At 44.7% G+C, this 72,089-nt stretch overlaps 1 protein-coding gene and 1 pseudogene across 6 annotated transcripts; one reads left to right on the top strand and one right to left on the bottom strand.

The window, feature by feature from the left end:
• Positions 1-276: 276 nt before the first annotated feature.
• LOC139361103 (SH3 domain and tetratricopeptide repeat-containing protein 1-like) lies at positions 277-38,895 on the bottom strand. Of its 6 annotated transcripts, XR_011618653.1 has the most exons (6): positions 38,860-38,895; positions 38,445-38,559; positions 5,752-5,932; positions 4,421-4,570; positions 1,220-1,342; positions 277-513 (listed from the first exon to the last, which is right to left on the bottom strand). XR_011618653.1 is itself a non-coding variant. In XM_071089586.1 (5 exons), the coding sequence occupies exons 1-4, from the start codon at positions 7,431-7,433 to the stop codon at positions 1,327-1,329; spliced, it is 450 nt and encodes a 149-aa protein (XP_070945687.1). In that variant the 5' UTR covers positions 7,434-7,975; the 3' UTR covers positions 277-513; positions 1,220-1,326. The 6 variants fall into 6 exon arrangements, 5 of the variants coding, with proteins under 5 accessions (XP_070945687.1, XP_070945685.1, XP_070945690.1 ...); XM_071089586.1 differs by lacking the exons at positions 38,445-38,559; positions 38,860-38,895 and adding an exon at positions 7,322-7,975 and having other exon boundaries at positions 1,220-1,333; XM_071089584.1 differs by lacking the exons at positions 38,445-38,559; positions 38,860-38,895 and adding an exon at positions 7,322-7,975.
• Positions 38,896-66,178: 27,283 nt separating this feature from the next.
• On the top strand, positions 66,179-71,828 carry LOC139361102 (zinc finger protein 705A-like; annotated as a pseudogene).
• Positions 71,829-72,089: the final 261 nt, after the last annotated feature.

A 72,089-nucleotide genomic window follows, 5' to 3' on the forward strand; every position in this document is an offset into this window, starting at 1 on the left:
TGATGAGGTTGGGAAGGGCACAAGAGAAAGGGAATGTGCCACTCAGCCTGGCACATACAGGGACCAACGAGATGCCTGGCATGTCTGGAAGGCAGAGGGCACACTGGGCGGCCCTTGTGGTCAGCAGCGGGAACAGGCAGAGGAAACAGAGCTCAGTCAGGCAGGGAGCTCTACACTGCCTGAGAGACCTCAGGCCGTGCCCCACAGCCAGACAGGGAAGCCAGTTGGGCAGATCTGCCTGCCTGGACAGGAGACCAGGAAAATCCAGTCGCTGTTTCAGCTCCTGCCCTGCAGACCTGGAGGCTGGGCTCTGGCAAAGTGTGGGTCCTGGCAGGGTGGGGGCTCAGGGGACTTACCCAGAGTGATGCTGAGTGCTAGGGCCATGTAGGCAAACTCCAAGCCATCCTGGGGCTTCTCCAGTGTGGCCAGGAGTGCCACCAGCTTGTTGCACAGCTGTAGCTGCAGCTCCGCCTTGCAGTTGCCTGTAGTCACTGCCAGGGCCAGGACCCGGTCCTACCACACAGGGAGGTGGGGTCAGGTTTCCTGCAGCACCCACCTTGCCCAGCGCCCTCCTCAGAGCTCAAACATGTGCTTGGAGCTTCCCACGCCCCAGCTACCCCTGCACCTCCACACAGCTCTGTGCTCTGGGATAACACACAGTTCAGACACCCAAGTTGGGGGCTGAAGAGTCACCTGAGGCCCATCCAGCTACACCCAGCAGCCTCAGACCAGCCTTTCCCACCTGGGCACCAGGGGTCTGACTGGGGGGAGCCAGCACTCCTCTCTGCTCTAAAAACACCACATTTATCTGTGCCCAGTGCTGAGCCACACCGTGAGCTCAGAGGAAGGGAGAAGCCGTCCCACTTCGGGGTGCAAGCAGACCTGGGCCTCCCACTGACATGCTGTGTGTCCTTTGACATGTCCCTGTGCCTCTCTGAGCCTCAGTTTCCTCATCTGGAAGATGGGGACAGAACTTCCAGCTCATGGTTGCTTGAGATCATCAGGTACAAGGGTAGAGCCATTGTCACATCCAGGCCCCAAACGTTTGTCCCGGGCAGGGGCATGGTCAATATCATTCCCGGTGTGACCACTTGGAAACTAAGCATTTGCATGGGTGGCCCCGCCTCCAGGTGGGAGGCCTCTGCCCTGCCACACCTGTGCCTCAGCCCTCCAGGTGCTCCCCTGAGGCCCACCCACATCAGCCCACAGGCCAGCTCACCCGGTAGAAGGACACGGCTTTCTCCCGCTCCCAGGCCCCATTGAAGAAGATGTTTCCAGCTGCCTCAAACAGCTCCAGCCCCAGGTTGGGGTCGCCTGTGTACAGGATCACATTCTGTGCCACCTGAAAGGAGACAGAAGTTCCCTCAAGACCCAAATCTGGCGAGGTGGCCACGCCCACCTTTGCAAGCCTCCTTCCTCTCACACACTACAGGTACACCTGAGCATTTTCCAGACCCTGTGCATTAGGGCTGCCCCCACCACTGGCATGAGGACAATGAACTGATGCACCTGAGTGCCAGGAGGTGACTGAGCAGCTGCAGCCCAGGAGCCCGACACCTGTGAATCCTACCACCAGGGCTAGGCCTAGCCCACTTCCCCTGCACTCAAACCAGTCTCCGTGGCCCCCAGACTGCTGGGAGCCCATCCCTTGGCTCCTTTCTGGGTTGCCACATCCCTGCCACATCAACAGTGTTTGTGGGTGGGCCTGGTCCCCTCTTGGCCATGAGCTCTTGATCCCTCTCCTCAGCTCAAGGAGGTATATAGCAGGTGCTCAATCATGAAAGCTTCACCAGGCTTGTGGGCTTCACAATTTGTTCCAGATCACACTGTGTTTGGGAAAGCCTCTGAAAACAGCCACTATTATAGATTCATTTTGTCAGGAGATGTGCCACGTGTCGCTTGGAGCAAGTTCTTCTGTGTGTTAACTGAGTGGTCACATTATTTGAGCATGTGCTGTACACCAGCAGGTGCTGGGCACTGTGAGGGGCCGCGCCTCTGCCCTCAGGGAGAAGATGCTGGCCACTGGGGGAGGATGTGCAGGAACCAGTTGGAGGGAGGGAAAAGGCACACAACAGGTGCTCAGCAGTGGCTTAGGAATGAGTGGATGGATGGATGAATGGATGAGGAGATGTAGACACATGGATGGATGGATGGGTGTGTGGATAGATTAATTTTGGGATGGATGGATGGATGGATGGATGGATGGATGGATGGATGAATGGATGGATGGACGGATGGGTGGGTGGATGGATGGATGGATGCACGGATGGGTGGGTGGGTGGAATGATGTGTGTATGTCTGCATGTATGTATGGGTGGGTAGATAATGCATGGATGGGTGGAGGGTAGATGATGTATGTGCATATTGATGGCTAGATGGTGGATAGACGAATGTATGGATAAACCAATGGACAGATAGATGAATGGAGGGATGGATTAATAGGTAGATTAGTGGGTGGATGGATGAATGATGGATGGATGGATGGATGGATGGGTGGATGGATGATGCATGGATGGAAGGACGAACAGGTGGATGGATGGATGATGGATGATGGAAGCATGGATGGATAATGGAAGCATGGTTGGATGATGGATGGATGGATGAATGGATAAATGGATATGTGGATGGATGATGGATGGATGGAAGGATAAACAGGTGAATGGATGGATGAATGAAGGATGAATGGACGGATGGATGGATGAACAGGTGAATGGATGGATAGACGGGTGAATGGATGGATAAAAGGATGGAAGAATGATGGATGGATGAATGGACAGATGGATGGACACATGGATGAATGGACAGACAGATGATGGATGGATGGATGATGGATAGATGGATGGATGGATGATGGATGGATGGAAGGATGAACAGATGAATGGATGGATGATGGAAGGATGGATGGATGAATGGATAAATGGATAGATGGATGAATGATGGATGGATGAAAGGATGAACAGGAGGTGAGTGTGATGGATGGATGAATGACGGATGGATGAATGGTGGATGGATGGAAGGATGAACAGGTGGATGGATGGAAGGATGAACAGTTGGACGGATGGAAGGATGAACAGGTGGATGGATGAAAAGATGAACAGGTCGATGGATGGAAGGATGGAAGGATGAACAGGTGAATGGATGGTTGGTGGAAGGATGAATGGACGGATGGATGGATCAACAGGTGAATGGATGGATAGACGGGTGAATGGATGGATGATGAATGGATGGATGATAAAAGGATGGATGGATGAATGGACAGATGGATGGATGATGGCTGGATGGATGATGGATGGATGAATGGATAAATGGATGGATGGATGGATGATGGATGGATGGATGGAAGAATGAACAGATGAATGGATGGATGATGGAAGGATGGATGATGGAAAGATGGATGGATGATGGGAGGATGGATGGATGAATGAATGGATAAACGGATGGATGGAAGGATGAACAGGAGGTGAGTGTGATGGATGATAGAAGGATAGATGGATGATAGATGGATGGATGGATATATCAATGAATGGATAAATGGATGGAGGGATGAATGATGGATGATGGAAGGATGGATGGATGAATGGACGAACAGGTGGATGGATGGTGGCTGAATGAAGGGATGATAAAAAATGGATGAATGATGGATGGACGGATGGATGGATGGATGGATGGATGAATGGAAGGATGAACAGGTGAATGGAAGGATGAACAGGTGAATGGAAGGATGAACAGGTGAATGGATGGATGCTAAAGGAAGGATGGATGGCTGGATGGAAGGATGAGCAGGCGAGTGGATGAATGATGGAAGGATGGATGGATGATAGATGGATGGATGGATGATGGATGAATGGATGGATGGAAGAATGAACAGGTGAATGGATGATGGAAGGATGGAAGAATGGATGGAGGGATGGATGGATAGGTGAATGGACGGATCATGGATGGATGGAAGATGGTTGGATGGATAATGGAAAGATGGATGGAAGGATGGACGAACAGGTGAATGGATGGACGAAGAGGTGAACAGAAGAATGATGGATGGATGGATGGATAGAAGGATGAACAGTTGGATGGATGATGGAAAGATAGATGGAAGGATGGATGGATGGACAAACAGGTGAATAGATGGACGAATAGGTGAATGGGTGGATGGACAGGTGAATGGATGGATGATAAAAGGATGGATGGATGATAGATGGATGGATGGATGGAGGGATGGATGATGGATGGATAGATGGATGGATGCTTGGAAAGACGAACAGGTGAATGGATGGATGATGGAAGGATGGATGGATGGATGGATGGATGGATGATGGATGGATGGATGGAAGGATGAGCAGGTAAATAGATGATGGAAGGATGAATGGATGGGTGGATGGAGAGTGAACAGCACAGGGGTCCTCCTGCATCCCTTGCCACTCACCTGGATGTACAGGTCCACCAGCTCGCTCTGCCGCAGGATGTAATAGATCTTCCCTGCTTGCAGCCAGGCATGCGCCTCCTTCTCTTCCTTCTGAAGGTCAATGAAAATCCCCAGACTTCCTTGGTGTAGTCCAGAGCGGATCTGCAGGCCCTGGAATCAGACACAGGTGTCAGAACAAGGGCTCTCATCCTCCTGGAACCAGTCTGCCTCCTCCCGTGGGTCTGGTGACAGATGAATCTGGAATGTGCGGACTGGGAACGGCCCTCTTGTGTGTACAGTGTTCTGCTCTTCCCAGGCTGCTGGGAGGGCCAGGGTGAACACACATGGCATGGAAAAGATGAGGGACATCCTTCAGAGGGAATCGAGCATCATGCTGCCCTGTGGCAGGAGCAGTGTGCTAGTCCATCTCCCCTGCCTCCCAGACATGGCCTGTGTCTTCTCCAGATGCACCAGGAGCCGTTAGTGTCCAGGGGCTATCTGGGCCGATGGTTCTCAAGGTGTGCAGGCATCACAGTCACCCGGAGGCCAGTCCTTATAGCTTGCTGGCCCTGCCCCCAGAGCTTCCGGCTCCACAGGCCTGGGGCAGGCCCTAGAACTCCCACTTGCCACAAGCTCCTAGGTGACATGGATGCTGTTCTACGGGTCCAGGGACTACACTTTGAGAAGCATGGCTCTAGCACACTGGCCCATTTTCCTTCTGTGAACCTGAGACCAAGACTGGAGGCAATCTCCCGGGTCCCCATGGAATCTGGCTCCTTCCCTGCTCTCTCAGTAAGTCCGACACTCGAGGGGGTGTGACTGCAGCAATGTCACTGGGCCCTGTGGGTGGGGTGGCCAGGGCCATGGTTACCCCACCAGGTCAGGATGCTTGGGGGAAGCCGAGTACGACACATATGGGACGTGAGACCTTGAAACCCTGCCACAGGGAAGCAGGTGACACAACTGGCTCTGTCTTCTGTGGGAGAGAAGCCACAGGTGGCTGCTGTGGTCACATTTAAGGGGACAGATGAAGGCCAGGAGTGAAGATTCGGGGCAGGCAGAGGTCAGATGACAAAAGCCACCTGACCATAGTAGGAAGAACAGCCCAGAGTGCACGTACTGCCTCTGCTGGGGTTGAGATGACCTTTGACCCAACAAGGGAGGCTCAAGCTGGGACTCACGGGCCAGCAGCAGCCCTGGGACGACCCCAGGCCCACCAGCTCAAAACATCTGATGCCAAGGAACCAAATGATCAAAAGGAGAGGGGCTGCTGGGGTCCTGGGCCAGCTTCCCTGTGCCCCCCTCCCTGCCCTGCCCGCCCCCACCTCCACCACTGCAAAACCAGCCCTTACCGCTTGGTGCCCAGGGACAGGTAGAGTTGACTGATGGTCTCCAGGAGCTGCCCCTCCAGCACTTTGTCGGCCACCTTGCGGGCCAGGGAGAGCTGGAGCTCATGGTAGATGACACACTGGGCCTCACTGGGCATGACGGTGCTATAGAAGTAGCACAGCCGGTGAACGGCCCGCAACTGGCCTGGGCAGAAGACAAAATGGAAGACGTTAGTCTCCCAGCATCGAAGCGAGGCTGGCTCGGCTCTGAGGCCCCTGCGCCATGCTTGCCGCTTTCACACCTCTGTGAGCCTGGGCCCCATAGGCGGGGAGACTGAGCGCAGACAGGCCATGCACCCGTGCCAGGGCAGACGCCGAGCACACAGTCACATGGGCACACCTTGGTGCAGAGGCTCACGGTAGAGGCCGGCCTTCTTTACAACTCCCAGGGCCGAGGTCCTGGCCAGGCTCGGCCCCTGCACCAGGCCATCTATTTCTGCTTCACAAAGCCCCTCTGGCCAGGACCAGGGCCGCCTTCAGCCTAAGCTGATGAGGCCAGGGGCACAAGTAGACCCTGTCGCAGATGGAACCCTGAGAGAGCAAAGCCAAGCGTCATGTCTGCCACACACGGCATCATGTTGGGGGAATGGGGTTCAAAGCCGGGCCATGGCGTTCCCACACATGCTTCTCTCATGCAACCAGGCTCCCAAACCACACGCTCACTGGCCTCTCCCAAAGCCAGGGTGCTGGGAACGGTGGAAAGTTTCTGATTTTCTAGTGCCAGAAACATTCCGGAGATTAACACAGGAAACCAGGTACGCCAAATGGACATCTGTTACACATGCCACCCAACAACAGCTGAATACACAGTCCTCTCAAGCACCCACGGGTGCGGAGGTCACACAGCAGAAGAACAACAGAGGGAAGCATCATCAGGCTTTGAATATGTTTGAACCAGAGATGGCAAATAGGCTGCAGCCAACTGAAAACACCAGAGATTCATGGTGGCCACCTGAGGGGTTGTGCTCTTAAAAATCAAAAATTAAAATTAAAAATTAAAAAATTAAAAAAGGAAGGGGTCAAGAATCCATCAGGTCTGACTGAGATGTGTATCAGTGACTAACAACCCATATGGCAAAAGTACTCCGGTGCGCTTTGGGTACTCTCAGCTTCAGCAGTATTCAAAGGCGTGTGCTTCCCTAAGACTAAGCCACGGGAATACCCCCCTCCCCCACCAGCAACAATGCCAGGAGAAACGTCTCACATGGATTTGGCTAGAAATACAGTTGTCTTTAACAAATTAACACTGAATACATCCTGACTTATTAGAGCCTGCGAGAATGACATTCTCAATGATAACAGTTATCACTATAATCTCCAAACATCTGCAATCCTGCAAGGAGGAACTGTGACAGTGCAGGCCACATGTCCAGACTGCTTCCCAGACTGCCTGTTAGAGAATAAAAGAAATGAAACCCCCCTAAGAATGTCTTCACTCACATTTAGCCAGTTGTTCCTTTTTGTGCATCTCTGTGCTAAAATGCCCATTCTTCCCCACAGCCTGAAGTCATACGCTAAAATAAATGAGACTCACATGAAGCCAGAAACGTGCAGATGCCAAGGAAACCAACACAAACGAAATGGGCTGGAGAGTGTGGCCAGGAGGATGGTACTTCCCAGGAAGCAATTACTTCATCTCTGCCCATGAAGCAGGCAGCTGTCACTGTCCCCCAGGCCCACGCCAGCCACTCGAAGTAGGTTCTAACCAAACTACCTCCAACAATCAATGTAAATACACCACACAATTGGCTTCTGAAAGGACACCTTGTAACCAACAAGAAACTGTAAGCACAACTTTGAAAAACTGTGCAAATAAAATCCTTGGGAAGGGATCAACACTGACACATTTTGACTCAAATACTGTTTCGTGGTAGCACTGCAATAATTCACTGAAACAAAAGAATGAATGAGGAACATTATATAAATGAATATAAAAGAATGAATGAAGAATGAACATTATATAAATGAATGTTTATATAGGAATCAGAGGAAGCATGACTAATCATTTAAAGAAATAGGTCAAGAAACTGCTAGGTTCAGATGCTACCGTGAGACACTGTCAGGGCCTTAGGCAAATTCACTTCTCTTGGTCCTGTTTCTAGGTTCATCAAAAACCAGCTTTGGACTAGGGAATCTGTTGCTTTCCAATGCCTTCCTTCTGCGATTCCAGCCCAGATTTTAGGACTGCTCTCCCATTTGGTATATGAAAGCATTTTATGTGAAAGCATTTTCTATGTGTAATAGCAAGAGTACATTTCTGTGTTGAATGCGGTTTGGGACCTACTCTATGAGGCAGAATATCATCATGTAATGTTAAGCATGACGACAAGGCGCACTCTAGATAAGGATAACACATAAGACGTGGCCATACACCTGCGCGTGCCTGGCAGGGAGATGGGGAAGTCTCATTTAATGAAGCCGGGGTGCCTGTTGCACCTTAACATCCTCAGTCCACATCAAGTTCACAACGTCCTTCTGACATCCAACCACAGGTATCACATACTTTTCCACACTTTCCACCCAAGATTAAAATATGCAGAGCACTGTGATAAAGACGCCTCCATCCCCAGCATGTGGGCTCTCATTCTGTAGAATTACATACTTTCGGGGCAAAATGGTGACCAGGTTGTAGCGGCAAGCAAGACTGGGCTCCGTGGGGACAGCAGGCCCTGCAGCAGCCACCACTCCTGTCACCACAGTCTGATGCAGCTGCAGAGAAGCTGTGGCTGAGGCCATTCACTTTGTGAGAGAACCGCACAGGAGGGAAAAGCTAGGGAAGGTAGGGAAGAGGGCAATGTCAGGCTTCTGAGCCCAAGCCAAGCCATCGCATCCCCTGTGACTTGCACGTATATGCCCAGATGGCCTGAAGTAACTGAAGAATCACAAAAGAAGTGCAAATGCCCTGTCCCACCTTAACTGATGACATTCCACCACAAAAGAAGTGAAAATGGCCGGTTCTTGCCTGAAGTGATGATATTATCTTGTGAAATTCCTTTTCCTGGCTCATCCTGGCTCAAAAAGCTCCCACACTGAGCACCTTGTGACCCCTACTCCTGCCCACCAGAGAACAACCCCCCTTTGACTGTAATTTTCCTTTACCTACCCAAATCCTATAAAATGGCCCCACCCTTATCTCCCTTCACTGACTCTCTTTTAGGACTCAGCCCGCCTGCACCCAGGTGATTAAAATGCTTTATTATTCACACAAAGCCTGTTTGGTGGTCTCTTCACACGGATGCACATGACAGGCAGGTGCAGAGCCAGGGAAGGCTCTGTGATGAGAACAGAAAGGAATGCACCTCCCTGTACACACACTCGGATTTTATGACAATGTGGGTAGGGGGCTGGACTGGATGCCTGAGAACATTCCTCCAAGTTCCTTTGCTGATTTTCTAAATATTGGTGTAAAATCTGAACTCAGAAATTTTTTTTAAATCGCTTCAATCAACATCTTTGTCTGGTGCTCAGCATCATGTCTACATGATCATCTAGAAAACCAACTTCAGTTCTAAGGCTCACGTCCTCCTACAAAGTCCCAGGGATTTTACAAGGGAATGCACCTCTCATTCGCATCAAGAACACACATAACTACCATTAAAGAAATGCTTAATTTGCTTACACAATTTTTTAAACACCCAGATTTGAAATACAATAGAGAAGACAACTTTTTGATAGCTCTGCTTTGCAACAGGGAACTGCAGGTAGAGAAAATAACCTGCCCTGATTTCTAACCAGTCAACCACCTGTCTTCCCTGGCTACAGTAGGAGCAATCTTTCTGAGCTCAGGATGAAAAAGAACCCAGCTGGTTAAGGGACAGATAATCATCAGTTCTCAGCAGGCCTCCCGGGTCCCAAATCCCCATGTGATACGTGGAAGTAAAAAGCTATCAATGACCAAGCATCTGAACGCTTATCCCACCTCCCCATCTGCTTCTCCTGCCATGCAAATATAAAATTAATAAGCCTGCTATTAGAGAACAGAGTTGGTGCTGCATCTGTCTTCCTAAAATTACGGATAATTACCAGCCCACAATGGCTTCTAATCAGATTTGAGTGATCCCTTAGACAGGAAGCTAAAGTGCCTCAGCCCTAAACTGAGAAGAAAACTGAAACTGGAATGTTCTAGGTTTGATTTTTTCCCCCTTGTTCTAAAGTTGCTGTTCCCAAATCTCCTTCTACTGTCTTGTTTATAAAATGTATGAGAAACAAGGAAATTTAAAGACACTATAGAAATGGCCACTTTTTCTAGGTACAAGCTTTGTGAACATGATTTTCAGCTGCTGGGCTTTTTCTCCACAAACTGTGAGCCTGGAGTACATTTTCTCCCTCGTGGTTACACATTCAGAGCCAGGGAAAGTGGCTTTAGCAATAAAGAAGGGAGTGCAGTGAGAAGTGACCGGGCACTGAGAAGGGCAGACAGGGACTCCACCTCAGTGGCCTGCAGCATTCCTGGGCCTCGGCCTTTACTTTTCTATCTGTACAAGGGATCTAAAGGCCCGTGATTCTAGGCCACGACAGCTCTTCATACACACATACGCAAACATCACACGCCTATGTGAAAAGCTGTGACACTTGGCTGATTTCCTGAAGAAGTTATCTTGTATCATTTCTACTCAAGTACTCCACCTCCTTCCAGACAAGTATCTGAGGATGATGGCCTATCCCACAGCAATATGTGTAACCTCTCCTGCTTACGATCCCCATTCACATAGCATTTTCCAAAAGCATTTGGTGTGAAGTGACAGAAGAAAGAAGAAGAAGGTTCTTTCAGCCCATTCATTCATTCATTCATTCATTCAACAAATATTGACTGACTATCTACGTGTCAGGCACTGGTGATATACCAGGGAACATATAGTTTTGTAGGTAGAGACAGACAACCAAAAAGCATGTTCAAGAGTGATCAATGCAGTAGAGGAAATACACCAGAAAGTAGGAAAGAACAATACCCCTAGCCACCCTACACTGGGGTGATGCTAGCGTTACAAAATGGAAACAGCGGCCGGGCGCGGTGGCTCACACCTGTAATCTCAACACTTTGGGAGACTGAGGCAGGTGGATCACCTGAGTTCAGGAGTTCAAGATCAGCCTGACCAATACGGCAAAACTGTCTCTACTAAAAACATAAAAATTAGCTGGACGTGGTGGCACACACCTGTAATCAGAGTTACTCAGGAAGCTGAGGCACAAGAATCACTTGAATCTGGGAGGCAGAGGTTGGAGCGAGCCGAGGTCGCGCCACTGCACTCCAGCCTGGGTGACAGAGCAAGACTCTGTCTCAAAAAAAGTAAAAATAAAAATAAAATGTAAACAGAGAATAAGATACCAAAAGAAAGAACATGAACGATTAATTGTAACAAAAGCCTTTGTAAGCTGATACTTTCCTTCCTGGATCCTTGTACCTTACAAATGGAAAAAAACGGCGGGTAGGGGTAGCATCAAAATGATGGTGATGTTTTAAGATGGCTTTGGGTTTCAGATGTCTGACAGCCATACTCATGTACTTCAAGGAGAAAGCTCTAGCTCTATAAGCCATCTGGGCAATGGTTTAATGTCTTTTTTTTTTTTTTTTTTTTTCCAGAGGGTTTTTAAAATACAGGAAAACGTGTGTGTTTATTTGGCTGCTCTGTGCCCGCACACGTGCAAACTGTCCTAACAGGTTTTTCCGTGTTTTCCTGAATTTGCCAGCTTGCCATAAACAGGCTTCCATGTCTTAATTGTCTATAAGTAGCACAAACACCCAAAAATGCAAATCAAGACAAGCTGTCCCTTCAACTGCTGCTGCCATGATGACGGCGAGCGACAATTGGCCAAATCAATACGTGGAGACTGAAGCTGTCTGGCAGACAGCACAGGGTCCACTGCTTTTCCCATAGCATTTAAAGAAACAAGCGGAAACTGCTCTCCACACAGGACAGACACGTCCTTTGTCCTTTGAATAAATGCTGCCAATCCCCAAAATACTTTCTCCATCACACTATCTATATAGAATTCAAGTTCCTTCCAATACCATAAGTAACGCAAGTGATAGACTATGTTTAGCCATAATGACCCATTAGCATTCTTTTTCCTCTAAAATGTTGAAATAATAACATTGAGTGTGCACTCACGAGGTGCCAGGCTCTGAGTTTGATCTCGCTGAGTTCTCATTGAAATCCAGTAAGATCAGTACCATATTCTCTCATTTTTCATAGATGAGGAAACTGAGGCATAGAAAGGCTAAGTAAGTTGTCCATGGTCACAGGTTATTTAGGAACTTTTCTCCAAACTTTCAAAAGTTAACTACTGCCACTATTACAAATGAGTTTCTATTTGTTTGTTTGTTTTGGTTTCTTTTTTTTGAGACAGGGTCTTGCTCTGACCAGGCTGGAGGGCAGTGGCGTGATGATGTTTCACTGCAGCCTCGACTTCCCGGGCTCAAGTGATTCTCGCACCTCAGCCTCTCCACAGTAGCTGTGATTACAGGCATGAGCCACCACATCTGGCTAATTTTTTAATTTTTATTTTTTGTAGGGATGGGGTTTCACCATGTTGCCCAGACTGGTTCCGAACTCTGGGCTCAAGAGATCCTCCCAGGTCGGCCTCCCAAAGTGCTGGGATTACAGGTGTAAGCCACAGTGCACAGCCCTACAAATGTGACTTGTACAAAGTCAGAGCAGTGAGCAGGAAGAGAACAGAAACTTCAGTGAGTCTCCTGGCTGTTGCAACACCATATCCCTCCTCCATACCGTAATGTGTCTACACCCACCAAGCTCCTAGACGTTGAAGGCAGGCCAGCTCAGAGACGAAACAGCAGTCAAGAAAGAGAAGATGCAGACATGCGTCTTGATTTCAGCTCGAGCGTGCATCTCTCCCCTGCAGCTGCACAGGCAGAAACCAGGGGCTGTGAGTCTGAGGCAGTGTGTTTGGTTCCTGGCAGGTAATCTTTTGGGAGACCATCCCATACAATTAGTGTTACACTTCTCAAAAAGGAAGTGTGACTTTTAGAGAAAAATCTATTCCATTTGGGAGAAAGGTCTAATAAAACCCCAAAGGGTAATACAACAACAAATTAAATTCATCTGTCCAAACTGAAATTCCAAAGCCCTCTGGGCACACGGCTGCTTTTCTGAGCTAAAATTCAGCTCCAGCTGAGAAACAGGTCAACTTTCCTAAAAAGATTTCTTTTTCACATACCTTCAATAAAAATTCCTTTCCCTCACTTGTCATTTTCCAGATTTAATGGCTCTGTTGGCCTTCCTCTTATTTAGACCATGAGCACTGACTGCATGTCTGCTACGGCTGGGACTCCAAGGGAGGCACCCTAGGGAACACAGATGACCGCAGCACAGCGACACCCTCAAGGAGCACACATGGGGAAGGCAAGATGATACCATCACAGCCTTCACACACAAACGAACTTGGCATCCATACCCCGTCCCATTTCTAGAAAACAACGATGCTGAGTCAGTAACATTTACCGAACAGCCTGCAGTGTGGAGGCAGGCACGTGGGGGCTCCATGCGGGGAAGAGCACCTTCATAAGGGGGCATGCAAGCAACGTGGAGGCAGGAGACACCCCCACGCACAGGGCCAGCCCGGGGGCCTGCAGAAATGCCCATGCATCTGGGAGGACGGAGAGAGGACAAGATACTTAAATGCTCCAAAATGAATAGAAGCCTCCAAAGAAACTCCCCCAAAATGGGGCAGGAATTTACAAAAGACCAAACCGAGCAAGCGCAGTTACCTGAGCAGAGCGCCACCAGAGCGAGCCATCCAGGAAGAAACAGGGTCACTAGAAGCCTGAGCCTCTACTCCCAGCTCTGCGACTCATTCACCCTATGACCTTGGTGAAGGCTCTTAGCTTCTGTGAGCCACAAGAGAATCATGGGAAAACAGAAGATATGAAAACTGCTCTGCCTTTTTCACAGAACTGCTGAGGGAATAAAATCAGATAATGGATATTAAAATTCTCTGTGAATTACGAAGCGAAATACAAACGCATGACATCATTCTTACCATTAACAACAGCACTGTCAAATTAAGAGCAGAGTTAAGACCACAGCATTTTCCACCCCCCCGACTCCCGAGAGAAATAGTGAGTCCAGCCGATGTATTTGGGCAACCCCAGTATCTAGGCTTTGAGAGCCTCAAACAGCTCATGAACTCTGACAGTATCGCTCCAGCCCAGTGCTCACTAAGTTCTCCAAGACAGCCAACTGACAGAAAATACTACAGATTTTTCAGCTGGGCTTGAAGCCCTCCAAGCTCCCAGCACAGCTCAACAATGAAGAAGAGGTTTTCTGCCACTAGACTCAAAAGCTGGCTTTTGTAGATTCCCATAGAAAGAACATTCAAGGCCAGGCGTGGCGGCTTATGCCTGTAATTCCAGCAATTTGGGAAGCCGAGCCAGGAGGATCACCTGAGCTCAGAAGTTCAAGAACAGCCTGGCCAATATGGCGAAGCCCCATCTGTCCTAAAAATACAAAAATTAGCCGGGCATGCTGGCGGGCACCTGTAATCCCAGCTACTTGGGAGGCTGAGGCAGGAAAATAGCTTGAACTCAGGAGGCTGAGGTTGCAGTGAGCTGAGATCATGCCACTGCACTCCAGCCTGGGTGACAAGAGCAAAACTCCATCTCAAAGAAAAAAAAAAAAGAAAGAGCATTCTTTTTTGCTGATGTTAAATTTCCTGTGCTAAACACAGAGAAATCATGCAACACTGAAATCCTGAAAAACATATCATAAAAAGCATTTAGTGACTGAAAAGGTATTCAGTATAACCTGTAACAGTGAGTTCCCCTCCTCTCTCCAGCCAGATCCACTAACGCTGTGACCCTTAACAATGCTTTCACTACCAGAGAGGAAAATTAATAGGACCTCTTACCCCTCTCAGCTGACAGCTAAACCACTGCTTCTCCCTGGGCTCACTAAAGATGGCCTTTACCCAAAACCAGGCTGCAACGACCCTGTAGATGTTGACTAACAATTTCAAAATTCCCATATTCTTTGTCCACTCCTAAGGAAGATGAACTGAAGCCAGGTGTCTCCAAGTCAGAACTAACAGAGGCCTTAAACATCAGATGGCCCATCCCCTTCTTCGACAACCGGGGGATCTAAAGCTGAGCTTATGGAAGAAAACAGCCTGTTTAGTAACAAAGCGAAAACCAAAGCCTAGTCACTTAACCTCTGGTCCAGAAGTCCTGTGACAATCCAGCACCCATAAAGGATGAGTCTCCCTAACCAGAAACTCCGAAATCCACAACTTTTTCAGTGCCGACGTGACGCTCAACGAAATGTTCATTGGAGCAGCTCAGATTCTGGATCTTTGAATTCAGGATGCTCAACCAGCAAGTATAATACAAATATTCAAAAATCCAAAAATGTAAAAAAATCTGAGACACTTCTGGTTCCAAGCAGTTTGGATGAGGGATATTCAACCCGCATTTTTTTTTTTTTCCTCTAATGAAGGAAATTAAAAACGAGGCCCAAGCAAAGTCATTCAATCCATACTAAAGTCATTCAATAGTTTAATTAGTACCCATTTAAAGTTAAGTGCTACCCACAGATATTTAAAAGGATGAAAACATACATGCCTATAATCCCAGAACTTTGGAAGGCCGAGGCGGGAGGATCATCTGATGTCAGGAGTTCAAGACCAGCCCGGCCAGCATGGTGAAACTCCATCTCTACTAAAAATGCAAAAATTAGCCAGGCGTGGTGGCACACACCTGTTATCGCAGCTACTCGGAAGGCTGAGGCACGAGAATCACTTGAACCTGGGGGGAGCACGTTGCAGTGAGCTGAGGTCACACCACTGTACTCCAGCCTGGACCACAGAGCAAGACTCTGTCTCAAAAAAAAAAAAAAAAAAAAAAAGAAAATTAATTTAAATTGTGTTTTCACATGGAGCCCATGTTCCCAGAACACAAGCCCTGCTCTATGCTCCAAGGGCACACAGGGTGCCCCTTTATCTTAATACTCACCACATTCCATGGCAGGCATTGGCATGTGTCTGTCCATCGCACTAGACTTCCTGTGCATGAGGCAGGGATCATATATTATTACCTTTCTGTCCCCAATGTCTGGCCTAGAAGACACTCAGTAAATGATTACTGAACTAAGTCAGATACTAAGACATTTTAAACTTGTATTAACAAAATTGATTCAGTAAGTCTGCCAATGCAGCGTTCATACCACACAGCTTAAATCTCAACCTGCGGATTTATCTTGTGTTCTGCTAGATTATCACCTATTAACATTCAGGAGGCACCTAGTATGTGCTGGGCATTACTAATTGCTGGGGACCTAGCACTCACAAAACAACATTCCTTGTTCAAAGAGAAGTTATAGTATAAAGAGGAATAGGAGGAACAGGCTAGATTGATGAGAGAGCTAAGAAAAGGACAGGGTGCCGTGGGAAGCACCTGGTCTTGTCTGGATGGTACACAGTTAACGAAGTCTGAGTGCTTCATATAGCATAAGATCATCTCCTCCAAAGAAGCTAATGAAGCTTTGATTCCCCAGTACCAGAAGTCACCAGAAAGGTGCCCACAGCCACATGCTTAGTGTACGAAGTGTAACCAAACAAACAAACAAAGCTCCAACTTCCAGAGGCAACGGTCCAATTATGAAATCCTCTGGCTACGTTCAATTGAAATTCAAGGTATTCAAGAGGCCAATATTTAAGTGATAAATTAACCCAACCACTTAAAACTAAAGTAGTCTTTGGTTCAAGGGGTAAGGGTATACTACCTTTTACAAATTTATTAGCTCCTAATATTTACATTTAAATATGATGATGGTGTAATAATAACTTTACTGAGTAGTTACTATGTGTTAGGCACCAAACTAAGCACTTTACACACACATTTGCACGATCCTGTGAGATGATAATGACCCCTTGTCATCCCATTTCATAGATGAAAGTCAGGTTTATATAAGCTTAAAAACTTGCCCAAATGACACAGCTAGTTAGCAAAACCCAGGCAGCCTGACTCCATAGGCCTTGTTTAAAGAAGTAATATTTATAAACTGTCCAGCACAGCTGTGGTACAAACGAGAGTTCAATAAATGCCTAAAGGGTACTTCATACCCAAAATCGTTTCCCGCCAATCAAACTAGACTTACTCTGGTTCTGCACAACCAACTGTCAAATTATTGTTCCATGAAGAAAAAGTGGAATGGGTAGAGATCAGAATAGAGTGAATAACTGGTAAATATACTTGATGACAGGTAGTAACAGGATGTGGCATTTAGGCTATTTCCACATTTGTTTGCATAACACTTTTTCACAGTTCTAAAGCACAAGAACCATTCTAAGCTGGTGAAAGCATAAGGCATGTCTATGATCCAGGACTCCAATTCACTGTGGATCAGTGGATCTCAACCTTTACGGTATATCAGAACCACCTGGGGATTTTTAACAGCACTATAGCTGCGCAGGCTCCATTCCTGCAGATTCTATTTCAACTGGTCTGGAGTAAGCACGCATGTTTTTTTCACAGCCCCCCAGATGCAGCTAGGCTTGCAAACCACTGTCCAAGTTGCTCTCACACTTCTGCTCAGTTCAACACGCACTCACTGAGATTCTAAGCACGATGAATTGGGCTAAGTTAACAAGTCAGGCTCCACTCCCTAATAATATTGGCAAAGAAATCAATATCAAAGATTTATTCCAGTCCAAACCAAATAAGTTGCCGGGTGAAAAAAATGCCCTGGCATAGTTTGCCACACAAAACAACTTCCTGTATCTTCCCGGTCAGTAGCCTAGAGACTGACTCTGAGCCATGAGAATTCAGAATCAGGGGAAAATGCCAGTCTGAGGCATCTGCCACACTCCTAGCACACCCCCAAAAGCGCCCAGCTACATTTCACATCCACTGTCCTAACAGGGGTCGAAATAGGGAAGAGCAGTGCAATACAGAAAACAGAGCCTGCTGGGTGGCAAAAGGCTAGGAAATACCAGTCCTAGCCCTGCTACCAATCGCTCTGGTCACTTCTCTCTGGTCCTGGTGTGGCCAACAGTTACACAAGAGGGTGAGGCATAAAAACACAGATGTCAGGCAAGCTCCAGCATCCAAAATACATAGAAATTAAAAAGCATTAAGGTGATATCAAGGAATGTATGCCATCAACCAGAAAAGTAACTGAAATATTCCTCTTCCCTTTCTTAAGAAATCAAAAGTGGAAGCAGAAAATTGAGCAATCAGCCTACCAAGTTGACTGGGGCAACAGAATACACTCACGGATTCTGTTCACAACAGCGGGGGTGACAGACCAAAAGGAGAACGGCAGAGCGTCCCTCTCTCCTCTATACACCCATGCCACCAGCACGTGAGTGCGTCCACATGCAGCGCCCAGTCTCCTGTTCCACTGACGCCAGCGTCCACTCACCGCAAGCATAATAAGTGCCACATGTGCTATGATGCTCCCTCATCTCATCACCATAGACATCCCTGCTGGAGGTGAGTATGTGACAGATGAAAATCACGGAGGCCTAGGGAGGTTGAGACCCGCATTCCCACTGCGGTGAGGGCGTGCTTGAGAGGGACCCCACGGCTGGCCTCTCCATGCCGCTCTCCTCAGTAATCACTCCCAGACCAGAGCAGCGAGGGAGAATTTTCTTCCTCTCACTATTTTCAGCCCCTTGGCTGACACAGCATTCCCCAGAAATCTATTGAGTTCTGGCAGCTCTGAGGCCACAAAGCCATAAACGCAGGGGACACACAGCCCATCTGTCTCGAACGGGTCTTTTACTTGTCATGCTGGTCATTTCTAAGAGCAGATGGGTTAAGAAAGACTTGGCAAGTTACCACGAAATGAACCCTCCACTCCTCCCTGGGGGAAGGCTGACTAGCGAGCAGTCAGGCCGGCTTTCTTCCCCCACTCCCTGCATTCCTGTCCCTAAGGAGCCACAGACAATCCCACCAAATACAGGCAGGAGACAGCCGCCTCCTTCCTACAGCTGGAGGGGGGAAGGGTCCTCTCGGGCCTTTCTAACTGCATGAAAACCAAACTGGGAGTTGTACTGACTCGGACCTCACCCATGTTGCAGGCATGTACAACACAGGTGCCCAGTGGTATCATCAGGCAGAACTACGAATGTGCTTTCCATCGTTTTCATACAATGATTCCAGAACCGCTATCCACACAGCTCCACGTCTCACATATACGACGTGCTTCACGGATTACACAGCATGTTCTCCAAGCCCCTCATCCACTCCTCCCAGCAGCCTTATGTGATCCCTTCAGTATGCTTCCTCATCTCCATTTCTTAAGAAATGGAGTTTCTGAGGTTATGAAACCAAAACTTTCCCAAGAACATCCAGCTAGTGTTAGAACCAGGATATGAGGGCTTCTGATTCTACAACCAGTATTTGTGCCACTGTTCCACATGGGCCCCTCCAGGGATTTCTGCCTGATCTTAAAATGCAGACAGCAAATCTGTCTCTCTACAGTCCTGGGGTTCCCTATAGACAAGAAGTCAAACTTCTAACAGAAAGCTTATACTTATTTGGAAGGCTACCTGGGATATTTCTTTTAAGTTAGTTTGTTCATGTTTTGGAAAGATTGTTCCAATGGCAATGCGGGGCATGAAATGTGGAAAGGATTCCATGATGAGGCAGAGAAACAATTCGGTGGCTCTTACAACAGTTCAAATGAGGCATGAGGTGCAACTAGAAAGGACAGAGGGAAAATGCATTGGAAAGAAATGCAAAATGAAATCCACTCAGACCCAGGATGGAAAAAAGGGGATTAAGCATGATGGTGGTTTCTAGTTTGAAAGACTGATGAACACGGATGTCATTAACTACTGCAGAGTAGTATCTGGGGCCTGGGTGCACCAGTTTGTTTAACCATTCACCTGCTGAGCAGTCTCCGGGCTGTTTCCAGTTTCTAGCCTCCATAAACAATGCGGCTATGAACAGATACATAAAGGCTTTTGTGTGAACATAAGTCTTCATTTCTCTGGGATAACTGCCCATGAATGTGAGTGCTGCATCCTATGTCAATTGCACATTTAATTTTTTAAGAAACTGTCAAGCTGTTTTCCACAATGGCTGTGCCATCTTCCATTCCCACCAGCCAAGTGTGAGTGATCCCGTTTCCCCGCATCCTCACCAGCACTGGCCTTGTTACTACTTTTTATTTTAGGCTTTCTGATAGGTGTATAGTGACGTGGCTTTAGTGTGCCATTTTCTGATGGCTCGTGATGTTGAACAAATTTTCATGTGCTTATATGTTATCTGAAATGTCTCTTCAGGTCTTTTATTCATTTTCCAAGTAGATGATTTGGTTTCACTGTTGAATTTTGATAGTTTTTTATATATTATAGATATGAGTCCTTTATCAGACATCTGGTTTGCAAATAGTTTCTCCCAGTCTCTAGCTCTCCTTTTCATCATTATTTTGCATTTTACATTTTAGTCCATAATCCATTGTGAGTTAATTTTTGTGCGAGGTATGAGGTTTAGATCAGAGTTCAGGTTTTTTTCCTATGAATAATCAGGTAGCCAGTAACTTTTTTAAGAGACAAGGTCTCACTCTGTCACCCAGGCTGGAATGCAATGACAAGATCAGAGCTCACTGCAGCTTTGACTCCTGGGCTCAAGTTATTCTCCTGCCTCAGCCTCCTGGAGTAGCTGGGACCACAGGCAGGTGCCACCGTGACCAGTTAATTTTTTTAGTTTTTGTAGAGACGGGGTCTTGAGCCATTTTACCCAGGCTGGTGTGGAACTCCTAGGCTAAAGTCAACATCCCACTTATATGGGGCCAGGCAGTGGCACATGACTGTAATCACAACACGTTGGGAGGATGAAGCAGGAGAATCACTTGAACCCAGGAATTCCAGACCAGCCTAAGCAACAGAGGGAGGCCCTGTCTCTGCAAAAAATTTTAAACATTAGCTGGTCATGGTATTGTACACCTGCAGTCCCAGCTACTTGGGAGGCTGAGGTGGGAGGATCTCTCCAGCCTATGAGGCTGAGGCTGCAGTGAGCCATGATCGCATCACTACACTCCAGCCTGGGAGAAAGTGAGATGCTGTCTCCAAAAAAAAAAAAAAAAAAAAAAAAAAAAAAAAAAAAAAAAAGCTAGAGCATCACCCATATTAAAGACAGGTTTGTTTTTTTGAAAATTTAATTACAGTTATATAATGGACATGTAAAATGTCCAGTTTGAAAGCTTGAAAAATATATAACTAAGTATTCTTACCTTAAAATTCTGATTCCTACCTAAGATATCGCATACTGTTTACATAGGTATCACAATGCCTGGACAACAACTAAAAATGTGTATGAGTGAGAAAAATGAGCATGTATGCCTATTAATTGAGGTATATTTCCCCCTTATTACATAAACAAGTCATCACAGCAAACCCCTGTGACGGTATCTAAAGCAAGCCTGCAGTTTTACTTCTCTGTATTATAAAATGCAAGGCTAAAATTCAAATACTAAACATTTTCTGAAGCCAAGGGTAGTTTACTTAAAATAAATGCCTAGGGTCTATATCAAAAATATGAAAAAGCTAGCTACTTCATAGCCATTCCAATCTAAGTTCAGCTTTTTCTTTTTTAATTGACACATAATTGTGTGCTGTACATACGTATAGAGTACACATAGTGATGTCATAATACATGTAATATATGTGATCAGTGTAATTAGCATATTCACCATCTCAAACATTTATCATTTCTTTGTGTTGGTAACGTTCAATACCCTTCCTCCAATTATCTGGAACTATATATATATATCTATATATATAGATATATATATTTTTTTCTTTTGAGACAAAGTCTTGCTCTGTTGCCCAGGCTGGAGTGCAGTGGTGTGATCTCAGCTCACTGCAACATCTGCTTCGTAGGTTCAAGCTATTCTCCTGCCTCGGCCTCCTGAGCTGGGGTTACAGGCACCCACCACTATGCCCGGCTAATTTTTGTACTTTTAGTAGACATGGGGTTTTACCACGTTGGCCAGGCTGGTCTTAAACTCCTGACCTCAGGTGATCCACTCACCTCAGCCTCCCAAAGTGCTAGGATTACAGGCATGAGCCCCTGCACCCAGCCTGAAACTATATATTCTTGTTAACTATAGTCATCCTATGTTATAGAACACTAGAACTTATTCCTATCCAGCTATAATGTACAGTGGTGCAATCTTGGCTTGCTTACTGTAGCATCTGCCTCCCGGGTTGCAGTGGTTCTCATGCCTTGGCCTCCCGAGTAGCTGGGATTATGGGCGCCCGCCACTGCACCTGGCAAATTTTTGTATTTTTTAGTAGAGATGGGGTTTCACCACGTTGGCCAGGCTGGTCTTGAACTCCTGGCCTCAAGTGACCCGCCCACCTCAGCTGCCCAACAGTGCTGGGATTACAGGTGTGATCCACCGCTCCCAGCTAAGTTTTGTGTTTTTAGTAGAGACGGGGTTCACCATGTTGGCCAGGCTGGTTTCGAACTCCTGACATCAGGTGATCTGCCCGCCTCGGCCTCCCAAAGTACTGGGATGTCAGCGTGAGCCCCACGCCCAGCCAGCTGCTCTAGTTTACACCCCCCTACAGTGTGTAAGAGCTTCCTTTTCTCCATATCCTCACCAGCACTTGTTATTTTTTGTCTTTTCGATAATACCCATCCTAACAGATGAGATGATGCCTCACTGCGGTTTTGATTTGCATTTCTCTGATTATAAGCGATACTGAGCATTTTTTCACATATTTTTTGGCCATTTGTATGCCTTCCTTCAAGAAATGTCTGTTCTGTTGGGTGTGGTGACACAAACCTGTAAGCCCAGCACTCAGAATGCTAAGGCAGGAGGACAGCTTGAGCCTAGACCGGCCTAGGCAGCATAGCAAAACCCTAGCTTAAAAAAAAAAAAAAAAAAAAGAAAGAAAGAAAGAAAGAAAAAGAAATATCTGTGTCTGTTCAGCTTTTTGACCTCCAAAAATTAAGAGTCCATTTTGGAATCGGAAGACCTGCCTGATTCAGAGACAATCTGTGTTTGGTTCTACTCTGCTACTTCCTATGTGACTTTGGGAAGTTCCCTTAGCCACTTTGAGCTCAACTTCCTCAACATTAACCAGGAATAAGTAGCACCTGCCTCTGCTGGTTAACGCTGAGGACTGAAAGGAGAACCTCCACAACGCCACTTGACAATGCCACCTTGCGGAAGCCCCTCAATGCGGGACTGGTAGGATCATCTGAAGCCAAATACAACTTTCCTTTCCACTGTCCCAGGCTCACTCTGCATGCGATTAGCAAGGAATAGCGAATAAAGGAAACCAAAATAATTGCTTAATTTGTAAAAAGTGGGGGTGGTGGCAAAATAGGAGGGAGAGGAGGGGAAGGAAAAGCAGCCGGTCACAAGTTCTAGTCCAGGGCTCATCCCCGGCCTCCTCACTCAGGCAATCACCAGTCCCCACCTCCTGGGGAGGGGTACTTTCTCCGCTGGCTTCACCTACAGGAAAGGCACTGCCACAGGTGTTCAGAAACCAGGAGCACCTTGAAATGGGCAATGTGCTTTGGGTAGGAGACCTACAATTTCCCCAAAGAAACCACGGCACAAAAGTGACCCACATAGGAGGGACCAACCGCTGTAAACCCTTGGTGGCAAAAACGGATGTCATACCTTCTGTACAGGAGACACACACCCAAATAGAACTTGCCAAAATAGCAGAGAAAAAAATACAGCAGACATCCAGTGCCATTCTGTTACAGAAATATGTATATCCCAAAGCCAGGGACCTCTCTGGAACACTGTCTTTATTTCCACGTTTCATGGAAGATGTTTGAGTGCACTCACGTGTGTCTCAACAAGCTTCCAGTCCCTGCTCTAAAGCCTGTGGCTTCTCAGCAAAACCCAAAAACAAGTATCAGTTTTCCTTCCAAATGGGAAATTTCCTGACCTAGCGAAACCAGCATCAAATCCACTTATTATGAGATAGCTGATTACAGGTGAAGCCCTCTAGTCCCAGGATGACTCCCCTCCTGCAGGAGCAGGAAGGATGGGCATAGCAGTGGCCTGCCAGACCACATCTCCAGGCAGTTTGAAACCATGGCTGCTCAGGTGAGCCATGATAAAAATCAAAACCAAGTATCTCTGAAAAGTGTACATGTCAAGACCCAGACCTCGGACCAGACTCAGCCGAAATGGATGTTGCAAGGTTTGTTCAGAGACCTCCTCTCCATGCCCCCTCTCCCCGGGACCTCCCTCCTTGAACTAGGGTTCCAGGGCCAATGGACCGCTCCCTTACCTCTAGCCCAGTGCATTTTCAGGACCAGCTCCCAGACTGTACCAGACCCTGAAATGTATTCGCTGAATGCACTCTTTCTTGAAATGATCATAAATCACCTGACTATAACAACAATTGTTTTAAAAGTGTTCTCTCTCTGTCTCTCAGGAATCATGCCATGAGTTTGAGCACGCAGCTTTGCTTCTCTCTACTGCAATTCTATCACTTGCAAAATATTAACAATTACTGTGTTCACCCATAGCATTGTTGTAAAAAGCCTTAAGACCCACTTCATGTAGCCTGCCTGGAGCACAGACCCTGTCACATGGTAAATGCCCACTGAAGGTGAGTTATCTGTAGCTATTATTACCTAGTACTACAGCGAACAAAAGGAGTCCATCAGGTCTCATCGTATCACCATGAAAGGATGTCCATGTAGACTGCGGAGTGGGAGTAGGGAACTCAATGTTTATCAGGTACTATTTTGTTTTTTACAATGTGTACATGTATCTTTGTAGGTACACTGGAAAAGATCTGGAAGGAAATACACCCAGTGTTAATAGTGACTCCCCAAAGACACATTCATCCAAACACACAGGAGAAAAACACTCACTATCTTTCTGTCTTCCAAATCATTTGAACTATTTTCAATAAGCATCTATGGCTTTTGTAAAGTTTTTGAAAGGAATTTATTGCATTTTTTTCTAGAGAAACAAGCAGGAGCACGAAAAAGGTGGAAACAGAAGGTAAAATGGAATGGGACTCAATGGAATTGAGTCCCAGCCAGGCTCAGCAGGCTCATGAACCACGCACCTCTCACTACAACTCAACACCAGCTCTCTCTTCTCTTGGTCCAATGGCCCAAGACTTAGAGATAAAATGTTTATTGTGATCACATCAATCACACCAAGGAGCTTGGAACCACCCTTTCAAACTCCTCTCGTTGTGTGTACCTGCCCGGGGCTGTTAGCTTTCCTCCTGTGTCTTTGGCTGGCCTGTAATCCCCTAGTGGTGGAAATGCACCCTGACACTTAGCCATCATCCCCACAACACTCAGCACCGCATAGAGACCAGGGCAGTGATGCCCACTCGGACTGTGATTCTACTTATAAAGCAAAGGACCAGGGGCCAGATGCGACTTGTCTTTGGTAACTCACCAGCTGTTGCTTGAACCAGAACAAAGCCACGTCTCCTGATGCCCAGAAAAGAGCTAGTGCCTGTCCCGCTAGAAACGTGGTGAAAATGTTTTGCTTGCTGTGAAAAGACGCACTACTGGAGAAGATGGGTGCAACTTCTCATGGAGCCACTCAGCCCAGATCACCAGGAAACAAGGTAGCCGGATTAGACCCTCAGCCCAGATCACCAGGAAACAGGGCAGCCGGATGAGACACTAAGCCCATCCACTGGAAAGGAAATCTAGCTGGGCAGTAGAAGGAAATTCACACAGGTTAGCCCGGCCCAACGGCAGCAACAACATGAACAAAACAAAAAATACCTGACTGGAAAGCCATAGCCTGGCTAGCAAATTCAAAACAGAGCCACAATCCTAGCAGCACATATCACTGCAACACAGAGCTTCAGTCAGTGTGCGCACACTTTAAGTAGAAAGGTAAAATGTCCATGTTTTTGGAACAAAGGGCTATTTTTATGTGTGTGTGTGATGTCAGAAGAAACTGTTGGCAAGGAAATAGAAATAGGCGCCCTTACACATTGACAGTGAGATAACGGTATGGCCCTAACAGAAGGGAATCGAGCAACACCCATCAACATTTAAAATGCGCAGAACCCTAGACCCCACAATTCCATTTCTAGCAATGCACCCTATAAATATATTGATGCAAATATGCAAGAATTATGTACAACTCAGCATTGATTAATCCAAACGGTTGGGAATAACCTAAATATTTACCAGTGGGGAAGTGGTGGAGAACACTGTTTATCTTATGCCAACATCTGTGTTTTAAAAAGAAGATACATAGGCTGGGTGCAGTCACTCACACATGTAATCCCAGCACCTTGAGAGGCTGAGGCAGGTGGATCAAGAGGCCAAGATATCCAGACCATCCTGGCCAACACGGTGAAACCCCGTCTCTACTAAAAATACAAAAATAATCTGGGCACGGTGGCGCACGCCTGTAGTCCCAGCTACTCAGGAGGTTGAGGCAGGAGAATCGCTTGAACCCAGGAGGTGGAGGTTGCAGGGAGCTGACATCCCGCCAGCCTGGTGACAGAGCAAGACTCCATCTTGGAAAAACAAACAAGCAAACAAACAAACAAAACTGGCAACAGTGGTCACAGGGCAGTGATGGGAGTAGGACTGCCTTTCACTCTCCAGGACCTTTTGAATGTCGCTCATATTACATACTCAAAATATATGACTACAGTAAATATTTTCAGAGTAACTATGAAAAACTGGGGAAATAATAATATCTAACACACAGGACTGCTGCATAATTAAAGGATGAAAAACATTAATCACTATCAGAGTTCAAAGGAAGAAAGATTAATTCTAGCTTGGATGTCAGAGCGGGGATCATGTAAAGGAAGTGAGTATTTCAAGTCTTGAAGGATGGAGAAGATTTAAAGAGGCAGAAGTGTGGAGATGATGTCCCAGATGGAGATAAGAACATAGGCGAAGATGATGTCCCAGGTGGAGATAAGAACATAGGCAAAGACGATGTCCCAGACGGAAATAAGAACACAGGTGAAGACGATGTCCCAGATGGAGATAACAACATAGGCAAAGAAAATGAAGAAATGAGAAGGTATAAATTCTAAATGCAGCTCTCAGGCTGGGCTTCAGAACAGGGCTTAGGCAACAAGTTGGAATGCAAGGCTGATGGCGGGAACGGAAACACTGAAACCCAACTTGCATATCACGCCCAGATCATGAGCCTTGAATGCCAAGCCAGGGAACCCATCCTTGATCTTAACAACAAAAAATCACTGGGGTGGGTATGGAGGCTCATGCCTGTAATTCAGTGCTTTGAGAGGCTGAGGTGAGAGGACTGCTTGAGGCCAGGAGTTTGAAACCACTCTGGACAACATAGCAAGACTCTGTCCTTACAAAAAATTTAAAAATTAGCTAGGCAGGATAGCACACCTGTAATCCCAGCTACTCAGGAGGCTGAAGCGGGAGGATCACTTGAGCCCAGGAATTTAGGGTTACCGTGAGCTGTGATTCTGTTGCTACATTCCAGCCTGAGCAACAGAGCAAGGACGTGTCTCAAAAATAAAAAAAAAAAAAACGAAATAAAATCACTAAAAGTTTGTATAGACATAAAGTATAAAATCATACCATATATGATTTAATCCAGATATATAATATAAATTAGAGGGGGAAAAGAGAAATTAGGAAGCTATTATAAGAAGACAAGACTCAACTAAGACATGAGCAAAGGCCCTGGGCTCACAGTGCTATCTTTATATAAAGGAATAAACTACCACATTTATTTTCATGGCATCACCAACTTAGATACAGGCTACAGTATTCTGGAACCATCTCTGTATCAGTCAAATCAGATGGCCATAATACTATAGGCAAATACCATAAAAAACACCATAAAAATACTATAGGCAAATACCATTAAAAAAAAATGTAAAAACTGTGTGGTTTAAACATTAGTTTATTTCTCACAGCTCTGGAGGCTGGAATTCCAAGAACAAGGTGTCAGCCAATTCAGTTCTGGGACAGGGACCTCTTCCTGGATTGCAGATAGCCACCTTTCTTCTTGTTTCCTCACACCAGGGCAGTGGGAGCTCTCTGCTTTCTCTTTTTTTTTTTTTTTTTTTTTGAGACAGAGTCTCACTCTGTCACCAGGCTGGAGTGCAGTGACACAATCTCAGCTCACTGCAATCTCTGACTCCCTGGTTCAAGCAACTCTCCTGACTCAGCCTCCCGAGTAGCTGGGATTACAGGCACGTGCCACCACACCCAACTAATTTTTGTATTTTTAGTAGAAATGGTTTCAGGATGGTCTCAATCTCCTGATGTCCTGATCTGCCCACCTCGGCCTCCCAAAGTGCTGGGATTACAGGTGTGAGCCACCACACCCAGCCAGGTTTCTCTTCTTCTAAGAGCACTAATCCTGTCAGACCAGGGCCCACGCTCATGACCTCATCTAACCCTAATCACCTCTCAAAGGTCCTATCCCCTAATACCATCACACTGGCAGTTAGGGCTCCAGTACAAGAATCTGGGGGAGACATAAACATTCAGTTTACAACAATGTCTTTTCAATCCTGTTGAAAAAAGCAACCAAATGAGTAGGCGAAGAAGTACCTTATATGTAAACAAGTCAGGACTTTTCATATTTCTGTTAATACATTAAGGTCAATTTAAAATGTCTGATAACAAGAGTCAGAAGCAGAGATACATGAAAGTTAGTTAATCTGCAATTTAGGCCCACATTGAGTTGTCTTCCAATGACATTGCGGCACAAAGAACACTGCTTTCTATTCCTGGTTTTGCCACCAAAGAAGCTGGAACATTTCCCTGTATTTCCGTTTATCTTGAAAATCACTGGGCTGACCTAGCAGACCTCCAAGGTACCTTCCATTCACAAATTCCACAAATAACTTCCTACCAACAGAGGCTACACAAATAAACTACACTGATGAAGGGGATAGCTAACACTAGCAAACAATGAGATGCACACAAGACAAGACGTATAGAGAAGTGGATCAACCACAAACCGGTGGACGATGAGCCGGCGGGGGATAAAAACACATTCCCTAACGATGGACAGACAGGCAATGGCGCCGAGGTAGTATTGTTGAAGATTTCCTATTTTATATCTTCAAGATAAATGGCCCAATTGTTTATATTCATTCTGATTAAATGTGAACGTGAAAACTTCCTCCAGGGGACACAGACATCTAAAAAGTTCCCAATGTATCCAATTTGTCATTTGATATTTTTACTGACCAGAAAAATGAGGGACTGAATATACAAACAGACCATGCCTGATCATATGTATAAAGACAGAACTCAGACCACAACCGGTAGCTGCCCACCCAGGAAATCAATCCCCTATCTACAGTAAACAGCCAGGAGGCCAGCCAGGCTAGCACATCAGACAGGAAGCCAGACTGCTCTCTCAACAACCCAGAAACTAAACCACGACTCTGTCCCACGTGGGCAGGACTTGACTCAAAACTGACAGCCACCCTAATTTTGGCCCCTATTTCCGGTTAGGATAATTCAGAGAAAGCCAAATACGCCCCTAACCAATCACATAGGACACCCCACTTCTGCACAGCCGCCTCCAGCCCCCACAACAGCCTCCACTGGGAGTCATTCTTTTCCATCCTGAAGCTTCCCCACTCCTCATCCGCCACTCACTGGCATGTCAGTCTCTGCCACACGCAAGTGACAGTGCCGACTCCCTTGCCACAGCAGCTCTGAGAAAGTTGCCTCTGCCTGTCTCATGTGGGTGGCCTTCCTTTATTTCCCCCAAAGAATAAGTCTTAAATGAGGGGCTTCTCTCTATATGGCCAAGCTATACAATTCAGAAGCCCAGCATGGCAATTCCAAGCCTGGAAAGACCATACACCCCTCAGGTCCTCTTTCCACAAAACACAGCTTCCTTGAGTTCCTCAGTCACTCCCCACCAACCAGGGAAGGAACCACGTGTTATGGAAAGATCAAGGGCCTTGAAGTCAAACTTCTGAGTTCATCAAGTACTTCATTTTTCCACTTAAATTACATGGCCTTGGCCAGGCGTAGTGGCTCACACCTGTAATCCCAGCACCTTGGGAGGCCAAGTTGGGCAGATCACCCAAGGTTGGGAGTTCAAGACCAGCCTAACCAACATGGAAAAACCCCGTCCCTACTAAAAATATGAAATCAGCCTGGTGTGGTGGCGCATGCCTGTCATCCCAGCTACTCGGGAGGCTGAGGCAGGAGAATCACTTGAACCTGGGAAGCAGAGGTTATGGTGAGCCGAGATCACACCATTGCACTCCAGCCTGGACAAGAAGAGCAAAACTCTGTCTCAAAAAAAAAAAAACAAAAAAAAAAAACAAAAAAACGAACAACAACAACAAAAAAAAAACAAATGACGTGACCTTGAACAATTTCCTTAACTTGTCTAAGCCTCTATCTTCATCTTCAATAAAATAATTTTACCTCCAAGATTGCATTAAATGGAATCCCACATGTAAAACAGCTGACAAATATTAGGGGCCCAACAGCTGTGTGCTCCTACTGCCACCCCACTTTATCCCAAGGGAGAAGCACAAGATGTCCAGAAAAAGCCTGTTGATCCCTACACCTCAGCATCCTGTGTTCACACAAGGCGCAGTGGCATCCAGACTTACCCGGGTCGCCCAAATACAAGCCACGTTTTGATTTTTCAACTTAGTTACACATGACTTCTAACGTTCACCATATATGATCCATAATTTAGAAGAGATTTTCCTACACTACCCCTTCGTTCTATTTTAGCAGACTCAGATGTGCCGTAATACCTCACTCTCTTAAATCCTCTTCAGTATCAAAAACAAAACTTTAATCTGTAACACAGTTATCAGCAGCGAAAGTGGAAAAGGTACCTATGAGTCAAAATGACCCTCTGCCCTGCCCTGTCCCACCCTACAAAAAGCTGTTCAGGAGGATTTGGGCTGCTTATGAGAATGCTGTCTGTATTCCCAGGGACAGACAAATGCCTACGCTGGTTAGAAGCTGCGATGCTCAGCCTCCAGGGTAGAAAGCTCCCCACACCCTCTACCCAAGGAGAAGAGAAGCAAACGGGGTGGCCAGGCTCCAGGACGTGGACTGTGTAGTGTGGTTTCTGCAGTCCAGGTCACCGCCCTGGGTGAAGCTTTTCCTTCCTTCTTTTCCACCCAAGCGGCCAAGGTCCTACGGCTGCTGTAGGGTCTCTTCCCTAGGATGAGTCAGCCCAGCCATTCCCCTTCCCTTTTTTTTTTTTTTTTTTTTTTTGAGACGGAGTCTCACTCTGTCACCCAAGCTGGAGTGCAATAGTGCAATCTTAGCTCACTGCCACCTCTGCCTCCCAGGTTCAAACAATTCTCCTGCCTCAGCCTCCCAAGTACTTGAGATTACAGGCACCCACCACCACGCCCAGCTAATTTTTATATTTTTAATAGAGACGGAGTTTCTACTTGTTGGCCAGGCTGCTCTCGAACTCCCGACCTCAGGTGATCCACCTGCCTCGGCCTCCCAAAGTACTGGGATTACAGGCATGAGCCACCGCATCTGGCCGAGTCAGCCCAGCCATCCTGACTTTCTGTTCTGGCAAAATTACTCTCTTCCACGTCTGCCTTCCAAGTAGCTAAATTAGAGATCTGGCCTTGGGGCAGGCTTGAAGAATCCCTGTTTTTTGGTCCTCAAGAGGTCCTACCAGGGTCTGGGACAATTCCAAGACTTGTGTTCTTAAAGAGGAAAGAAGCCTCACATATATGGCTCTCGCAGAGCTCAGGCAGAGCTCACGCAAGGCTTGGGAGGCGGCCTTAAGGTTTGGGTGTGCCATCTATGATAACAGCTAAGAGATCTGAAGCCAGCTGTCTGGGTTCCAACCTCAATTCCAACAGCACTGGCTGTGTGATGTTAGACAACGTCCCCAGCCTCTCTGTGGTTCCGTTTCCTCACTGTAAAGGGGCCACAATAATAGAGCTGCTCTAAAAATTAATTGAATTCGTGCATATAAGGTATTCAGAACAATGCTTGGCACATGGGGGAGTTCAATAAACACGTAATGAACAGAGTAACTTAGCAATTAGTAAATATACTCATGCAGGCCAGGCTCAGTGGCTCACGCCTGTAATTCCAAAACTTTGGGAAGCTGAGGCAAGAGGGTCACTTGAGCCCAGGAGTTTGAGACTAGCATGGGCAACACAACAATATTCCATCTCTAAAAATGTGTTTCTGTAACATATATGTATATATACACTCATATATTCACAGCGTATTTATAATACACAAAATAGCTGGAATACAGACTTAACTATTCACAATGGTTACTTCTAGAGAATGGGGAATACAAATTTCAGCTTTTTACCCCACACGTATATACTTGTAACATCTGAAATATTTAAGCAAATTGTATGTATAAATTTGCCCCAAAACGCATAGCAGAACAATGTAGTTTTGACCCAAAAATCTTCAAATCATGATGGAATTGTCCTGTGAAAGTAAAGTTATAGAGATGAAAAGTCTCCCTCCAGCCTAAATCCTCTTTCATATGACCTATATTACACACACCAATGCAGACGCCCCAATCCTTTCCCCACTGTCATAAGAAGTTTTCAGTGAACTGCGTTCCCTTTTACAAACTAGATGATAGTTAGAGTTACTAGGCAAGAACGTGGATCCAGTTCTGCTTTTTCAAAGCCCAGTGTTCCTCACATAATAGCAATGCATTCTTCAACCGGTCCACTGCCCCCAACACCTGAGCTCTCTGTTGTACACAACTCAGCGAGGCCTGGGAGAAAGCAGGTGCAAATTTCACTTACTCAGTAACAACACGTCCCGCCTGATTCCTCTGCTGGGCTAGTTCTCAAGTCATCTTTTTCTAAGCTTTCATTCGGCTCTACCACACGTAACTAGGCTGGGTAAAACACTTTACCAGGTTTTTTTTTTTTTTTTTTTTTTTTTTTTTGAGACAGAGTTTCACTCTGTAGACCACACTGGAGTGCAGTGATGCCATCTCAGCTCACAGCAACCTCTACCTCCCAGGTTCAAACGATTCTCCTGCTTCAGCCTCCCAAGTAGCTGGGACTACAGGCGCACCCAGGACTACCACCACACCCAGCTAATTTTTGTATTTTTAGTAAAGTTGGGGTTTCACCATATTGGCCAGGCTGGTCTCAAACTCCTGACCTCATGATCCGCCCGCCTTGGCCTCCCAAAGTGCTGGGATTACACGCGTGAGTCACCACACCTGGCCTACTTTACCAGTTTTATTCCTGAATTAAACCTACTATTACTATCAATAATGTCAATCAGTGCCATTTCATTCACCGTATGACACACACACAAAGCACTTCATACTCACTCCACCTATCTGCTTTTCTGCAATGGCCACAGTGTTCCCCATCTTACATGAGAGGCACAGACAAAGACAATGACTTCTCCAAGGTTTTGTAATTCACAATCAGTGGCAGAACCAACACGACCAACCACGTCTGGCCAAGGCCTGTGTTTCAGCCACACCACCTGGTTGCTGCCCCTAACGCTCAATGGGCAAGTAACAGATCACTCCGATTGCAGAGGCTTCAGAAATGCCCTCCGCCATGGTACAATGGACGGTTCGCTCTCAGGAGGGGAGGCAGGGGTGGGAATCAGCACACAGTTCTGCTAGGTTTCTCATGCAGGGCACAGACTATGTATTTTGTGCCTTGCTTTGCAGGTGAAATGTCTCCTGCCCCCTGTACAACAGCTTTCTTTGTCCTCTCCACATAAAAGTACAACTGAGTTCCTCAGGGGAAGGCAGTGATCACTGCCCTGTGCCACACCTGACTGATGTCCAAACAAGTGGACACACGGGCTCTTCTCTTATGGCCCAGGTTGCTCCCATCTGCTAAGCATCGAAAACTACACACAGGATTCGCAGAACATGAATGACATGGAGGTGACCGCTTTATCTCTGTTGAAAACTTACTGCACTCTCTTAAAAAAGGGAATTCAGGAAAAGCTGAACGTTTGAGGCTGGCTGGCTGTAATCTTCAGCTGCTGAGAAAGCCTCAGCTGCTCGGTTCCACGGAGGAAATCCAACTCCTCCCTCAAAGTCCAACTCAAGTACACCTCCTCTGCGGTGCCTGTCCCTTCCTCCCTTTCACAAGCATGTGTTCCCTCTGCAGTCCCAGAGCATTCTATCGCCACCTCTGGAGCCACACTGTCCCAGCCTACAGCCAGCTCAGTGCACAGCTGCCTCTCCCTGTGTGTACCTGCAGGCCCCACCTGGGCTGGAAGGCTGCCTCCTTCTCCTCCACACAGAGGCGGCACTCAGGAACTACTGAATGAGGGAGGGAGTGGATGAGCAAGATCAGCCAAGGGCTACAGGGAGTGACCTGCAGCTCCCAGCAGGAACAGCCCCTGCCCTGCCAATCTGGAGGTGCTGGCTCTGTTCTCAGCAGGGCCGCTAAAAGCTCCGTTATAACAGCTCTAGGCCACAACGGTCAACTTGGTGTCAGGCCCTAGAGACACCAAAATTCCTAAAAAAAAAAGAGGCCGCGTATGCAGCATGCCAGTTAAAAGCACAGGCTTCAGAGTCAGAGCTTGAATTCCACTTATTATGTGACCTTGAGCAAGTTATTCAATGCATCAGTCTCATTTTGTCACCGGCAAAATGAGGACATTATCTGCCACACAGTGTTGCTGAAAAAGTAAGAGAGGTGACAGACGCAAAGTGCTTGGCACTTACTCTTACTGGTTTATTACAAAGAGAACACAGGAACAGCCAAATGCAAGAGATGCACAGGGCACACCACGGGGCAGAGAGGTCGGGGCTCCCATGCCATTGCTGGAAGTGCCACCTCCCCAGCACCAAATGAGTTCACCAACCCAGAAGCTTTCCAAACCCAGTATTTATAGGGTTTTATGGAGTTTTCATAACATAGACATGATTAAGTCATTGGCCACCGTGAGTAGCTCAATTTCCAGCCTGTCTCATCTCCCCTCCCAGAGGTAGGGGTGGGGCTGATATGTCCAACTCTTTAATCATGACTCATCTTTCTGGCAACCAACCCTAATCCTGAATCTTTCCAGGTGCCCAAAGCCATCTGTCATCTCATTATCATACAAAAGACACTCCTATCACCCCAGAGATTCCAAAAGCCTTAGAAGCTCTTGTATCAGGTATTGAAACCTAAGACCAAATATTATAACCAATGATGCTCCTATCACTCAGGAAATTACAAGAGTTTTAAAGCTCTGGGCCAAAATCAGGAAGAATACTAAATATACACAATATTGTACTATGTATCCCACTATCACAATACTTTTTTTTTGAGACAGTCTACCTCTGTTGCCCAGGTTGGAGTGCAGTGGTGCGATCTCACCTTATCGTGCGATCTCAGCACACTGCAACCTCCACCTCTCAGGTTCAAGCAATTCTTGTGCCTCACCCTCCTGAGTAGCTGGGACTACAGGTGTGGGACACTACAACTGACTAATTTTTGTATTTTTTAGTAGAGACGGGGTTTCTCTGTGTTGGCCAGGCTGGCCTTCAACTCCTGGCCTCAAGTGATCTGCCCGCCTCGGCCTCCCAAAATTCTGGGATAAGTCATGAGCCACCGTGCCTGGCCTCACTATCACAATAATTATACTGAGAGGATGGGGGAGAAAAACATGGGCAGCAGGAGAAGCGGGGAAAGTAAGCAGCCTGAATCCTTGTCTTCCACAGTAGGACATCTCCCTGTCTTTCACACAATCTAGAATGAGCTAAAACATAAACACAGTAACCTCCAAGGAGCAGGGATCAGAGTAGAGAAGGGTAAGGTAGGGGATTGCTGGGTTTTATTGTAAGCCTTGTTAATTACTGACTCTTAGAGCTATATGCCTGTACAACTTGGCTAAAAATGAGTATTTACCTATAATCCCAGCACTTTGGGAAGCCAAGGTGGGCAGATCACGAGGTCAGGAGATCAAGACCATCCTGGCTAACAGGGTGAAACCCCATCTCTACTAAAAATACAAAATATTAGCCGGGCGTGGTGGTGGGTGCCTGTAGTCCCGGCTACTCAGGAGGTTGAGGCAGGAGAATGGTGTGAACCCGGGAGGCGGAGCTTGCAGTGAGCTAAGACCATGCCACTGCACTCCAGCCTGGGTGACAGAGCGAGACTCCGTCTCAAAAAAAAAAAAAAAAAAAAAAGAGTATTTAGTTTTTAAACAAAATCTGATACTTGACCAACAACAATAGTATATTAAGTAATATGGTTTTTTGTTTTTGTTTTTGTTTGAGAGAGGGTCTTGCTCTGTTGCCCGGGCTGGAATGCCGTGGTGTAATTCTAACTGACTACAGCCTCAAATTAGTGGGATCAGGTGATCAACACCCCCCCCCACCCCAGCAGCTAGAACCACAGCTGTGCACCACCATGCCCAGCATTTTTTTTTTTTTTTTGGTAGAGGTGGAGGTCTCACTATGTTGGTGGTCTTAAACTCCTGACCTCAGTGGATCCTACTGCCTCAGCATTCCTAAGTGCTGGGATTACAGGTGCGAGCCACCACTCCATAGCCAGGATGGTCTCAATCTAGTGACCTCATGATCTGCCCTCTTCGGCCTCCCAAACTCTGGGATTACAGGCATGAGCCACTGCGCCCGACCCTACATTCTGGATTATTAAAGGAAATGTATTTCAAGTCAGAGTTTGTCATTTATTGCACAGGAAAATAAAAACTTCGTTAAGAAAATCAAAACACCCACATGATAAAACGAGGTCCTGCTTGGCTTTAAACTACTTGGTGACCACCATCAGTTGTTTTCTTGACCACAGGATGCACCTAATTCCTAACTATGAATAAAGTGCAAACATTGTATATTGGGCTTTTGGCTTCAGCCTGAGACAATCGGATTCTCTCAAACTCAGGAATGTGAATCGCTGTTGGGTTGATGCAGCTGTTTCCATTCTAGAAATGGACCTGGATTCATGTACTTTTCACCCATGAAGAGTCCTTTGGGTAAAACTTGAAAAGGCAAGGTCCCAAATTCCCCATATGGTGTTTCTTCCAGTAGAGGAATTACTCTAATGACTTCTTAGCAAAACTTACATAATCAGGGCAGGCCATCAAAATACTCCAGAACACAAAGTTTAGCTCCGTTTCTGATGGACCTGTCTCCACTGCTATCAGTCTCACCAACAGCCTCACATCAAGTCAGAGGAACGGTTTTTTCATTTAAGAAGGATCTTCATGGCTGGGCGCGGTGGCTCATGTCTGTAATCCCAGCACTTTTGGAGGCCAAGGCGGGCGGATCACAATGTAAGGAGTTTGTGACCAGCCTGGTCAACAGAGTGAAACCTCATCTCTACTAAAAATACAAAAATTAGCCGGGCTTGGTGGCATGTGCCTGTAGTCCCAGCTACTCAGGAGGCTGAGGCAGGAGAACTGCTTGAACCCGGGGGGTGGAAGTTGTGGTGAGCCAAGATTGCACCACTGCACTCCAGCCCAGTCAAGAGAATGAGACTCCGTCTCAAAAAAAAAAAAAAAAAAAAAAAAAAAAAAAAGAAGGATCTTCATGTTCCTGCCAATTTGCAAAAAAAAAAAAAAAAAAAAAAATTGGTATCTGTTAACGAGAGGTAATGAAAAGCACCTCCCAGGCTGCTGTAGTAAGTGGATCGGTAACTGTGGTGGGAGAGTCCAACCCCCAAGACCTGTGACTATGTTATGCAGCAAAAGGGCTTTGCCACAGGCCTTAGGAAGAGTATCCTGGGCTATCCAGGGAGGTCCAATCTAATCCCATGAGCCTCTAAGAGCCTAGATCTGGCCAGGTGTGGTGGCTCACACCTGTAATCTCCACACTTTGGAAGGCTAAGGCAGGCGGATCACGAGATCAAGAGATGGAGACCATCCTGGCTAAAATGGTGAATCCCATCTCTACTAAAAATACAAAAATTAGTCGGGTGTCATCACGGGCAACTGTAGTCCCAGCTACTCAGGAGGCCGAAGCAAGAGAATCACCTGAACCTGGGAGGTAGAGATTGCAGTGAGCTGAGAACACGCCACTGCACTCCAGCCTGGGCAACAGTGCGAGACTGCATCTCAAAAAAATATTTTAAAACAAGGCATAGAACTTTCTCCGAGTGGAAGAAGAGAAATGCACACAGGGGAATTGGAGAGCCTGACCAGGTCCCTGGGTTAGCTAGTCCTGAGCTGATGGGACCACGTGCAAACACCAGATAGAGGGAGCTGAGGGCAGCCCCCAACAGATGGCCAGCAAGGGAACAGACACCTCAGTCCTGCAACCACAAGGAACTATATTTGGCCAAAAGCGCTTGGAAACAATTCTCCAGTGAGGAATGCAGCCCAGCCCACATGCTGATTTTTGCCCAGTGACACCCACGTCAGACTTCTGCCCCACAGAACTGTGAGATGATACAATTTCAATTGTTTTAAGCCATGAAATTTGTGGAAATGTGGTAAAGCAGCAACAGAAATGAATACAGTGATTTACGTGGAAACCCCTAGAAGAGTGTCTGGCACGGTGTTGACACCTTACAAGCGTTTCCTGATTTCCTTACATTGCAAAGCAGGGCTGGCCACACTCCATCCAAAACAATAGATGATAGACTTGTTCTGACAAAACAGATTCAGTGAATTATAAATGGCCCAGAACACCTACAAATTGTAGGTTTCAGGTAAGTGATTGCCTTTCTTTTCACTTAGAAGCCTCCCAATGCTCATCTTACTGATAAACTCTAAGTACCAGGCAGGAGACTAAACACCAGACAAACCCAGCCCCAGATGCCCCGAGGGAGCCCGTCCCAGCACTCACTCCGCTGCACTGAAATGATGTCCAAGTCAGTTGATCCCACTAGACCAAGAACTCCAGCTCTCCATGTGTGAGTCACCAGTGCTGCCTCTGCATCTCTGCTTCTAGGATGGTGCTTCTGCACTTCACAGGAAATCTGTATCAATGTTTGTCAACACTATATATGACAGTGTCACTTAATATCTGCACAGAAAACATCAATTCTTTGAGAACCAGGGCTGAGTTTATTAGCCTTTGTAATCCCACTGCCACTGTCTGAGACATCAGAGGCACTCGGTAGAAGTTGGTGAAGAGAAAGAAAAGGCAGAGGAGAGAGAGGAAAGCAGGACCAACACCGCAGACACAGATTCTGAGGTGGCTGGAGGAGAGGCAGGACAGAGAAACTTCCTGGATGCTGGAATGGGGTTCACTGTGATACCTGCTGCTGGATTTCAAATGTCAAAGGTGACGCTTTGCTGATCTTGACCTCTGACTGCCCTTTAGCTTTCCCAACCTCAACAGAGGGCACTTAGAAACTGAGATGTCAAGAAATGATGCTTCATTGAACCATGGGAATGTTATTTACATGGACGTTCATTACTGCATTTTTTATATGGGAATGTAAATAATTGAAGAGATTGTTAAAGACTAAATCATGCACATTCAATAACTTTGTAAAATACTAATGATAACTGAAACACAAATTTTGATGTTCCCCCAAAATGCTAACATATAAAAAAATACTGGCCAATTAAAGATAGAAAACAATCCTAATGAAGCTCCCCAACAGACACATTAAAACTTCTCAATACATTAAACATTTGGGATTTCAAAAGAAAACCCAGATTCATTCCATTCTTAATATGGCGTTTAAAAAAAAAATCTTAGGTAATACAATATTTCATTTAAAATTTACAAAATTCCATTCCATTCATAATTTCATTTGATCCTCAAAACAATCTCCTGAGTTAGGCAGAACAGGTATTACTAACAACTAACTCCATTTTATAGGTAAGGGAACTGAAGTTCAGAAAGTACTTGGACTTAACAAAAGCTTTAATAGGGCCACATATCGAAACCAAATCCTCTGCTCAAAAGAACTAGAATAAGTTATCTTTTACATATTATTCATACGGATATCCTGTCAATATCCAAAAATGTTTTGAGGTAGCCTGCAATAATAGACACCTATCCAATAAAAACATTAAAATGAAAAACAGGGGGAAAAAAAACAGCCGGTGATATGGGAGACAGACGAAGGTAGATAGCAAAGACTGAGACTTATAATCTAAGAAAACTTCATCTCTGACCTTCCAGTTCCAGGGAGATAACGCTAAAGGAAACAAGATGGTTTATAGACTCAAAATCTGACAAAAGAGAGGTTGCATCAGTTCTTAACTCTGAAACACTCCTAGCAGCCACAGCAAATCTCTAGGACAACATACCAATGGCATCAAAGCAAGAGTATACTTCAGTGATAGAGTGAATTAAGTTCCCTGTTTGGGACCCAGGCCAGGGCTAGAGAAAAGAACTCTGAAATGTAGAGCTCAGAAATACATCCTCTGTCGGCCACAGGCAGTGGCTCACACCTGTAATCCCCAGCACTCTGGAAGGCCGAGGCGGGCAGATCACGAAGTCAGGAGATGGAGACTATCCTGCCTAGCACAGTGAAATCCTGTTTCTACTAAAAATACAAAAAAAATTAGCCAAGCGTGGTGGCAGGCGCCTATAGTCCCAGCTGTTTGGGAGGCTGAGGTAGGAGAATGGAGTGAACCCAGGAGGCGGAGCTTGCAGTGAGCCTAGATCCTGCCACTGCACTCCAGCCTGGGCAACAGAGCAAAACTCCGTCAACCCCCCCCCAAAAAAAACAAAAAATTCTTCTCCATACCCTTGTGTCCCCTTCTGTGAGAGACTTCCTTACACCATTGCGAGGAAGAGAATTTTTCTCTGCTATATTTGCTTGAAAGAATTAAAGGTGTAGAGCAAAAATTCTTGGAAATTATGTAGTTTACGATCCTCAAAAGTGAGAAAAATGAAGCCCAGAGGTGAAGGCCTTCCAGGAAAATTCCAGAGCCAGAGGTAGACCCAGTACATTGTTTTTGTTTTTGTTTTGAGAGGAAGTCTCACTCTATGGCCCAGGCAGGAGTGCAGTGCAGCCATTTCACTCACTGCAACCGCCGCCTCCTGGGTTCAAGCTATTCTCCTGCCTCAGCCTCCTGAGGAGCTGCGATTACAGGCGCCCACCACCACGCCCAACTAATTTTTGTATTTTCAGTAGAGACAGGGTTTCACCATGTTGGCCAGGTTGGTCTCCAACTCCTGACCTCAAGTGATTCACGTGCCTAGACCTCCCAAAGTCCTCGGATTACAGGCGTGAGCCAAGGCGCCCGGCCGACCTGGTAAGTTTTAATCAAGTACTCTGAACTATGCTACAAACACTAGGAAGTAATAGAAAAAAAATTAATCTAAAAACCCTCTGGAGAGTCAAAGAATTGCAGATTTAAAATAGCATGAATACTTGGATTCATGGTATTGAAAAAGGACCTCGCATTTACCCGCATGTACAAACTGACTGCGCACTTCTATCACAGCATTTTTCAAGCTGTGCTACAGTTAACTATGTACTGCCCAAAGCCAATCTGTCCCTGCAGATCATAAGCTCTTAAAGACCAGGAATTCAGGAGAACAAGCAAAACTTCAGAGAGAAGAGAGCCACCGAAACAGAGTTCATAGCAATGGGTCGGCAGGAGCTGATGACTGGAGGTGCGCAGTAGCCTTGGGGTCTGGGACAGCGGAGGGCAGAGAAGGCAAAAGGGCCTGCATGACACGCTACAGGGCTAGGAGCCACAGCTGTCGTGATTAGTTCAGTTTTGTCTCCTATGCCTGTTACTTATACACCATCTCTTGTTCAGAAAGAACTTCAGGTTGAGTATTTGGACTCCTTGAGCCTTCTGCTGTTTGTCTCCGGGACGTTTAACACTCTTAAAAGGGGAAAACTGTCCAGTTCGATTTCGCTTCCTGGGACATTACAGGTTTTTCAAAAGTTTGATGAAAGCATTCACTAAGGAATGATTCCACTTTCCTCGGTGGCTGAGAAATACAGCCTCTGAGGGGCAGCATCAGGTCTTCCCATCAAGCTGAGGTCGGAGTCTCCCGAACCACGGACCTCACCCTCGCTCTCCCCTCATAAGTCTGACCTCTAACTGTAACTGCCTTGGCCTCATTCCGTGGGTGTGGATGCTCCTGCTTGAAACGCATTTTCCAGCCCGCCAAATTCTTGGGATAGTTTCTTACACTCTCCAAGCGCTAAGAGCTACAAAGTTCAATCTGGCTTTCCAGATTTTTTTTTCTTCCCATTGCTAACGGAAGAAATCAAGAAGTGCCGGGCAGAAGGGCCCTGCTCCCTCCAATCAGAGCCCAGCCCGGGGCCAGAGCGGGAAGTGCGGCGGTGGGACCCGCGGTGGGACGCGCGGTGAGGGCCCCTCGCCCCCCGGGACCCGCTAGCCAGGGCAGAGGTCGGTGCGGCCACTGCGCGACAGCTCCGGGCCCGCGCCTCTCGCTTCCTCCCGCCAGGCAAGTGAGAGGATAAACCATGGGGCGGGGGCAGTGCGCCCCCACCGACCGCGCCCCCCGCGCACGAACCCCCACTACACGCGCGTCCCAGGCGGAGTCGACCCAGACGAGCCACGGGGCGGCGCACAGCACCACTAGCAGGGCGGCCAGGACCCACGGGCGCGGGTCCACGCAGCCACCTATATAGGTGACAAAACAGGAAGCCGTCATGCGGGGCCGGGAAAGAGCCCCCACCCAGAGTCACGGACTCCCTCGTCCGAGGGTCCGCGCAGTCCCCTCGGTGAGTCTAGCGAAGCATCCTCGCTGCTAGGGAGGGCGGGGAGGGCGGCGGAGTCTCCCACTCTCGGTGACCCGGACCCCGCCTCACCAGTGGGCCCACGCAGGGCCCCCTCTGCCGCACGCGGGGACCAGCCACGCTGCGGGGGACCGGGCAGAAGCCAGCGCCCGGGTCCATGCAGTCCCCTCCGCGGAAGACGCGGGGAGCCGGGGAGCAGTAGGGACCGGCCCCACCCGCAGGGCGACCGGGACTCCCCCGCGGGCCCACGCGGTACCGCAGCAGGCGCGAAGCCCCCAGTGCCGCCCAAGGCCGAGACAAAGCCCTGGCGCAAGGACCCCGGATCCCGACCTCGGACCCTGCGGAGCCCAGCTCGGAGCCGCCACGCCCAGGGCAGAGACCCCCGCCCGGTCCGGAGACCCCGTCGCCCGTCGTGCCGTCTCACCTCAGGCTGCCGCCTCGCAGCGCTCGCTCCTCGCCGCGGCGCCTGGGCCGACTGAAGCGCAGCTGAGCAGCCGACAGAGCCACTGCAGCCTCAACAACGGAGCCCCGGGGCGGGGCCGCTGCCGCCGCTTCAGCCCGTGTTCCCCGCTCAGGATCCGGCTCGGATCAAGGAGCTGCAGCTGGCGCAAGGCTGCGGCCGGGAAACACACCGCGCAGGTGCACACGGCCCCGCCCGCCGCCCGCCGCCCGCCGCCCCGCCCCCAGCGGAGCCGGGCGCCCAGGACCCGCCCCCCGGCCAATGGGGAGCCAGCTGCGCGGAGAGGGCGGGGCCTGGAGGAACAAAGGGAGGTTGGGCGGGGCGGTGCTGGGACTGGGCGTGCGGGGTCCCGCGGGAGGACCGGACCCAAGAGCTGGCCGGATCCTGGCCTCCTAGAAGACCCAGCTCAACGTCCACCTGGAGTCTGCTCTACAGGACCCGCTCATCTCAAGCCCAGAACTCAGGCTTTTAGGGCAGAGAGCGAGAGACAGGCTTGCTTTACAAAAAGGGAAACTGAGGTCCAAGGAATAGGATTGCCTGCTGACTGAACTCACGTAGTCCCATTCACTCGTTCACCTTGTCATTCAGCAAACATTTGGAAGCACGGATGGTGGGCGTTAGGAGTGAAGTAGGGCCGGGCGTGGTGGCTCGCGCCTGTAATCCCAGCAGTTTGTGGGGCCGAGGCAGGTGGATTACTTGAGGCCAGGAGTTCGAAACCAGCCTGGCCAACAAGATGAAACCCCATCTCTGCTAAAAATACAAAAATTAGCTAGACATGGTGGTGCAATCCTGTAATCCCAGCTACTCGGAAGGCTGAGGCAGGAGAATTGCTTGAATCCAGGAGGCAGAGATTGCAGTGAGCTGAGATTACACCATTGCACTCCAGCCTGAGTGACAAGAAAAAAACTCTGTCTCAAAAAAAAAAAAAAAAAAAATTGTCTCTTGCCACTAGCATGAAGGTCCCATGAGAAGAAAAATGGAAACTCTTGCTCATAACAGTGCCCCAAATGCCCAGCACATTGTAGCTGTAGGGCAGTTGGTCGATGGTGGACGCTGCTGGTTGAAGGGCCCAGCTGGCCCTCCCAACTGCCTTCTCCCTGGTCACGTTCCATTATAGAGAACAGAATAGTTTCTTGCCCTTCCAGAGTCCCTCTTAGTGGGGATTGGCCAAGTGACATTGTCCTGCCCCGGGAGACATAAGTGGAAGTTGGCTGAAAGGTTTCTAGCCTTGGTTTGCTGGGACGATTTGAACCAGGACATGACAGCTGACCGTCCATTGTTCAGGAATTCTGCAAGTTAGTTGTTCAATACATTCAGTACTTCAAATTTTAAATAATATATACTCGCAAATTAAAAAATGCATTAGACCAGATGCAGTGGCCCACGTCTAACACATTGGAAGCCTGAGGCAGGAAGATCACTTGAGCCCAGGAGTTCAAGACCAGCTTAGGCAAAAAAGGAAGACCCTGTCTCTACAAAAAATTTTAAAATTAGCTACGCATGGTGGTGTGTGCATGCAATCCTAGCCACTCAGGAGGCTGAGATGGGAGGATCGCTTGAGCCATCTGTTCAAGGCTCCAATGAGCTATGATAGTGCCACTGCACTCCAGCCTGGGTGACAGAGCCAGACCCTGTCTCAGAAATAAATATATTTCATATATCAATAAATTTATAATAAATGTATATATACACATTTATGTATTATAATTATATATTTAGACATAAAGATGTATTTCTTGTTTTATTTATTTATTTATTTATTTTGAGATGGAGTTTAACTCTTGTTGCCCAGGCTGGAGTGCAATGACACAATCTGGGCTCACTGCAACCTCCACCTCCCAGGTTCAAGTGATTTTCCTGCCTCAGTCTCCTGAGTAGCTGGGATTACAGGCACGCACTACCACGCCTGGCTAATTTTTGTATCTTTAGTAGAGATGGGGTTTCTCCATGTTGGTCAGGCTAGTCTCGAACTCCTGACCTCAGGTGATCTGCCCACCTCAGCCTCCCAAATTGCTGGGATTACAGGTGTAAGCCACTGTGCGCAGCCTATATGATATATTTACATATTATAATTATGTATATTAATTTTATATAATTATATATAAATATAAAATATAAAAACTTTCCTTGCCTTCTCTTGTTTCTACCTACAGTCAGTATATACCCATGACTTCAAATACTATCTACATGTAATAATTTTAAATGTATATTTTATATATATATGTATATTTTTTTTTTTTTGAGACGGAGTCTCGTCCTGTCACCAGGCTGGAGTGCAATGACGCAGTCTTAGCTCATTGCAACCTCTGACTCCCAGGTTTAAGCGATTATCCTGCCTCAGCCTCCCAAGTAGCTGGGCTTATAAGCGCCCACCACCATGTCCAGCTAATTTTTGTATTTTTAGTAGAGACAGGGTTTTGCCATTGTGGCTAGGTTGGTTTCAAACTCTTGACCTTAATTGATCACCTGCCTCAGCCTCCTAAAGCGCTGGGAATACAGGCGTGAGCCACCTTGGCCAAAATATTTTTTTGTTTCCAAACATTTTACATGAGAGGAAAGTGGAGAATAAATCACCTGATGCTCTACTCTAAAAAAAAAATCTTTGTGCCTCTCTTCTTTTCATCCTTCCTAAGTGTACATATGACCAAAATGTCTTTAGGTTGAGGTCCCCCCGTGAAAACGTTACAGGGTGTTGTGTCCTCAGCCACCCTCCTGTCTTTTCCTAGTCCTGGCATTTTAGAACTGTCTGGGAATGACCCAGGATACCCACAGTGGCCATGTCTATTGGAGGGTCTAGTGAGTATCAGCCCCGGGGTCATCTCATCCCCAAGGACAGAGTCTCTCAGGGGAGAAGCTGGATGCTCTTGGCCTTAGAGTAATCTCCTGGTATAGTTTCATCTAAAATGGTGACCCCTTAGGGTTATTAAAATTTTAGGACATTAAAATGAATGGACCATACAACGTAACGTCATTAAAGCTAGGTCATTAAAGCTGTTCCTGTAGCTGGAGGTTTTATTCCTCGGAGACACATTGACGGTCTGCCAATGGGATGCTGATATTGAGAGGAAAAGGCAGAAATGATTTCTGCTCTCTAGATTGTCTCAGACTTGTGAAGAGAGAAAAACTGTCCCAAAGGATGAGGAAAACCCACCCCAGAGAGGATGTGCAAGAACCTGAATATGAAAATGCTCTGAAGGCACACAGGAGGACAAAGAGCAGTGCCAGTGCCTCCTAGGTGGTCACTGAGTGCTTTACTGAACAGGATGGGTGTCCCGAGGGATAGAATGGCTTGCCGTGACACGTAGAAAGGTCTGCGTTGGAGTCAGCACTGCCTCTCCCTGAGTTTGTTACCTTGAAAAGGCTTGTCCTCTTATTTGAGTTTCAGTTTTTCATTGACTGTAAGATACATTTTGTCAGTACAGCTTGAAAGATAAATATACTATTTCCAAAGAGGCAAGATAAAATGATGCATTTTATTTGCTAAAAATTCGTATTTATTTCTTCCCCAGAGTGAGTGTAGTAAGTTTTAAAGGTCTGTTCTTTTTAAGGGTAATTTCAAATGGAATTGTAGGACTTAGCTTTGTCAATGCTACTGGTGAAATAAAAGTGTGATAGATAAATTGATGATTTACAAAGATTCACCAAAATGTCAGTTCCCCTCTTGTAGCATGGTGAAGAATTTATGACAGTGGACACATCTGTATCCTCTTATCTGGATATCTGAGGGGGTTTTTCGTGTTGTTTTTTGTTTTTTTGGAGACACTGTCTTGCTCTGTAGCCCGGCTGGAGTGCAGTGGCGCCATCTCTGCTTACTGCAACCTCTGCTTCCCGGGTTCAAGTGACTCTCCTGTGTCAGCCTCCCGAGTAACTGGGATTATAGGCACCCACCACCACACCCAGCTAATTTTTGTATTTTCAGTAAACACGGGGTTTTAGGCCTGGCACGGTGGCTCATGCCTGTAATCCCAGCACTTTGGGAGGCCAAGGTGGGCGGATCACGAGGTCAGGAGTTCCAGAGCAGCCTGGTCAACGTGGTGAAAAACTGTCTCTACCACAAATACAAAAAAATTAGCTGAGCCTGGTGGCAGGCACCTGTAATCCCAGCTACTCGGGAGGCTGAGGCAAGAGAATTGCTTGAACTCGGGAGGTGGAGGTTGCAGAGAGCCAAGATCTTGCCACTGCACCCCAGCCCAAGCGACAATGCAAGACTCCGTCTCAAAAAACAAACAAACAAACAAACAAACAGCAAAAAGACGGGGTTTTGATATGTTGGTCAGGCTGGTCTCAACCTCCTGACCTCAGGTGATCACCCGTCTCATACTCCCAAGGTGCTGGGATTACAGGCGTGAGCCACCATGCCCAGCCCACTCTATTTTCTTTTTATTCCCTAAATTTTAATATGTTTGAGTTTGTCTGTTCCTTTATCACTGTTTTCTTACATAAAAGAAATTCTGCCTAATCCTTCATAAAAAAAAATCTTCCTGTGACTTCTGAAAGTGTTCTGGTTTTATCTTTCATATTTGAATATATAATAAGTTGATTATGGATCATGGAATGGAGAAGAATGCAATGCATTTTCCCAAGTAGATGCCAGCCTGGTTTGCCTCATATTTTAAAGTGCATGTGATTTCTTTTTCTATTCTACAGTGCCTACTCTATCATTCATCAACTTTCCATATAAATGCTGGGTCATTAAGACTTTTCTTCCCCTTGGTCTGCTTGCTCGTCTCTCTGCTAATACTGTGCTGTCCTGAGTATTGTCGTTTGAAAATCTTAGAAGTATGTTAGACAAGTCATCACTCTTTTTTTAGATGACTAAAAAGCATTAGACATTTGTCATTTTTACTACGCATGAAAAAGTAGTTTTTCCTTCCTAAAAAAAACCTGATTGGGGAATTTATGTGATTTCATAGGAATAGCATCTGGAAGTGGTGACATTAATGTCATTTTAAAAAACATGTGTCATATTTCCTCTTATTCCTTTCTGCCTTGACATTGTGCAATAGAAATTTTAAAAATTGTTGTATTAGTATTGTTAAATATCAATTATTGGTTTTATTTACTACTCAATTAAATTTAGTAAGCCTACTTTCTCTTGGTATAATCACATTGAATGGGCTCAACTCCCCAGTTAACAAGTGACAGCACATGTAAAATATTGTCTACCAGGGAAACTCATTGAACACTTAGTGTTCAGACTGTGTTTTGGTGTCTGGTTCCCTAAGCACCACTGCAGTGAAAATAATAGACCTTCGGCAGAAAAACTTTTGGCAAATATATTGCATAAGCCATTTAGATGCAGTGAGTCATTCTTATTACTTGGGTTGGTGGAATCCCTTTCAAAATGTAAGTTACTATTACAAACAAAGGTGGAACTTTGTGAGCAGGCATTTTTAAGAATAAGTAGTCTCAGGACTGATAATATTAACTCCCTTATGCACATCAGGTAGGACTTTATTATGACAGATACTAAAAATGCACAAAGTGAAGTTAAAAGGTAACTCCTAGCAGCACATCTTACTCCCTGGATTCTCTAATGAGATGGGTGTTTCTACTTTGCTGTTGCCTTTCTGAATAGTTCAATTCCAGCATTAGTACTGCTGTGTGGGAGGGAGTATGTGTGAACAGAGTAAGAGTTGTGACAATCAAGTCATAGAAAAAATGCTTGGAAATTTTAGAATCATGTAAACAGCTTATGGATTGAGTATAGATTCCCAGTGCAGTCAGTCTCACCCATCCTTGTATCCACATGTGTGGAATGTTCTAGGACTCCATGGCTTTTGAGGATGTGGCTGTGAACTTTACCCAGGAGGAATGGGTTTTGCTAGATTCTTCTCAGAAGAATCTCTACAGAGAAGTGATGCAGGAAACCTGCAGGAACCTGGCTTCTGTAGGTGAGAATGACAACACATTTCACCTAATTACAGAAGTATTTCCCTATCATCAGTGCTATTTGTGATTTGGAATGTGGCAAGGGAATGATTTGGTGACTAAATCAGGCATGGGCACTGTCCACAAAGAACATTAAATCTAGTAATGTTTCTGTAGTTTGTAATAATTCATGATAATTTTGTGGGTCTGCATTTTAGGAAACAAATGGAAAGACCAGAATATTGAAGATCACTTTGAAAAACCTGGGAAAGATATAAGATAATTTGTACTGAGAAGAGGAAATAAAGTCCTCTGAAGGAATCTTATCAAGTCATGAACTTAAAAACAAGCAATCAAAACAAATAAGAGTCACTTGAAATTTATTTTCTTTTAGAAAAAAAATTTATTTTTTTTTAGAAAGTGGGAATGTTTCATTTCTCTCATACCCACTCAAGGACATATGAAAATGCACACTGTAGCTCCCTGGACCTTGTTAATACAAGAACGTACACAGGATTAAAACTCTAATAGTTTAGAAACTGCAAGAATATTTTCAGTTTTCACATTTACTTGAAAAGTCATGTGAAAACTCCCACAGGAAAGAAGTTCTATAAGTGAAGCTTTTCTAATTTGGAAAGCCTGATGCAAATTAATTACGGTGCAGTGCTTGAAAAAATGTATGAAATGTTACACAAGTTACAAGTATATTGTTTTTATCAGTGGCTCATTCTTAAGGAGTCATGAGTATAAAATTCACCTTGTTTTGCAGGGAAACCTTGAGGTGAGAGTTCTGTAATTGCTCTTTAGGCAGTAGTACTTGAGTTTCATAGATAATGATATTAAGTTTATTGGTAGGATTTTTGTCTATTCATTTGATAATGTGCTGGATTCATGGTTGAATTTTAATGTTTTTCTAATGTGTAGGTAAGTTTAATTTTTTTTATTTCATTATTACCTTTTTTTGAGATGGAGTCTCACTGTGTTGCCGAGGTGGAGTGTAGTGGTGCAATCTCGGCTCACTGCAACCTCCGCCTCCTGGTTTTAAGTGATTCTCCTGCCTCAGCCTCTGTTGTAGCTGGGACTACAGGTGCCTGCCACTACATCCAGCTAATTCTTTGTATTTTTAGTAGAGACAGGGTTTCACCATGTTGGCTAGGCTGGTCTTGAACTCGTGGCCTCATGATTTGCCCACCTCGGCCTCCCAATGTGCTGGGATTACAGACATGAGCCACTGCACCCGGTCAGGTAAGTTTCGCTTTTATGTATTGTCCTGTGATTGACGGACCAGTGAATAATGACTGTGAATTGTTGGGATTGTCTTACTAGCCTCATTTGGCAAATTTTGATTATCCCTTGTTCATTATACACATTCCACCTTTCTTTATTAAAGGAAAAACTACTCTTGATGTAAAGATGTTTATTTTTTGCTAATAATGAGTTGGTATTAATTCCTAAGTACATAGATTTTACTATAGAGTATCATCTCTTGAGTTCTTTGCATTTGTTGCCCTTTATTCTTTATTATTTCTGTCTATTATTTGGGTCATTCACTTTGAATGAAGGAGAGAGGACTGTGATAGGACAATATGTTGTAACCAATCTGAGGGAGGAAGCATTCAATCTCTCAGTCACATATGATAGCGTTGGGCTTTTCATCAATGCCTTTCTTATTGTGGTAGATAGTATTGCACCATTATGATATGATAGTTTATATACTGTATTTTAGAGTATTACAGTCTTACCAGTCAGTGTCACATGATTCAGTTCCCTACCAGCCAATAGACAAACCAATCACATACTCCTCTAGGAACAAAGGAACATCCTCGGCCGCGTGGGTGGATCACGCCTGTAATCCCAACACTTAGGGAGGCCGAGGCCGCTGAATCATGAGGTCGGGAGATCGAGACCATCCTGGCTAACACGGTGAAACCCCGTCTCTACTAAAAATACAAAAATTTAGCCGTGTGTGGTGGTGGGTGCCTGTAGTCCCAGCTTCTAGAGAGGCTGAGGCAGAAGAATGGTGTGAACCCGGAAGACGGAGATTGCAGTGAGCCAAGATCACACCACTGCACTCCAGCAAGGGTGACAGAGAGAGATTCTGTCCCCCCCCCAAAAAAAAAAAAAGAAAAAAAAGAACATCCTCACTTTTTAATGCTATACCACTGCTATACCACTCTCTACTCCCAAGTTAATCCCTGTTTGGGCCTGTGGGAGCTTACACCATCCTCCTATATATAATTAATAACTGATGTCTGGCTTATCTGTTTAGTAATAGATGTTATGTGTTTAACGGTGCCAGTAAACGCAGGGTGCTCATTCCTTCCTCACCAGTGGGGTACGTGAGACGCTGTTGAAACAATTGGCAACACAAATGGAACGGACCAGCCCTCATGAAGGACACCCGCTCAACTTGACCTACCTGCTGTTGGCTGACGGTTCCGTAACACATCAGCAGTCACCTGGGTCAGAACCGTGAGCAGATGATGGGTCTTCCTTTTGGTCTGCACAGCGTTTTGTGGTCTTCAGGTGTTGTCATCTTCTCCCACACTAAACTGCTCTCATCTCCTAGACTTGAATGTTTACTTGCACTCAGCATGACATTTGGCCTGTGCTTAGCAGGCAGTTTTGAGGCCCTGGCTTATTAATGCACAAAAGCGCAGCACATAAGCCGACACTTAAGTCCTAATTAGCAAGGATCAGGCTGTATCTCTGTAGTCCCTGCATCTACTCTGGTCACCATCTCTGTATGCTTAGGGCAGCCATGTGAACATTATTAATTATTGTATACTCCAAGACAATAGTTATTATGTAGGCAGAAGTAGTGGCCTTGTTTGTTTCTTGTGCTGCTGCTCCCCTTGCCGCTGTCCCCTACACCCTCCTGATGAGGTGTACATCTATGGTGCCTCATGGTTCAGTCACGGATGAGTAAAGAAAATGGGAAGAAAGAGTTTGATATTAGCCCCTATGAAAGCATATGAAGAAGAGCCTCAGCTGCTTTCATTGAAAAATTCCTAGCGAGTGTGTGGGTTTTTCTTATCACTGCTGCTTATCAGCATGCCAAAAGTCGAATCTTCGGACTGCAAGTCTTGCCGGCCTTAGACATAATGGCCTTACTGCATGTGGAGCTAACCCCAGGAAGATGGAATGACAGTCTCTGGAGGATTAGGTGGTCTCCTCCAATGTGGCTTGATGGGCTCCTGAACTCTTTCCTGTAACCATGCAGAGAGTCTACACTGCCAGCAATCATGTGCCTCAACTCTGTAGATGTAGAAACTCAAAATATTCAAAATATTCTGAAACAGTTTCCATTGAAAGGAAAGAGAAAGGCAGTTAGGTGCCATGCTCCGGTCAAGAGAACTAGTGGATGGCTCACAAGAATACTCTGTCGCTACTGTCTGTGCCTCTGTCACAACAAATATCCTGATCCTTCAGTTTTAAGGGTGCAGGGCCATTTTCCTCCCTTTCTTACTGGTAGTTCTCAAGATAACTGTATGATGTGCTGGGAAGGCAATATCCTGAGAATCAGGTGACATTGGTCAGAACAGCCCAGGCTCTGTGAGAGTCCCTGCTCAAAACAGAATGGCCTTTAACGCTTGTGTCCAGCAAACCACATCATTGGAGAAAACCCAAGGTGGGCTGCTTTCTGGGGTCCCTCAGTTGTAGTGCAAGTGAAGTGTTTACATCAAAACTCCATCCATCTGCTCTGGGTAGCCTTCCTGGTCTTGTGGTAGCGGTTCATATTGAATCCTAGACTTCTGTTGTCTTTTGTTTGCTATTTGTAAGTAATAAATTCACTTCATGGAATTTATGTATGAATGTGTTTGGTCTCATTGTACTCAGAAAAGTTGGTAGCCATTGCACAGTGAACCCGCTTCATAATTGGTGAAAACGCCTATGCCCCCCTTGTGCCACAGCAAGGAGGTTCATTCAGCCAAACATAAACTTCATGTGCGTAAAACCCTGTAGCACAATTATTACCATGTGGGAGGCCTTTAACAATGGTGATGCTGATTTGAAGAACTCTGAAGGAAGAAATTTACACAAATGGGTTGGGTACACGGGAGTCCCTCCTAACGTAAAGCAACCCTTACTCCCCTCTGCCCAAAAAGAGTGAAGAGGCCAGGCACGGTGGCTCAGGCCTTTAATCCGAGCACTCTGGGAGGCCGAGGTAGGCAGATCACAAGATCAGGGGTTCAAGACCAGCCTGACCAACATGGGGAAGCCACATCTCTACTAAAACTACAAAAATTAGCTGGGCATGGTGGTGGGCACCTGTAATCCCAGCCACTTGGGAGGCTGATGCAGGAGAATTGCTTGAACCTGGGAGGCGGAGGTTGAAGTGAGTCAAGACCATGCCACTGCACTCCAGCCTGGGTGACAGGGCAAGACTCTGTCTCGGGGGAAAAAAAAAAAAAAGTGTATAAGAACTGAAACAGGTTTGAAATTTCACCTAATTGGAAATGCAAAGTTTACAAAAATAATATTAAAATAAAATGCTAAATGAGTGCTCATTGAATTTTATGCCTCCACAAAGTGGATTGTGAATTAACTTCCACATCTGTTGAAAGCCACCAAAGTTCGGCAGCCTCCGTGTCTGAAATTCACATGTGGCTCAAATAAGAATTATACCTGGGGATACCCCAAAGTTTAAATATGGTATCCCCTGTGATATTATGAGGAAGTGCTGTACATGAAACAGGTTGTCTTCCTTTAACTCTGAAAATAATATTATCTTGCCTAAATTCTCCAAAACGCATCGCTCTGCAGTATCCGATAGAAGACATAGGTTTCCTGACCAATGAGCACTGAAAGTAAGTGTGTGCGACTCACCTATGTTCTTATCAAAATGGAAATCCCCGAATCCTACCAGTTAGAATAACATGACAGAATGGCAGATTTTTGGAATATATAGGTTTTCTGTGAGGTTATTAAGTATTGATTCCATTTTTAAAATAGATATCAATATATTTAGATTACCTATTTCTCCTATGTTTTAGTATTAATAGATTGTGTCTTTTAATTCATCCAGTTGGTCTAAGTTACCAAGTTTGTGCATTATAGAGATTGTAATATTGTTTATTATTTTATCATCCATGGGCTCTCTAATATAAAGGCCTCTTTTAATTCTTCTATTATTAGGTTGGTGCCAAAGTAATTGTGGTTTTGGACCATGAATTTTAAATTTTTATAACTAGGCTTCAACACATCTTTATTAATCAAAATAGAACCCATTACAATGGACTGGGCACAGTCGCTCACGCCTGTAATCCCAGCACTTTAGGAGGCTAAGGCGGGTGAATCAGGAGGTCAGGAGTTTGAGACCAGCCTGACCAACATGGTGAAATCCCGTCTTTACTAAAAATACAAAAAGTAGCCGGGTGTGGTGGCATGTGCCTGTAATCCCAGCTACTCAAGAGGTTGAGGCAGGAGAATCTCTTGAACCCAGGAGGCAGAGGTTACAGTGAGCTGAGACTGCACCTTTGCACTCTGGCCTGTGTGATAGAGTGAGACTCGGTCTTTAAAAGAAAAGAAACCATTACATTGAGCACATTTTTGCCAATGAGAAATAAACTTGTGTATTCCATGCTTTCAGGGTTCGATGAACTCTTGGAAAGCATTTTCTGCATCCTGCTGGTTGTGTAAGTGTTTTCCCTGCAAAAAGTTGTCAAGATGCTTAAAGAAGTGGTAGTTGGTTGGCGAGAGGTCAGGTGAATACGGCAGATGAGACAAAACTTCATAGACTAGTTTCTTCAACTTTTGAAGCCCTGGTTATATGACATGTGGTCACACGTTGTGGAGAACTGGGCCCTTCATGTTGACCAGTGCCAGCTCCAGGTGCTACAGTTTTCCATGCATCTCATCGATTAACTCGGCATACTTCTCAGATGTAATGATTTCACCAGGATTCAAAAACTGTAGTGGATCAAAAGACCGGCAGCTGACCACCAAACAGTGACCATGACCTTCTTTTGGCACAAGTTTGACTTTGGGAAGTGGTTTAGAGCTTCTTCTCAGTCCAGCCACTGAGCTGGCTGTTGTATGAAATCCACTTTTCGTGGCATGTCACAATCTGATCAAGAAATGGTTCATTGTTGTTTCATAGAATAAGAGAAGATGACACTTCAAAAGGATGCTTTTTAAACTATTTGGTCAGCTCATGAGGCACCCACTTATCAAGATTTTTCAGCTTTCCAATTGGCTTCAAATGCTGGATGACCATAGAATGGTCGACATTCAGTTCTTCGCCAACTTCTCGTGTATCTGTAAGAGGATCGAATTCAGTGGTTGCTCTCAATTGGTCGTTATCAACTTCTGGCCCAGAGCCTGGGGCTGAGGCTGCCATGACCACCCTGTTCTCTACCTTCTGTAGCGCTTGGGCCCAGAGCCTGGGGCTGAGGCTGCCATGACCACCCTGTTCTCTTCCTTCCGGGGTCCCCAGGAAGCTCCCAGGACTGAACGATCACCACAAAATACAGTGGCCAGGATGGGAGGGCTGGAGGTCAACTACCCCCCCGCCCCTGCCACCACAACCAAGAGGCCCCCATGGAGGTTGGCCCTGAGATGTGGGTCCCTGTGGGATGCAGGTCCCTGTGGGATGCTTCAGGGGATGAGCACGGGTCCTCCTGGCTGACAGGAGCCTGGTGGGCACTGGGTGTGTGGGGCCTATATAGATGGGTTGGACAGAACTGGGCCTGACCAGGGAGCCAGAGACCGGTGTGTCTTCCCGATTTCCTATGAGATCCCCTATCTGGTCATAGATGATGGTGATTTCTCTTTAAGTACTAAATCCCTGTAAGGTGTTAGGCACTCCATTCTTACCAAGTTTATTTTGTTACCTGGTAGAACCTGGCTCATAAAGAAGAAAATGGTGAAGAGGAGGACAGGAATCCTCATGGCTGAAGAAAGAAGAAAGTTTGGCTTCATTTCCAGGAGGCAGAGAAAACTTTCGTCTGTGGCTCTCTAGCACCAGTGGAATGTCTCTGTTTGGATAATGAAAGCCTTTCTGTACCTCATTAGGAATATTCATAGATAGAGGTGTTCTATGCATGCAAAATTGCTTTTATGGGAGGACTGATGTGGGTGCACAGTTTTGGCCAGAAAACCTTGTTCAATGGGAACATGAGCTACAAACATTTTGGCAAAAGATGAAAGTTTATGAACAAACAACCATTTATATTGTTACAATAAATTAGACTATGTTGAGAAACCAGTTGCTTTCGTTAATGATCAGACATTTTGTTAGTGAACACTTCCCAGACTTTACTAGCCCTGCTAAGAATTAATCACCCCACTTGCTCCTGGTCTGAAGCCCCAAAGTGTTTTGTTGATGTTACAGTGCTTACTGCCTTGTATGTTAGATTAGTGAATGTATATTTGCCTCTTCCACCACTGTATGAGCTTCTTGCTTGCTAGGACAAGGCTATATTCCTCAGAGCAGAGGAGGGAGTTGAATCATGCGGCCATTTATTCTCAAATCCTCTTCACCAAGTGGAACAAAACAGAACAGCGAAAGACCACTGCACATGGAAGCAGGAGGTCTGGATTTGGGTTCTAGTTCTCTAGATCTATTACTAACTGGAGGTATGGATAGAGTCAGGAAAATTTTCTTCCTTAGATGCTTCCTTGATAGCACCTATAAAGGTTGAGATCTGTTGGATCTAGATCAGGGGATTCTCAATCACTACTATGCATAAAATCAACTGGGAGAGTTGCTTTGCAATACAGACGCTTAGTTCCATCTCATGATATTTTTACTGTTTTTTAAAATTGATCTAGTATTTTTCATTAAATAATGTCAACTTTCTTAGTCTACATCTAATAAAACTCCCACTGGCATACAAATACATTGAATGATATTAGCAGCAGAATCTTTAAAGAAAGTAACCATATACAACTATTAAACCATTTTTTTATTACTTATTATTTCATGCTGTTTGTCACTATTGTCATCATAATCAGCATCACCCTACATTGCTGAACACCCATTATGAACCATATGGCATAAACATTTTTCCTACTCGTAAGGAGCATACATTCTCTATACGCATATGAAATTAATGTCTGAACAAAGTGGCTTAAACAAGGCAGAAGTTTATTTCTTTCTCACTTAAATCTATAGTTACATGTATCATGGCTGGTACAGATGTTTGCCAAATTCATTAGGGATGCAGGCCCCTTCCAGCTGTCTGCTCTGCTGCATTTTAGAAGAGGCTCCAGTTTGGCTGCTAAATGCCCACCTATCATTTTTTAATTCCAGGCAGCAGGAAAGAAAATACCAAAGAGAGAAAAACAAGGGAACGTCTACCCCTCCTTTTAAATATTTTAACCAACCCCCTCTTTTTTTTTTTAACCCAATTTGTTGAGCTATGATTACATTTAAAAAGCTGTCCATGTTTAAGGTACGCATCTCAGTGAGCCTGGGGACCTCCAGAACTTACTTGTATAGTATATCTGAAACTTTGTGCTCTAACCACATCTACCCATTTCCCCTGCACCACGGCCCCTGGCAGCCACCATTCTACTCTCTGCTTTTGTGAGTTTGTCTATTTTAGATTTCAAATGCAAGTGAAATCATATAGTAATTGTCATTCTGTGGCTGGCCTATTTCATATAACGTAATGCCCTCAAAGTCCACCCATGTTGTCACAAATGACAGGGTTTCATTATTATGTAACACTGAATAATATTCCAATGCATATATGTATTAACCATTTATCCTGATACTCTCCCTCCACCTGCCTCCCCAGTGTGTGTTGTTCCCCTCTCAGTATCCATGTGTTCTCATTGTTCTGCTTCCACTTGTGAGAACATGCACTGTTTGATTTTCTATTCCCGGGTTAGTTTGCTGAGGATAATGGCTTCCAGCTCCATCTATGTCCCTGCAAAGGACATGATCTCATTCCCTTTTATGGCTGCATACATAGTATTTCATGGTGTGTATGTACCACATTTTCTTTATCCAGTCTATCATTGATGGACATTTGGGTTGATTTCATGTCTTTGCTATTGTGACTAGTGCTGCAATGAACATGTGTGTGCATGTATCTTTATAACAGAATGATTTATATTCGTTTGGGTGTATACACAGTAATGAGATTGCTGGGTCAAGTGATAGTTCTGGTTCTAGGTCTTTGACGAATCACCATACTGTCTTCCACAATGGTTGAACTAATTTACATTCCACCAACAGTGTAAAAGTGTTCCTATATCTCAACAGCCTCATCAGCAGGTAGTTTTATTTAAAAATTTTTGGAGAAACCTTCATACTATTATCCAAAATGGCCATAGTAGTTTGTATTTCCACCACGAATATACAAGGGTTATCTTTTATCCACATCCTCACTAATACTTACTATTCATCTTTTCGATAACAGCTATTCTAAGAGGTGTCAGGTGACATTTCATGGTGGTTTTTATTTGCATCCCCCTGACAATTAGAGATGGTAAGAATTTTGTCATGTATTTGTCGGCCATTTGTATCTCTTCTTCTGGGAAATGTCTATTCAGATCTTCACCTATTTATTTATTTATTTATTTTTATTTTTTGAGACGGAGTCTTGCTCTGTCACCCAGGCTGGAATGCAGTGGCATGATCTCGGCTCACTGCAAGCTCCGCCTCCCGGGTTTATGCCATTCTCCTGCCTCAGCCTCCTGAGTAGCTGGGACTACAGGCGCCCGCCACCTCGCCCGGCCAGTTTTTTGTATTTTTAGTAGAGACGGGGTTTCACCGTGTTAGGCAGGATGGTCTCGATCTCCTGACCTTGTGATCCGCCCGCCTCGGCCTCCCAAAGTGCTAGGATTACAGGCTTGAGCCACCGCGCCCGGCCCACATCTTCACCTCTTTAAAAAAAAAATTTCAACTTTTATTTTAGATTCAGTGAACGCACGTGCAGGGTTTTACATTGGCACATTGTGTGATGCTGAGGCTTGGAGTATGAACGATCTTGTAACCCAGGTAGAAAACATAGTATTTCATGGTGTATATGTTTTTCAGGTTTTGGTCCCCACCTTCCCTTCCCCTTCTTGTAGTCCCCAGTATCCGTTGTTCCCATCTTTACATCCATGTATAATCAGCGCTTTGTTCGTACTTATAACTAAGAACATATGATATTTGGTTTTTTCTTCCTGCATTATTTTAGAATAATGGCCTCTAGCTGCATCCATGTTGGTGCAAAGGACATAATTTTTTTAATGGTTGCATAGTATTCCATGGTGTATATATACTACATTTTCTCTATCCGATGATAGAGAAAATATTCATGTCTTTGCTATTGCAAATAATGCTATAATAAATATATGAGTGCACGTGTCTTTATGGTATTTTCTTTTGGATACAAGGGTCAGTCCCCGTGGCTGCTGTCGAGGGCTAGCATTGAGTGCCTGAAGCTTTTCCAGGCTCAGGGTGAAAGCTGTCAGTGGATCTATCATTCTGGGGTCTGGAGGATGGTGGCCGTCTTCTCAGAGCTCCACTAGGCAGTGCCCCAGTGAGGACTCTGTGGGAGCTCCTACCCCATATTCTCCCTCTGCACTGCTGTAGTAGACATTTGCATGAGGTCTCCACCCCAGCAGGCTTCTACTGGACATACAGGCTTTTCCATACATCTTTTGAAATCCAGGTGAAGGCTTCTGATATGGTTTGGCTCTGTGTCCCCGCCCAAATCTCACCTCAAATTGTACTCCCACAATTCCCACATGTTGTGGGGGACCCAGTGGGAAATAATTGAATCATGGGGGCAGTTTCTCCCATATCGTTCTTGTGGTAGTGAATAAGTCTTACGAGTTCCGATGGTTTGATAAGGCGAAACCAGTTTTGCTTGGCTGTCATTCTCTCACTTGCCTGCTGTGATGTAAGACATGCCTTTCGCCTTCTGCCTCCCCCCAGCCATGTGGAACTGTAAGTCCAAATAAACTTCTTTCTTTTGTAAATTGCGCAGTCTTGGGTATGTGTTTATCAGCAGCGCACTCCTGTACTTTGTGCAACTGCAGGTTTAATATCCCATGGAAATTGCCAAGGCTTAAGGCTTGCACCCTCAAAGCCGTGACCCAAACTGTGTCTGGGGCCTTTTTTAGCCATGGCTGTAGCTGGAGTGGTTGGGAGGTAGAATGCTGTGAGCACTGTCCTGCGCTTGCCCGGGGTGGTGCAGCCCTAGGCCCAGCCCACAAAACCAGTCTTCCCTTATAGGCCTCCAGGCCTTCGAAGGGAGGGGCTGCCACCAGCCAAGGTCTCTGAAATGCGTTTCAGGCCCTTTCTTCATTGTCTTCTATTAGCATCTGCTTTCCTTTTAGTTATGCAAATGTCTTCAGCCTGCTTGAGTTTCAGAGGATACCAACGGCCTTAGAAGTACCATATGACCCCTAACACTTCTTGACTTCATTTCTGCAATATATTTTATTTTTTTACGTCATCATGAGCATTGAAACTTTTTATATCTATTCACTTTCCATTTGTTTTCAAGTCCAGTTTACTTCCAAATAATTTTAGAATATAGAGTCTCCATAAGACTCTAGTTTGTCTGGTTTCTTGCTGTACCCCATGACTGCGAATGCTTTCTAGTACATATAATACACTCAAAAGTACTTGTGAGGCCGGATGCGGTGGCCCACGCCTGTAATCCCAGCACTTTGGGAGGCCAAGGTAGGTGGATCATGAGGTCAGGAGATTGAGACCACCCTGGCTAACACAGGTGAAACCCCGTCTCTACTAAAAAAAAATACAAAAAAATAGCCGGACGTGGTGTCGGGCGCCTGTAGTCCCAGCTACTCGGGAGGCTGAGGCGGGAGAATGGCGTGAACTCGGGAAGCGGAGCTTGCAGAGAGCTGAGATCTCACCACTGCGCTCTAGCCTGGGCAACAGAGCAAGACTCCATCTCAAAAAAAAAAAAAAAAAGTACTTATGAATGAAAAAAGGAATGAATCTTCCTATTTTTCCTTCAACATAGCCTTAACTTTTTGGTTTCCAACTTTATGTGGGGTTTTCAGTAGCTGTCTCAAAAATCCAATCAAATTGAACCGGGTGTGTCTCCAGAATGCAGTTTTGATTAGGTTCAGTATCTGTGCAGTCAGGGCATGTCTCTTGGAATGTAGTGCTGATTAGGTTTATTAATTGTTTTTTCCTATATAAGGGGAAGCCAGAGGATGCGTTTTCCCAGAGAAGGAGCATCAGAAGAGTTTAAGACCTTGGAGAAAGGGAGTCTTGCTGCTTGCTTGTGGGACTTGCCTTGGAAAGTAGATAAGTTCACAGCATCCTCCAACTTTTTATTTTTGGTGAGTTCTCCGAGCACTGAGATGTGAACTGGCCTCATTCCCTTACAATGATACTGTTACCAGTAGAAGAGATTCGAGTTACTGGCAGCATATCTGCATGGATCCATAAGCAACTTCAGTCCTTACCTCCTCAGAAGAAAGAATTCGACTGAGGGGCATACAGCGGAAAAAGAGACTAAGTTTCAGAGCAGGAGTGGAAGTTTATTTAAAAAGGCTTTAGAACAGAAAGGAAAGGAAAATTCTCCTGGAAGAGACCCAAGTGGATGCCTGAAGGTCCAAGAGAGAAAAGAGAAGGGCCTTTAACCTTGATCCTGGGATGGGCTTGCCTCTTTCCCACGATTCTTCCTTTAGGGAGAGTTTCCGGCATGCACAGTGCTTTCCTTACCCTTTGGAATTGGCATGCACGGTGTGTTTAGGGAGTTATATGCGTGTCCGTCTGAGGCTTTCTTTCTTTTTCCAGTGGAGTGTGTCCCCGGAAGATTATACTTTGCCATTTTTGTCTCTTAACATGCATGCCCAAGAAGTTGCTTCTTCCTGGGGTCTGCATTTAATTAACATTTTTGATATTAACAGGTGTAGACCACCAGGAAATGGCCTGTCTCTGGTGCTGCCTAATTATCATTGTTAGAGAGGCAAAGTGATCATTAACAGGCCATCACCTGACATTTCTAGTGGATAGGGGAAGAGCCCTCTCCTGCCCTGCTCCTGCTCTTCTACCTGTAACAAGACAAGCCTTGAATATCATTAGACATGTGTCCCATCAAGGCAGCATCTCATTATTAAATTTTACTGTGTGAATTGTTACTTCACATTCTCATATTCTGTGTTCACTATTTGTGTGCCTTTTCCATTTTTGTTTTGACCGTATCTCATTATTTTAACTGCTTTCTCCAAGATTCTAGATCTGCATTGACCAATAGAGTAACTACTAGTCACATGTGGCTATAAACTGTAAATTAATTATAATTAAATAACTAAATGGCATATCCTTAGTAGTAATTGCCAAATTCGTGGCCAAACTAGAAATTCTGTAACTACATATGTGTGGTAGTTACTGCATTGGACAATGTAGATATAGAGCATTTCTTTCATCACAGAAAATCATGTGGGGCATGTTGACTGCCACTTATTTTTAATTTATTTTTATTTTTTATTTCTTCGAGACAGAGTTTTGCTCTTGTTGCCCAGGCTGGAGTGCAATGGCATGATCTCAGCTCACCGCAACCTCCGCCTCCCAGGTTCAAGCGATTCTCCTGCCTAAGCCTCCCTAGTAGCTGGGATTACAGGCTTGTGCCACCACGCCCGCCTGTTTTTTTTTTTTTTTTTTTTTTTCTATTTTTAGTAGAGACAGGGTTTCTCCATGTTGGTCAGGCTGGTCTCAAACTCCTGACCTCAGGTGATCCGCCTGCCTCCGCCTCCCAAAGTGCTGGGATTACAGGTATGAGCCACTGCGCCCGGCCTTATTTTTAAATTCTATTTGTGTGGTTTATAGTTAAATTATATTCTGCTTCTCTATATTCATTTCCTTTCACAGATTTTCTCAGGCAATTTTTAAATTTCATTCATTTACCTTCTTGAGGAAAGTACTTAGATCATTTTTTAAAAATAATGTACAGCAAATAATTTTTCCACGGATATTGTTTTAGCTTTATTGTGTTGGTACTTTTACATACTATATTCAGGTATTATTATTTTTCATAACTTACTTTAAAAATTGTGCCAAGTTTATTTAAAAGAGATTTCTCCCTTGATTTTCAGAGGTCAGATTGTGTCTTCCATTGCTGTTATTTTAGTTTAATTTTATTTTATTATATGTAAATATGTTGCATATTCCTTTTTTAAAAAATATGAGATTTTTTCTCTGGTTACACAAACTTTGTATGAAGTGTTCATTATGCGCTTTAAAAATAAATATTTTGTTTCAGGGCATGGTGCTTTCACACATGCAACCTTAGAATAATTTTAAATTCCATTCCACTTTCACCATTCCTGAACTGCTTTGAATATATTGGATGTTGGAAGCCATGAGAGGTTTTGACTTGCAATCCAGTCAAGATAATAGGATTTTCCATTTATAGTGTAATCTGATATATATTCGTTTTGGTTTCATACTTTTAAAAAATCTATTCTCTTTTACTCTGTGGTGATCTTTGCTTTTCTATTTGTGCATTACTAGAATGTCAGCTGCTGTTTCCCTAGCACCTGAGATGTTACTCAACACTGTATAGTGCTGGTGTTGAGAATTGAGAGAATCTACTAAATAATAGCACTTTTTGAGACCGCAGTTCTGAATTAAAAGGAAGGGAAAGGACAGGCAAAAGAATATAGACATCAGCTATTTTTACTGAAGATCTGTTGGAGAACATGGTTTTGGTGTCCAGGAGCTTGAGACCTAATACTGCATTCCTAATACTTCACTAAGGTGGGCCTAAATAGCCCTGAAAGGGCTAGGAAGTCACAAGTCAGCCTCTTAATTGTTATGGGTGTCCTGAAAATATTAAGGTAATATTGAGGATGCAGAATGGCTCCTTCCTCATTACTTTTTAAGAGATCTGGGCCGGCGCTGTGGCTCATGCCTGTAATCCCAGCACTTTGAGAGGCTGAGGCGGGTGGATCACCTGAGATCAGGAGTTCCAGACCAGCCTGACCAAATTGGAGAAACCCCGTCTCGACTGAAAATACAAAATTAGCCAAGCGTGATGGCGCATGCCTGTCATCCCAGCTACTTGGAAGGCTGAGGCAGGAGAATAGCTTGAACCTGGGAGGTGGATGTTGCAGTGAGCTGAGATTTCACCATTGCACTCCAGCCTGGGCAACAAGAGCAAAACTCTGTCAAAAAACAAAAAGAGAGAGAGAGAGAGAGAGAGAGGGATCTGGAGGGAGATACTAAGCTGTGCAGGCTCTCATCTTGAAGTCACCAAATACGTAAGTTGTTATTCCTGCTCTGGTGAGAAGTTTGTCAATACATTTTTTCCATGAATTAATGAAAATTTTAGACCCATAACATAAGTTTTAAAAAATTTATCCTAAAGATTGCTTGTGTATGTGTCTGTTTTGAAATATATTTAATCTCTATATCTTGAAATAGTTTTTATAGATTCCACACAAGAGTCCTTTAGGAAATAAGTGTGCTTTGATTTTCTTATAATATTTGTCCTTGTTTGTCCCTGGCACAGTCTGTATACGACCATTTAAATTACTTTTAGTTCATGTTTGGGTTATAATCACACACAAATATTCTCTAAAGTCCAAATCTTATTTTGATATTCGAGGAAGAGTTTACATGGTAATAATATTAAGGGTTACAGCTGGTTTCACTGAAGCTTTGTAGGCATTCTCTAATATCTTATTTTTTTGAAGGAATATCTGTTCTGCTTGAATTATAGACTACATAATACATGTACTGTCAGGTACATTCATGGAAGGGACAGGCAGATGGAGTCATATGTTACTGAAGCCTTGATAAACAGATGTAGGAAATAGACCAAGGAATAAGAAAAAAGTTGATATTGAAAAGTGCTTGTTGAAGTCTGTAAATGTGCATTAAAATGTGGCAGTAAAAATAGACACAGTGAAGTTTGGGAACTGGGGTCTAAATCCTGGAGTCCCCAGAATCATAGAGAACCTTGGTTAGGGGAGTAATTTTGTAAAAAAGCAAGAAGAGGCAGTGACAAGGCAGAATATAATTAAAAGTATTGCTGTGTCATTTTCTAGTTTTGTAATTTTGTCATATTTTTCAAACTCTGTTGATCATTTATTGAACTGGTAAATAAACTATCATCAGCAGGGTTACTATAAGGGTTAAATAAGGAAATTTATGTATATCTGTAAGCACAACATCACAATTAATACAAAGTTACCCTTTTTATTTTTCCTGGACTTCATGTACAAATGGGTCAGTTAATTTTTTATTTATGAAACATAATTATCATTTGTACATAAAATATATTTATTTTTTTTATTTTTAGCAGGGAAATAATACATGCATGTTTTCCCCCATCTCAAACACATGCATTCATATAAACATATCCATCTATATACCTACATATCTATGTATGAATATACACATGGACATCAGTATTTCTCAGCAAATATGTATCATGATAATCAGAGATATTGCAACTCACAAAGACTAATATAAACCATGATTGCAAGAATTTTAGATACCACCTTAGTAAAATACCAGATTGAGCTGCTACATTTCTCTCAGCCCTAAGTCATTTTGTATTTTCTGAGCATCTTAGAGGATTGTGACTGCATACACAGGACAGAAACACCATGACCCAGGGTACTGCTGCGAATTTCTGATGCAGGGGATTTTAAGGGCTAGATCAGCAGGATGGGAGTGTTGACCCTCCAAGTGAAATAAATTCCTGAATTCATTATCCCCATCCTAAAACAGATTTTTTTTTTTTTTTTTTGATACAGAGTCTTGCTCTGTCGCCCTGGCTGGAGTGCAGTGTTAGGATCTCGGCTCACTGTAATTGCCTCCTGGGTTCAAGCGATTCTCCTGCTTCAGCCTCCTGAGTAGCTGGGATTACAGGCAAGCACCACCATGCCCAGCTAATTTGTGTATTTGTAGTAGAAATGGGGTTTCACCATTTTGGCCAGGCTGGTCTCGAACTCCTGACCTCAGGTGATCCACCTGCCTTGGCCTCCCAAAGTGCTGGGATTACAGGCAAGAGCAACCGCACTTGACCCTAAAACAGATTCTTTCTTGATTGATTTCCAAGTTCCAAGGGGAAATACAAAAGTCGAAATTGAGAGAAAGTAAAAGTGGAGTAAGGCTTCAGAAGGCTGTGATTGGTGTTGGAGAAACATTGCTAGGGCATAAAGCTGGGATAATAAAATCTGAGAAATCCCACAGTGTTTATCTACAGGTGGAAATCATATTCCACATGTGGGCGGAGTCAGGGATCCCTGTATTTTAAAATCAGTGAGGGAATTGAATATCTGGACTTGTGTCAATTAACATACAAAACTCAGTGCTTTTAATGTTCTCGTTCACAAGATATCTGTGTTCCTTCTTTGTCAGAAACCATAGTCATAGGCTTCCTAATTTTGACCTTGGGGAAAGAGGAGAGGCCTCTGTGTGTTTGTGTCTATTGGTCAGGCTGTGGTGCAGGTGATGTCACACTTCAGTGAAGGTCTGGCTTTTCATCACAGGTTGGTCTGAAAATTGTGTACAAGGCTGCTGTCTCACGTGTTCTTTCTCCAACCTCAGCTTTTTTTAGTGCCTGAAGTGTCTGCAAGTGGAAATCCAGAAGAAGACAGAGAGAGACTGAGTTCTTGACAATGCATTCACTAGTGAGTAGGGGATGCCTCTTTCTGCTGAAATGACACCCATATTGCTGGCAAATGGGCAGTTTTCTGCAGTTTGCATGGGTGTTTCATTTTTATTCTTTTTGTTTGTTTGTTTTCATGATGCAAAATCCATCCAGCCTGGGTGTTCCAAATGCAATCAGGAGACTTTCAGGTATCTGGCCTCCAATTAAGTTTTCTCAGGACTCTAGGTTGGGTGTCATGTGTCAAAGATTCCTAAATTATCAATATAATTTCTAATATTACACTACTTTATTCCAGCCCCTATTCAGGCTATTTACAAAAAAAGACATGAGAGGTCTCATTTATGTATTTCTTTTTCTTCTATCCATCCTATAACCTCATAGGGAAATAATTGACCCATTAACTGTACCGTTGGCTGAAATAGACTTAGGATTGTGATGAATGCAGGCAATAGAGATGCGTGAAGAGCAGAAGATCACAGCCCAATAATGAGGCTGATGTTCTAGCAGCTGAGTTCAATAAATCCCGTGTGATAGGCCTTGGGCAAGAGCTGCACAGTGCTGAGGAAAAAGGAGAGTTTGATAAAATATATTTGTGCTTTTAAAAACTTTGCAAAAGGACAACTAAAGAAGTCATTATTATTCTTATCCCCATTCATTTTACCTTTTGATAATTAACCTTTTCACCTTCTGGTAACTGAAAGTAACATATAAGAAATACAATTACTTAATTATGGTTGCACACTCAGGAGAAGGAATATAGTAGATAGAGTACAATTTAGGGTTCTGTGGAAATGCTTCATAAGGGCTGGTTAGAAAAAAGCAAAACAGTAAAGAGGCCTTTTTATCCTTGAACAAGCCAAGTGACAAGGTAAAGTTAAAAGAGAGGCAGTGATAACTGATGTTTGGATTGCCTTGAGAACAGGAAGCTTCATATCACAGGAATCATCAGACTAAGACTTCCTCAGTATAGCAGCCTCAGCGGTCTTGTCTTGTGCTGCTCGACTGTCTTCAAGCCTTGTCATGAACACCTGAATTACATAACATTAGAGTGACTCTATGTATAAATTGAATCCTATATTCTGCGTAAAACTTGTTCAGTTCTGAAGAATGCTGGAGTCTGGTTCATTACTTTCTAACTTTTTAATGAATGAGGGACCAATGACATGTATTTAATAAATATTTGCTAGATAGGAAACATGTTTTCTATTACTTCGTTAGATTATTCAAAGCACATAATAGGTCTTTTAACCATTTGATTGGTGAGAAACCTGTGGTTTATGTAGAGAAATAATTTATTTAATCACGGTCATGTTTAAAAAGTAGTAAATCATGGTTATTTGCCTTGTGACTACTCTGTAATTTTCTTGAAATTCATGGTAAATTTGTTTTATTTATGAAGGTTCAAGCGAAAATTTTATACTCAGTTATGTACAGGTGATTAACACATTACTGAAAAATATCTGGGCTATATTATGCCACACTTCATGTGATATTTCTTCATAGTAAAGTTTAATGGATTAAGAGTGGGCACGTCTCTGTGAGTGAATCGGAAAGGCAGATACCAGCCTAGTATTGAGAATGAACTGGCTGGAACCTAAAACACTGGGTGTTCTGCATACCCAGCTCCTACCTATGTCATCTCAGCCTTCCTCCTCTGGACGTTAAAAGGGATTCTCTGTCCAAACTAAAGTGTCTGTGATGTTTTAGAAGAAAGTGACTTTTGAAGATGTAGCTATTGACTTCACCCAGGAAGAGTGGGCCATGATGGACACATCCAAGAGAAAGCTGTACAGAGATGTAATGCTGGAAAACAACAGTCACCTGGTGTCCCTCGGTGAGTCCCTCAACATTCACGTATGTATGTAGACACACATTGACTCATTCATTCAATAAGTGTTGGAACAGCTTCCCCATATCTAACTCTAATCTCTTCTCTGATTCTCTCACAGATCTTATCTGAAAAAGTTTGAGCTCTCTAAATCTGTCTGAAAGAAATATCTTTATTTTATTTTATTTTATTTTGTTTTATTTAGTTTGTCACTCAATTAGAATGTAATCTTGACAAGGATTTCATGATTTCCTTGGTACTCAGTGTCTAATACTCAGAACAGACCTGAGAACTTAATGAATATTTTCTTTTTTTTTTTTTTTTTTTTTTTTGAAACAGAGTCTCGCTCTGCCGCCCAGGCTGGAGTGCAGTGGCGTGATCTTGGCTCACTGCAAGCTCCGCCTCCCGGGTTCACGCCATTCTCCTGCCTCAGCCTCCCGAGTAGCTGGGACTACAGGCGCCCGCCACCTCGCCCAGCTAGTTTTTTTGTATTTTTTAGTAGAGACGGGGTTTCACCGTGTCAACCAGGATGGTCTCGATCTCCTGACCTCGTGATCCGCCCGTCTCGGTCTCCCAAAGTGCTGGGATTACAGGCTTGAGCCACCGCGCCCGGCCTAATGAATATTTTCAATGTATTAAATTTAATATTTTCTAAATAACTCTTCTGCTTTAGTCGCTACGCTTAGGCTGAGACCAATTAGTGAAAACAATAGCAATATCTTTTCTGTATAGAACATCAATTATTTTTGTAAATCAAATTTTTTTTTTGTTCTGCATGAGAATAATAATAAACATACTGTGCAGAGGTTTAATTAATCTCTTTCTGAAAAGACTGTGTATTCTGCATTGTGTCTTGGAACTTAGGCATGGACTCAGCATTCATAGGTCCTGACTGTTTTGAATTTCCTTTTCCTGATGGACCTTTCATTTGGATTTATTTTCTAGTCTCATGTTGGGTCAAAAAAATCCTGGGGAGTTTTCTGTGTTCTAGGTCTTGTGGCCTGAGCTGACCTTCACTGTTTTATTCTTCCTTGATAGCCTGCCTTACAGTTGGTGATAATGCACATTTATTGACAGTGAACTCAAAACACATGTACTGTTTCCACTAACAGGGTACCAGATAAGCAAATCCTATATAACTTTGCAGCTGGAGGAAGGAAAAGAGCTCTGGCGGGAAGGAAGAGAATTTCTCCAAGGCCAGAATCTGGGTAAGCAACAGGGTCCTGTGCTCTAATAGGAGGAGGTGCTTTGTCAATGAATAATATCAGTCAAATATTAATTAGAGGTTTTATTAAATGAGTGGTAATTTCTAAAATGTAGGTTAAGCTACTGGAGCAGAATTCCTTAGATGGTATCATCATTTTTGTTCATATGTCAGATGCTACTCTTGTGTCCTCTTGCCTTTTCTTTTACTTTCAGGAAAAGGATAATTCATGTACTCGTTGGGGTTAAACTGTCACATGCTGACTCTTTTACTGATACCCCTGTGAAGACTATCCCTCTATTTACCTGCCTGATATCTCATGTCCATTTTAAATCTTTTCACATTTTAATTTTAAGACTCTTTTTAATTGCTGACGCTTTACCTTCTGTTCTATTGAAGTATTTTCTTCATTTGACACATTTGCCACATCTAAGTGTCAATTTTTGAAAAAAAGTAAACAGGCCTTGTGGTTTTTCAAACAATTTTATTACCATAATACCAAGGTAACAATTTATTTTTCAATTATTTCAGACAAGGAAAGTGCCCTTAAGAAAAAACACACGATAACCATGCATCCTATCAGAAAAGATGCATCCACCGGTATGACAATGGTGAGTTTTATAGCTCTGTACACCAGTCATCTAAGTTAAAGATCTGGTAATGGGTTAAGTTAGTAATGACGCACAGTCACCTGAGTGTAATTAGGCTGGCCCTAAGTGCTTTCTAAGCAAAAAAAAAAAAAATTTGATACTTTGAATTCAGTGAATAAAGTGACCTGTGTTGTAAACCATAACATGAGATCTTTAAAATAGAACAAGTGCATACACATTACTCATGCTCAGACTTTGAAAGATATTGATATCATCACAATTAATGGAATAACTCTGCAGTTGGGATCTTACAAAAGAGAAAATATCTGTGTCTGCAGAAGATAATATGTACGCAAGTGTCAATCGAGAAAAATGACGAGACAAGTCTCAATCATTTTAGGAGATGTATTTGCCAGAGTTAAGGACATGCACCTGGGGAACAGGTGTATACCTTTCTCCAAAGATAATTTTCTCCAAATTTAAAGGGGGAAAGGGTGGGATATTGAGAAGTACACAATTTTCATGTAAAAGTTGGGTAGAAAAAAATAGTCATTCATGAATTTTTCTGGCTTAGTGAATCTGGATTTTTTTTCATAAGATGACATAAACAAATGAGGCAGAGGAATAATGCAGGAAAGCTGCATTTTATATAAGACAACATAGGCAAAATGGGGCAGGGAAACAATTGGATATGCATTTGTGTCTGGTGAACTGGGGATGACTGCGCCTGTAAAGACAAGCTATCAGTTTGCATTGTCATGGTGTAATTTTAACAGCTCATCAGGAATCTCCTTGTGGGCAAAATATGGGGGAGGCATGTAGCTTTTCATCTTGTAGCCATATTATTTAGGAACCAGAAGGGGGAGGCAGGTTTGTGTGACCCTGTTCCCAGCTTGATTTTTCCCTTTGGTTAAATGAGTTTGGGGTGCCAAAATTTAATTTCCTTTCACACAAGTAACATTGGAAACCTTTCAACTGGGCTCTACCACTGAATGGTTGGTCTAGGATTCAAAGGTGGTGAAATGAATGTATAGATGTATGTCGGTAAATCATTAAGAGCTTTTAATCTTTGTCTCTAAAGGAGAACTCTCTCATTCTGGAGGATCCCTTTGAATGTAATGATTTGGGAGAAGATTGCACTCACAGTTCCACAATGACTCAGTGTTTGTTAACTCAGAGTGGAAAGAAACCCTACGTCAGCAAACAGTGTGGAAAATCCCTTAGTAATCAGTTGTCCCCTAAACCACATAAACAAATTCATACTAAAGGTAAATCATATCAATGTAATATATGTGAAAAGGCCTATACTAATTGCTTTCACCTTAGACGGCACAAGATGACTCACACTGGAGACAGGCCATATGCATGTCATCTATGTGGAAAATCCTTCACTCAGCGTTCTCACCTTAGAAGACATGAGAAAACTCACACGGGAGAGAGACCGTAGAAGTGTCATCAGTGTGGGAAAGGCTTTATTCAATCCTCTAACCTTCGAAGACATAAGATAACTCACCTTGGATAAAAGTGTTATGAATGTGATAAAAGTGGGAAAGTCTTTAGTCAAAGCTCTGGCTTTAGAGGACACACAAGAATTCACACGGAAGAGAAACCACATGCTCGTCTTCTATGTGTGGAAAGCCTTTAGTCTATCTTCTGACCTTAGATGATAGGAGAGAACATGCACTGGAGAAAAGCCATATGAATGCCATTTATGTGGGAAAGCCTTCAGTCAACGTACTAATCTTAAATAACATCAGAAAATTTACCCTGGAGAGAAACTTATAAATGTCTTCAGAACATATTCTGACTTTAGATGACATGGTGTCAGGAATGATGAACGTAAGGAATATGGAAGAGACTTCAGCTGTAGTGTAACATCTAAACATGCCAAAGGACCCACATTTTGAAGAATTACTATACCCAACATGGACGTAACTTCAGTTGCCTTTATTCTTCAGTCCACATCAATAAATTCATATGGAAGAGAAATTGTACGACATGTGTGTACCAAAGACGTGTTAGTGATCTGATCATAAATGACACGAGAGAGCTGAAACTGTCAACATGATAAACTAAAAGTCTTCAGCAACAGTTTTAATAATTTAAAACGTGTGGGACTTTCAGGTAGAGAATCTCTAGCTCTGTGTTCAGTGTGAAAATGTTTTTATGTGCAATTTGTTGTCAAATAACCTAAGAAAACTTTACTTGGATGAACCCTTTATTGGAATTTTCTGTGAATAAACATTCAGCCAAGCACTAGGCTTGATGTTCACAAGAAAACCCAGTGATAAAATGC

The sequence above is a fragment of the Macaca nemestrina genome, assembly GCF_043159975.1.
Source record: "Macaca nemestrina isolate mMacNem1 chromosome 8 unlocalized genomic scaffold, mMacNem.hap1 SUPER_8_unloc_3, whole genome shotgun sequence".
Taxonomy (NCBI): domain Eukaryota; kingdom Metazoa; phylum Chordata; class Mammalia; order Primates; family Cercopithecidae; genus Macaca; species Macaca nemestrina.

Coding starts and splice junctions, on each gene's coding strand:
- LOC139361103 (XM_071089584.1), bottom strand. CDS start 7,433: ATGGGCAGAGATGAAGTAATTGCTTCCTGGGAAGTACCATCCTCCTGG. Junction 5,933..7,321: donor CTGCACGTTTCTGGCTTCAT/GTGAGTCTCATT, acceptor TCTTCTGCCCAG/GCCAGTTGCGGGCCGTTCAC. Junction 4,571..5,751: donor CTGTCCCTGGGCACCAAGCG/GTAAGGGCTGGT, acceptor GTCTGATTCCAG/GGCCTGCAGATCCGCTCTGG.